General features: G+C 35.6%; 9 protein-coding genes and 2 pseudogenes across 12 annotated transcripts; all 11 read left to right on the plus strand.

Annotated features, from left to right (window-relative positions):
* The first annotated feature begins 1,692 nt into the window (after positions 1 to 1,692).
* On the plus strand, positions 1,693 to 3,789 carry LOC149406341 (UPF0481 protein At3g47200-like). The gene is made up of 2 exons (XM_089607593.1): positions 1,693 to 2,664; positions 3,196 to 3,789. Exons 1-2 carry the CDS (start codon positions 1,762 to 1,764, stop codon positions 3,586 to 3,588), a joined length of 1,296 nt encoding a protein of 431 aa, XP_089463719.1. The 5' UTR covers positions 1,693 to 1,761; the 3' UTR covers positions 3,589 to 3,789.
* Positions 3,790 to 4,788: 999 nt separating this feature from the next.
* On the plus strand, positions 4,789 to 5,274 carry LOC149406342 (S-protein homolog 20-like). Its single transcript, XM_089612507.1, has one exon. It carries the CDS (start codon positions 4,789 to 4,791, stop codon positions 5,272 to 5,274), a length of 486 nt encoding a protein of 161 aa, XP_089468633.1.
* A 4,462-nt stretch (positions 5,275 to 9,736) lies between these two features.
* On the plus strand, positions 9,737 to 10,222 carry LOC149406343 (S-protein homolog 20-like). Its single transcript, XM_089612518.1, has one exon. The coding sequence runs from the start codon at positions 9,737 to 9,739 to the stop codon at positions 10,220 to 10,222; it is 486 nt and encodes a 161-aa protein (XP_089468644.1).
* A 1,282-nt stretch (positions 10,223 to 11,504) lies between these two features.
* Positions 11,505 to 13,932, plus strand: LOC149406344 (UPF0481 protein At3g47200-like). 3 transcript variants are annotated; one of them, XM_089626350.1, is made up of 3 exons: positions 11,505 to 11,608; positions 11,697 to 12,120; positions 13,014 to 13,932. In XM_089626350.1, the coding sequence occupies exons 2-3, from the start codon at positions 11,722 to 11,724 to the stop codon at positions 13,926 to 13,928; spliced, it is 1,314 nt and encodes a 437-aa protein (XP_089482476.1). In that variant the 5' UTR covers positions 11,505 to 11,608; positions 11,697 to 11,721; the 3' UTR covers positions 13,929 to 13,932. The 3 variants fall into 3 exon arrangements, with proteins under 3 accessions (XP_089482476.1, XP_089482481.1, XP_089482483.1); XM_089626355.1 differs by having other exon boundaries at positions 11,511 to 11,608; positions 11,701 to 12,120; XM_089626357.1 differs by having other exon boundaries at positions 11,511 to 11,608; positions 11,708 to 12,120.
* Positions 13,933 to 16,799: 2,867 nt separating this feature from the next.
* Positions 16,800 to 18,732, plus strand: LOC149406345 (UPF0481 protein At3g47200-like; annotated as a pseudogene). The gene is made up of 3 exons (XR_016301376.1): positions 16,800 to 16,839; positions 16,933 to 17,348; positions 17,605 to 18,732. The product of XR_016301376.1 is annotated as a UPF0481 protein At3g47200-like (transcript).
* Positions 18,733 to 23,894: 5,162 nt separating this feature from the next.
* On the plus strand, positions 23,895 to 26,945 carry LOC149406346 (UPF0481 protein At3g47200-like). Its single transcript, XM_089626733.1, has 3 exons — positions 23,895 to 24,098; positions 25,042 to 26,242; positions 26,656 to 26,945. Exons 1-3 carry the CDS (start codon positions 24,032 to 24,034, stop codon positions 26,771 to 26,773), a joined length of 1,386 nt encoding a protein of 461 aa, XP_089482859.1. The 5' UTR covers positions 23,895 to 24,031; the 3' UTR covers positions 26,774 to 26,945.
* Positions 26,946 to 28,750: 1,805 nt separating this feature from the next.
* On the plus strand, positions 28,751 to 30,810 carry LOC149406347 (uncharacterized; annotated as a pseudogene).
* A 4,941-nt stretch (positions 30,811 to 35,751) lies between these two features.
* LOC149406348 (UPF0481 protein At3g47200-like) lies at positions 35,752 to 38,730 on the plus strand. Its single transcript, XM_089625951.1, has 4 exons — positions 35,752 to 35,866; positions 35,962 to 36,036; positions 36,755 to 37,922; positions 38,473 to 38,730. The coding sequence occupies exons 2-4, from the start codon at positions 35,970 to 35,972 to the stop codon at positions 38,609 to 38,611; spliced, it is 1,374 nt and encodes a 457-aa protein (XP_089482077.1). The 5' UTR covers positions 35,752 to 35,866; positions 35,962 to 35,969; the 3' UTR covers positions 38,612 to 38,730.
* Positions 38,731 to 45,624: 6,894 nt separating this feature from the next.
* LOC149406349 (putative calcium-binding protein CML23) lies at positions 45,625 to 46,306 on the plus strand. Its single transcript, XM_089625383.1, has one exon. The coding sequence runs from the start codon at positions 45,727 to 45,729 to the stop codon at positions 46,150 to 46,152; it is 426 nt and encodes a 141-aa protein (XP_089481509.1). The 5' UTR covers positions 45,625 to 45,726; the 3' UTR covers positions 46,153 to 46,306.
* A 2,291-nt stretch (positions 46,307 to 48,597) lies between these two features.
* On the plus strand, positions 48,598 to 49,256 carry LOC149406350 (putative calcium-binding protein CML31). The gene has a single exon (XM_089626275.1). The coding sequence runs from the start codon at positions 48,688 to 48,690 to the stop codon at positions 49,111 to 49,113; it is 426 nt and encodes a 141-aa protein (XP_089482401.1). The 5' UTR covers positions 48,598 to 48,687; the 3' UTR covers positions 49,114 to 49,256.
* Positions 49,257 to 51,797: 2,541 nt separating this feature from the next.
* On the plus strand, positions 51,798 to 52,544 carry LOC149406351 (putative calcium-binding protein CML23). The gene has a single exon (XM_089625456.1). It carries the CDS (start codon positions 51,909 to 51,911, stop codon positions 52,332 to 52,334), a length of 426 nt encoding a protein of 141 aa, XP_089481582.1. The 5' UTR covers positions 51,798 to 51,908; the 3' UTR covers positions 52,335 to 52,544.
* Positions 52,545 to 56,911: the final 4,367 nt, after the last annotated feature.

Here is a 56,911-nt window from a genome sequence, read left to right on the forward strand (position 1 = left end):
AAGGTACAATCACTGAATATTGCATGCTTTGGCTCTTGTACATCGGTACATGATTTCTATATCGCGGTATAACCATTGATTTGCGCTAATTTTAGCTTCTGTACCGCCATACATCTACTGTTTTGTTCCTTCTCCAGTGTGGTGTCCGTTATTCATTTTTCATATGTTTCTACATTTTTCATTTTTTATTCATGTGTTGTTACAGTATTTGTTGGCTTTATTTTTTAGTGCAAGTTGTAAGGGAAGATGTCGGTCTTTATGCTTCAGCTTTTGGTAAGACATCTTTCTTCCTGTGCGCAGATCGTAATTCTGACAAGTTTTCGGTTTTGCCAAATTGCTTTACTGGTGACTTTATTGTGCAATATTATTGCGATCATGGGTAAGGAAACCCTAGATACACTTCCAGGATTGTACAGCTGCTATAAAAGCCCTGCGCTACCCCCTTAGCAGCCTCGACGCTTTTATCAAAATACTTTGGACTCCTAGACGTGCAAGACTGGCAGGCTGGAAGACTTTGTGTATTGATAAGAGTGGTGTTGTTCATCAAATACTATTCGAGAAGATTGAATGTTTGAGTGATTTGGGTTTTGTGTTTACGTGATTGAAGACTCACGTGTGATTGAAGATTGAAGACGTCCGAGCATAGGTGTTTGCTCGAAGAGTGGAATTGAGGAGATCTCAAATTCAGGGGGAGTCTCTGGTCTAGGTATTCACTTGTGGTAATAGTTTCTAGAGTTTTAATTTTGCGTTGTAATCATATAAGACCTTGCTTGTACTATTGACTACTATATAGTGAAATCTTTTCCGTTGGCATAGTGCTCTCAGACGTAAGTGTTGTTGCACCGAACTGGATAACCATATTGTATGTCCTTTATTGTTTGCACTGCTTTGTTGTTTATCCATTATCTGTATTCAAACAAGTTGTCGAACACATTGTCAATACATTATGTGCGACATCTTGTCTTTGTGGTTAATCAGAATTTCATCATGTATATTACTTTATATTTTCTTTAACATCTTGCATAGCAACAATCATGGCCATGAAATAGAATATGATGAGCGCTTTACGATTGTCCAGAGTTGATTTACATGTTTTTAACACATCAAACGTAATATACTGATTATGATTATATTAAAATTATTATTATTGTTGATGTTGCTTGTGTTTGAAGCATAGAACCACGGTTCCTAAATCCGCATACACAAATATGTGAAGAAAAGTATCAGATTCTCTTTAAAACCAAAAGCTGTTTGTTCCACACTCCATTTTTTTAATTCGTCACTGCTCTTAAAAAAAACAACAAAATTAGAAAAATAATCAATTTAAACGTTTGATATTGCTAAATAGCAAAAATTTGGTAAATATTAGGTAAATAGCCATAAATGATGACGTGGCTTAATATAGCAGTGGCTATTTACTTAATATTTATGTTTGTAAATATATAAAATTGACTATTTATCTAATATTTACTAAACCTTGGCTATTTAGTAATTCTCAACGTTTAAGTTGCTTATTTTGCTAAATTACCAAAAAAAAAAACAAAGTAAATAAAAGAGATAGATTGTCACTGAAGCAAAGGCGACACAAGTACAACATAGGACAGAAAAAAAAAAATCCCACTTTATTCTCTCGAGTCTCCTGCAAAGTAAGCATGTATAAGTTTATGTGTATTAATTAACATAAAAAAGTACCTCATATCTTATATCACCATCACAAAATTATTTTCATAAAACTTGGTTTTTCTGCATAAATAAAAGAAAATGACAGAGACGGGAAGAGATCAAGAGATCATCGCCATCGACGTGGCGGCTTTGAAGGAAGACTTGGACCAAAAGATGGCTGGAAAATTATCAATGCCGGCGAATTGCAGCATATTCCGAGTCCCGACCATTCTCCTGAGACACAGCCCAACCGCGTACACACCGAACCAATTCTCCTTCGGCCCGTTCCACCACCACAACGAGACCATCAAGCGAAGCGAGCCAATCAAGCACAAGTACCTCTCAGACCTCCTATCTCGAGTCGCGCCCAATCGAAACCAAAACCCCGACGAGTTTCTCCTCGGACTAATCGAATCCGTCGCCGGAGTCTGGTCAGAGGCGAGGGACTACTACGCGGGCCCCATCGGGATGGAGCCCCACGAGTTCGTCAACCTCATGGTCGTCGACGGAGTCTTCATAATCGAGCTCTTTCGCAAAAGAGCTTACCCGGATCTGAGGGACGTAGATGACCCGATTTTCTCGACGTTGTGTCTCCACCAGTTTCTGTGGCACGACCTGATCCTTCTGGAGAATCAAATCCCGTGGTTCGTCCTCGAGATGCTGTTCGATAGGACCTCTATCCCAGAGATCGACGAGAGAGAGCTCGTCGAGATCGTAATGGAGTATTTCTCATCGATATTCTCGACCACGCCTCCCCCGATCGAGCCGCTTCTGAATAACCCTGATCGAGGCCACAAGCACATCCTTGATCTGCTCAGAAACTCGTTGGTGTCCCCGTCCCATGTGACGAAGAAGAAGCAGCTCGGTTGGGCCGCGATGAGGTCGGCCTCGACTCTTGAGGAGTCTGGGATCAAGTTCAAGACTCTGAAATTCCGGTCTATTCTCGACATCAGGTTTAACAAGAAACAAGGGGTTCTGGAGATACCCACACTTTTTATTCAGGTAAAGATGCAACCTTTAATCCAATAGACAGAAAAATAATAATTAATTCATGTAAAATGTAAATTTAGGAAATTTTCAAGAATTATTCTTTCTTAGAATTTCTAGAACTTGGCACTTTTTTTTCATGTGTAATGGAATATCAATTCTGCAACCTAGCTAATCTTACTTTATTAGTGTAAAAATTTCATATGATAAATTACAGGCTTTATCAACAAAATCTACTACTTTGCACTAAATAGAATAAGGTACCTATATCACATACTAGAGACCCCTCAAATTTTTAATTTTTTTTTTATACTTTTCTACTCTTAATTTGTTTTTTTTTTCTTATCTTTAAAATTTAAAAATTAGCTTCTTCTAATTTTATTTTATTTTGCATATTAACCCCCCTAATTTATATCTCTGACTTCGTTCTTGTCCGCAAACAAGCCTTTTTTTAACTATTAACAAAAAAATTTGTTAAAGGTTAATCACAATCGAAAAGTTTCGGATAGGGCTAACCAAGATTTAATTTTTCATGTACATACTCAGGAGACGACAGAGACGATATTCCGAAACCTCATCATCCTCGAGCAGTGCTGCCCAAACTACGACGCGGTGATCACTTCCTACGTGGTCTTGCTCGACAACCTCATCGACACCAAGGAAGACATGGAGATTCTTTGCAAGAGCCGAGCGATACGGAGGTGGATCAATGTGGACGACGCGGCTCGGCTCTTCAACCGTCTCTACATCGACACCTTCGTCGAGGAGACTTTATATCTCCAGCTCACCAAGGACGTCAACAAGTACTGCCGGCGCCGGTGGAACACTTACCGGAGAGTTCTCGTGCGCGACTATTTCAACCACCCGTGGGCTTTCATCTCCGTCATTGCCGCTTCCATCATCCTCATTCTAACCCTCATACAGACTGCCAAAGTCTAGATATTTTATTATATATAGTTGTCATGTTTGTTGTGTTTTGTCCATCTTTTATATTGAGGAATGAGATTAATTTACTTGTATTTTGTTTATTCAATTTGTTTAAGTCTTGTGTGGCATGAATTTTAGTTTAGAAAAATTAATAAGTTGTACAACACTCTGTGAGTTACTTAATTAAATAGTACTATAAAATAAAATACATTTATAAACGGATTGGTTTTAGACGCGACATTGTCACTTTTAATTAGATGCGATAAATGATGTTCAGAAGAGACATGCCGTTAAATCCAATTTGAATGACGGATTAGATGCGACTTGTCGCTTCTGAAAGATAGCTTCTAAGTCATTCAGAGATGAACGTTTAGAAGCTTAAAATATGCTAGTGCTTGTTCAAGACAACCCAATCACTAGGTCAATGCGTACTTAGACCTAGTGAACTAAAAATATTATGTTTAATTAGAATTGGTATGTCAATATCTAGACCTTATAAATTCTGACTAATAATCTTTTTTCGGGCACAATATTTCTATATTATAATTAATTATTCATCATATACGACTGATTTGGTGTTACAAAATTAAAAGTGAATTTTATGCGTAGTCACAAATTTTACATTATAATTCATATATTCAATACTGAAGTTTGAACAGGCTTAGTTACAAATCTCATAAATATAATGAATTAAAAAAGTTAAAAAAGCAGGTATTAAATAATGAATTACTGAAATCACGGAAGGATCGCGAGATGTTATTGACACGTAGATCGGCTAAAGTGATTCATATCTGCCAGCAGTCTTACGCTGAAATTTTCCAGTTTATCCAATACAATTGTTCTTATATAAGATTTTTTAATTTTAGAAATTCAGTTACGTAACGGCGATTCTTACACGTCCAAAGAGTTATTGACTCTACAAATCTATCAAATCAAATAGAACAACGTAGAAACTAAATGTTTGAGCGAGTCAATTTGATAAAGAATATCATATGCTAAGCTGAAATAGATGCTACTATATATAGATTATAGAGAGACACAACACAACCAGGCGTTTGATGGATAAAGTTGACCATAATCCTAAAAACCATAAATAGTAAATAAAACGGCAAAACGTAACCAAAAGCTTGTATATAAAGTACCACCAGAACACAAAGCCCTAATTATCTCTTCAATCACAATATATTAAAGAAAATCTAATACGTACTACAAATGGCTTTAGGTTTTGATCAGAAACACAGTGGCATAATTACGCTTATTGCGACGCTATTATTTCTATCGTCGTCGTTAGCGTTGATCGGAGCGAGTGGGAACGAGTCCGGCGAAGGAGACGAGAGCAAGGTGTTCATATATCCATCAAAGGATAAAGTCAAAGTGACGATCAACAATGCCCTAGGCGGAGGGGTTTGGGCTAACGTGCACTGCAAGTCAAAGGACGACGACCTGAATAGCCGAACCCTAGCCCCCAACAAAGGCTTCGACTTCTCGTTCCAGCCCAACTTCTGGGGATCCACACTCTACTTCTGCCACGTGACGTGGCACTGGCCCGGCAACGACCAGTCTCACTTCTTTGATGCTTATTCCTTCGCCAGAGACCGCAACCGTTGTCTACGTGGCACCGATCACTGTTGTTGGAACATCAAGCCCAGTGGACCATGTGCCTGCAACAATGCCAGCAATTGTCTCAAGTGGAAATAGGAAATATATATATATATATATATATATATATATATATATTATATTTCGTTCCAAATATGTTTCAAGTACTATTACATGTTTTTTTTTTCTTTTTATATTGAGCATAAGGCGCATTAACTGTTGCTTTGGGGTTAATGAATAATAATAACTATCTCTCTATTTTTTTCAAAGATTTTTCCGGATTCTTATCTTCTTTTTTTTCTTTTCAAAAAGACAGATCTGTAGTGACACTCAAACACCAACTTCAATAGTCAAATATATATTTACTGCTAAAGTAATAGAGCAAAAATAAGGGAAATATATTGACCTTAATTGATGAAAAAACTAAAAAAATGTAGAATCTTACAAGAAAAAAAAAATGGATCATGTTCTAAAACGCTTCAGACCAAGTCCGGAGAGAGAGAGAGATATTTAATTTTGTAATATTGTGTTTAACTTCTTAATTTTTATTTTACTTTAATTTTTAATAATAATATTAAAAAAGATTAAATGAAAGAAGACTATTTTACCTTCCATTGTTTAACACCGTTACTAAAAACCGAGTGTAAATGATATATTTAGATAGTTAAAGAACTTGTTTGGGATGATTAGAACTTTCAGGGACAAGTTATTAGGAATGGACAAGGGTATTTCTGTAACTTATCCTACATATTAATAAAAGCTCATCTTCAGTTAGTATGTTATTTACTTGAACGCTTATTGCAAACAGCGTGGGCACAGGTGGCGGAGAGTGCTCATGCGCGACTATTTCAATCACCCTTGGGCCCTTATCTCTCTCAAAGCTGCTGTTATCGCCCTCGTTCTCACCTTTCTACAAACACTCTTTGCCATCATTGAGAAATAGTTAGCTCTCTCATATATGTTCATCTCTCTTATGGAGGTTGTTCTTTTTGTTGATGATTATTAGTGTGTGTTTAGAATGCAAATTAGGAGACATCTAGGGTCTTCTTGGATTTTTATTCTTTTCTCAAAATTACGCTGTTGCGGTCTGTATTATGAATATTATCGAGTTCGAGTATAAAATACATGAAATAATAAATTTTCATTCTAGATATGAAAATTGGAATCATGTGCTTACTTCAAAAGTTTGTTAAATAATTAAGATACAATTTTGAGAAGAAGCAATAGTAAAGCATGCAAACTTGCGAACTAATATGTTTAACTACTAATTCCGTTGGTCAATGAGATATCCTTTAATTCAAATTATTAGTCAACGACCTTTATCTTCCTTATTTCAAATAAACTTCAGAGTTTTGTTTTTTATCAGAAAATCGTTCAAATCTAATGTCCAACACATTAATAAAGATTAAGAAACAAACTTCGATAATGTGAAAAGTTACGAAACACTTGCAAAAATAGTCGTATGTCTTCATATGCAAGTATATAGGAACCACTGAATAATTAATTATTGGGTAAACTAGCAACGTAGACATTTTGAAACATGGTTTTTGAAATCTAGTCAACGTTTGTTAAATTTTACAATCTAGTCATTTACTGAAATTTACGGATATAAAATACCTAATTTACCATTTTTCTTATACTTACTCGATCAAAACACTAGCCCACGTTTGACCGGTTTGAATTGTATACAGCCAATTAATTTCATATTTTTTCGTAATTTAATTGGATATTTAGCTAATTTAATAGGAGATTCGGTGATGTAATTAAAAGAGAAAATTTAATGCAATAAATGCACAAAAAATTTACCATAATTAACAGAAATTAACAAATCAGCGGAGATTAACACAAATTTACAAACATTTACACTGTATTTGTTTACACGGCTATAATTTCAGCAATTTAATTTCAGCTTTTTGAATTCATAATATGAGATTCGGTGATGTAATTAAAATGGAAAGAAAATATTTATTTGATTGAATAAGTCAAACAAGATAATGAATACACGTAATTATGATAAAATCTCGTTCAAAATTAGAAAATAAATTTGGAAAACAAAAATACCGTATTAAATGCGTATTAAAGGAAAGAAAAGAAATCGGCTCTACCTGCACATATGTAAATTTACTATAATTAACAGAAATTAACAAAGCAACGGAGATTAACAAAAATTTACGAACATTTACACTGTATTTGCTTACACGGCTATAATGTTCATTAAAGAAAAAAACGCTCAATAACCAACTTTGCCAAGTATAGATTTTTTTTTTTAATTCGAAATATAAACCGAATATAACAAATTCGGCTACAAAACCAAGTTTCAAAACGTGGGCTAGTATTTTTGAAACCAAACCAAGGCTAATATAGTAAATACCATCTTACATAAATATGACACGTCATCAAATTTGGCTAGATTTGAAAATTAAACGAAACGTTGGCTAGATTACAATTGCAACGTTTGATGTGGCTTAGATCGACTAATTTTTCTTAATTATTCCCATTAGCTATTGTATAGCTAAATAGCCTTTTCGAAAATTGGGTTTTGTTTGGTAGTTCACTTAAACTGTTTTTTGTTTTATGTTTTCTAATTTTTGTAGTTGTACTGAAAAATTATTTTGCAGTTGTTTTCAAAAAGCTGTTTGATACAGTTTTCATTTTTGTTTTTGAGAAATTGGAAAAACTGAAAAAACTGTTTGGTACAGTTTTCATTTTTTTTTTTGAAAAAATGAAAAAAATGAAAACTGTTTGGTACATGGAAACAATTTCTTAAAACTCAAATCCAAGTAAAACTCAATCCAACTAAAAACTAAAAGCAAATAAAATCTCAATCCAAGTAAAAACTAAAAGCAAATAAAATCTGAATCCACCAAAGTTTCTAATCATCACTTAAGCCTTTGAGAAAAGGTAACGTCACTTCGTCCGGGATTGTCATGAGAGCAATGCGTAAGTCCTTCTTATTCACAAGCTCCATCATGAATCCGCTGTATTGTTTCTGCGAAAGCGAATCTCGATGCTTTGTTAGTTTTTCCACACATTGTTTCAGAAGGACCTCGTCTCTACTCATCGAGTCCGCGTTACTAGACATTTTCCGTGCTTCTTTCTCTTCCAAAAATGCAAGCAACCGATCACTTGTGTAACGCTCACTTTCAGTTTGGGATTGAATTGCCTCTTGCCACATGGTTTTACTGCTCATCGGAGATTTTCTCTTGCGTGCAGTAGATTTTTCCGCCGTTTGTTTCTCAACCTCCCGGACTTCATCAGATGAGTCCCCTCCCTCTTCCGCATCAGGCGCACTTCCCGCAGTCGATACACACGGGACCTTTTCCCGAGCGGTTGATGCAGTTTTTCCGATGGCGGCTACCTCGGCTGGTCCCATCGCTAATCCACCGGTGGCCGACTTACCAGCGAATATTTCCTTTAGTTTATCGTAGTGCGCCAAAGCCTCTTCCGGCCAATGAGCACCGTCATCCATTTTTCAAAAACCTGAACCATAAATGATGAAATGAACACAAGCAATATAGTTTGTGGCAATTCAACACAGTGCAGTATAGCTGGTTCTTTTTTGCATCATCTATAACCTAAACCAATGTGAACACTTGAATTGAGCTGAATCATGTGAACTTTTAGTTCTTCAAGAAAGAAAAAAAAAAGTGAACTTTATTTAGTAAAGTGTGAATAAGCAGATGAAAATCGAGGAGCCATAATCGTCCAGTTCAAGAGGGTAACCAAACACTCCCGAAATTTCCCATTAGCTAAATGAGAAATTGCCCCATTAATTTGCCACCAATTTCATAACATTTTTCCATTTTCCACCAAAAGACTAATTTTTCCCAAAATGCCATCATCTATGTCAACAATGTTGACATCTATTTTTGCCCTTCACTATGAGATGTCAACATTAATGTTGACATCTCGGTGGCATTTTGGGAAAAATTAGTCTTTTGGTAGAAAGTGAGAAAATATTATGAAATTGGTGGCAAATTGAGCAATTTCTCTTAGTTAAACAGCTATTTATTATTAAAATCTCATAAATATAATGAATTAAAAAAGTTAAAAAAGAAGTTATTAAATAATGAATTACTAAAATCACGGAAGGATTGTGAGATGTTATTGACACGTAGATCGGCTAAAGTGATTCATATCTGCCAGCAGTCTTACGCTGAAATTTTCCAGTTTATCCAATACATTGTTCATATATAAGATTTTTATAATTTTATAAATTCAGTTACGTAACGGCGATTCTTACATATCCAAAGACTTATTGACTCTACAAATCTATCAAATCAAATAGAACAACGTTAGAAACTAACTGTTTAAGCGAGTCAATTTGATAAAGAATATTATATATTAAGCTGAAATAGATGCTGCTATATATAGATTATAGAGAGACACAACACATCCAGGCGTTTGATGGATAAAGTTGACCATAATCCTAAAAACCATACATAGTAAATAAAACGGCAAAACGTAACCAAAAGCTTGTATATAAAGTACCACCAGAACACAAAGCCCTAATTATCTCTTCAATCACAATATATTAAAGAAAATCTAATACGTACTACAAATGGCTTTAGGTTTTGATCAGAAACACAGTGGCATAATTACGCTTATTGCGACGCTATTATTTCTATCGTCGTCGTTAGCGTTGATCGGAGCGAGTGGGAACGAGTCCGGCGAAGGAGACGAGAGCAAGGTGTTCATATATCCATCAAAGGATAAAGTCAAAGTGACGATCAACAATGCCCTAGGCGGAGGGGTTTGGGCTAACGTGCACTGCAAGTCAAAGGACGACGACCTGAATAGCCGAACCCTAGCCCCCAACAAAGGCTTCGACTTCTCGTTCCAGCCCAACTTCTGGGGATCCACACTCTACTTCTGCCACGTGACGTGGCACTGGCCCGGCAACGACCAATCTCACTTCTTTGATGCTTATTCCTTCGCCAGAGACCGCAACCGTTGTCTACGTGGCACCGATCACTGTTGTTGGAACATCAAGCCCAGTGGACCATGTGCCTGCAACAATGCCAACAATTGTCTCAAGTGGAAATAGGAAATATATATATATATATATATATATATATATATATATATCTTATATTTCATTTCAAATATGTTTCAAGTACTATTACATTTTTTTTTTATATTGAGAAAAAGGCGCATTAACTGTTGCTTTGGGGTTAATGAATAATAATAACTATCTCTCTAATAAAGGAAAAATGATATGAAGTAACCAATTCAACCTATGAATTTTGAAAAATAGCCATAGTTTCATTAGGTATAGCAAAATAGCCAATTAAGAATACTACGACTTTTAATCCTGCCTCGATTAATTTTAATCCAGCTTTCATAAAGCTTACATTCTGTTTTTATAGTTCGTTGGGATTAAATTTAATCCAGCATGTATTAATCTTACTTGGGCTAGTTTGCTTATAGTTGGTAAACTATGGCTCTATTTTGCAAAAGCTTAAGTTCTATTTGGCTATATAACCGCTTGACCCTTTTTTCAAAAAAAATTCCGGATTCTTATTTTTTTTTTTATTTTTTTTTTTTCAAAAAGAAAGATCTATAGTGACACTCAAACACCAACTTCAATAGTCAAATTTATATTCACTGCTAAAGTAATAGAGCAAAAATAAGGGAAATTGACCTTAATTGATGAACAAACTAAAAAAAGGTAGAATCTTACAAGAAAAAAAAAAATGGATCACGTTCTAAAGCGCTTCAGACCAAATCCGGAGAGAGAGAGAGAGAGAGAGAGAGAGAGAGAGAGAGAGAGAGAGAGAGAGAGAGAGAGAGAGAGAGAGAGAGAGAGAGAGAGAGAGAGAGAGATTTAATTTTGTAATATTGTGTTTAACTTCTTAATTTTTATTTTACTTTAATTTTTAATAATAATATTAAAAAATATTAAATGAAAGAAGACTATTTTACCTTCCATTGTTTAACACCGTTACTAAAAACCGAGTGTAAATGATATATTTAGATAGTTAAAGAACTTGTTTGGGGTGATTAGAACTTTCAGGGACAAGTTGTTAGGAATGGACAAGGGTATTTCTGCAACTTATCCTTCATATTAATAAAAGCACATCTTCAGTTAGTATGTTATTTACTTGTAAAGCGATCAACAAGACTTGCTGAGAAAACTTTCTATTTGAATTAGCTTATCTACTCAAATTGGAAATATAGACTTATTACTGATATGATGGTCTAAAAGAAAGGAATCTAAGAATTTTGATTAAGTTGTATGCACGTTTAAGATCACGTTATAATCGAGTAACGAACTAGATTCAATATGGGAAAAATATATAACATCAAAATCGCACTTTATTCTCTTAGTAAACACTTTAGACCCCCAGTCTTATCATAGTTACTGCACAACTATATATCAACATATCATGTGGTTCATAAGACAATCTAGTATGCTCCAGTATAATTTGAGGTATGTACCATTTTGATACCCACATCTGTACGTGTTCATTTCTATTACTTCTAAATTTTTGATGTGATTAATCTAATTTTGATGTTAGCTAGTTATTAGGTGAAAACATAATAATGGGAGAAGATTTTCAAGTTGTTGACGTGGAAGCCTTGGAAAGGAAACTGAGAGGAAAGATGAGCGGGAATCTAAAAATGTCACCGACGTGTAGTATCTTCAGAATTCCGACCATACTCGTCCGACACTGCCCAAACGCATACGCTCCGAACCAGTTCTCATTCGGCCCTTTTCACCACCGCGACTCCAACCTCAAACAGACTGAGAAGATCAAGTCCAAGTACTTTCTTGACCTCCTCTCTCGCCTTTCGGCCACGGAGAACAAGTTCCATAATTCAACCGACCCCGATGTGATCTTGAGAGGGTTGACCAGCGCCGTCGCGGGCGTTTGTGGAGAGGCTCGCGAGTACTATGCAGGGCCCATACACATGGATGCTGCCAAGTTCGCCGAAGTTATGGTGCGTTTTTTTATAACATTATTGTATCCATATCTATATAGTACCTTTAATTAGTACTTAAGAACGAAATTTTAAACTCCTATTAGCTGAAACTGGATCGGTTCGGTTCGGTTTCTTACGAATATTCGGTTTTTAAAAATTCAGTCCAATATCCGGTCCAGTTTAGTCTAAAACCGAAATTCGATTATCCAAATATTCGATTATCCGGTTTCTTAAATCCAATAGCCGGTTTTTCAAAATTCGGTTATCCGATTCTTTAAATTTCAGAACCAGTTTTATATCCGGTTTAAACAAACCGGCTATTCAATTTTTAAATATATACCTAGTTCTAAAATTATTACAATGATTTAAATACAAGTACAAAATGAGCCATATAAAGCTCTAAAATAATAATTCATAGTCTAAAAAATAAAAAATAAAAGTTAGGTACGTAAAAAAGGTTGTGATTTTTTTTTTTTCAAAATCATGGTCTAGGTGGTTGTGAAAGGCCTATGTTTAATTATTTTTAATTTAATTTTTTTAATAAAAAAAATTCGGTTATATAACCGATATCCAAATTTGTCTAAAATCAAATCCGATATCCAGTCAAGTTTTTTAAACCGGATCAGTTATCCGAATCCGAATTTCGGTTATCTGACGTGGCTCTAGATTTCGGTTTTGGTTCGGTTTGGATATCGGTTTTATCTGATTTTCGGTTCGATTTTGTACAACCCTAAATCTTGTACACTAAACTATCCGCATTTTAACTAGGATAAGGTTTTCAATGAGTTGATAAAATAACATGGTATCAGAGCAGAGTGCAAAGTATAATGTGAACAAGTCTCACATTAGCTTAAGCTTTAATTAAGTAGTAAATTATAATAGTTTATTGTGTGGGTCCTATATTGTATCAGAGTTTGGATGGTTGTTTCATCGTAGAGCTCTTTCGGAAAAAGGCATACGAGAGTCTCCGAGGAAAAGACGACCCAATCTTCAGTATGTCTTGCTTTCTTCAATTCCTGTGGCACGACATGATATTACTGGAGAACCAAGTCCCTTGGATGGTGCTCCAAAAGCTTTTTGACTTGTCTTTCACATCCGTTGACGAGAAATCACTACTTCAACTGACCATTGAGTTCTTTGGGAACATGTTCTCAATGACCCAGCTGCCGATTGTGCCGCTTGCTTCTAAGCCGCACCAAAGCAAGCACATCCTCGACCTATTGAGGAACGCAGTGGTGGTGCCTTCCCTCGCAAGAAAGTCCAAAGACCGCAGTTGGGAAGAGCCAATGCATTCCGCCACGACCCTCGACGAGTCGGGAGTCAAGTTCAAGGCCATCGAAGGGGACTTCATGTCCGTGTTGGACATTAGGTTCGACAAGAGGAGAGGTGTTCTCAAAATCCCGGCTTTGTTTATCCAAGAAACGACACAGACAGTGCTTCGGAACCTCATCGCGTTGGAGCAGTGTTGCCCTAACTACAAGGCCGTGATCACCTCTTACGCGATTTTGCTGGACAACCTCATCAACTCGCGTGCGGACATGGAGATACTTTGCAAGAGCAAGGCGATGAGCACCTGGCTGAACATCGACGAGGCGACCAAGTTCTTTGACAAGCTCTACATTGATACTTACATAAACGACATGTACTATCACAATCTCATTGACGACGTGAACGCTTATTGCAAACAGCGTTGGCACAGGTGGCGGAGAGTGCTCATGCGCGACTATTTCAATCACCCTTGGGCCCTTATCTCTCTCATAGCTGCTGTTATCGCTCTCGTTCTCACCTTTCTACAAACACTCTTTGCCATCATTATTAAGAACTAGTTAGCTCTCATATATGTTCATGTCTCTTATGGAGGTTGTTCTTTTGTTGATGATTATTTGTGTGTGTGTGTGTGTGTTTAGAATACAAATTAGGAGAGTCTTCTTGGGTTTTTGTTATTTTCTCAAAATTACGTTGTTGCTATCTATATTGCACTTTACTGTCTGTATTTTGTTTATCATCGAGTTCGAGTATAAAATACATGAAATAATAAATTTCCATTCTAGATATGAGAATTGGAATCATGTGCTTACTCCACAAGTTTGTTAAATAATTAAGATACAATTTTGAGAAGAAGCAATAATATAGCATGCAAACTTGCGAACTAATATGTTTAACTACTAATTGCGTTGGTCAATGAGATATCCTTTAATTCAAATTTTAGTCAACGACCTTTATCTTCCTTATTTCAAATGAACTTCAGAGTTTTATTTTTATCAGAAAATCGTTCAAATCTAATGTCCTACACATTAATAAAGATTAAGAAACAAACTTCGATAATGTGAAAAGTTACGAAACACTTGCAAAAATAGTCGTATGTCTTCATATGCAAGTAATTAGGAACCACTGAATAATTAATTATTCCCATTAGCTATTGTAGCTAAATAGCCTTTTTGAAAATTGAAATTTCATATTAAACAACGTCTGGTTAATATTTAGAAATTAGTCACTCAAATTATTAACTGACAAATCTACCCTCTAACCAATTTTAAATTAAAAGTACATTTAAAATTTAAAATTATTAAATAACTAAATGCTCAAGCCAATATTTTAAATTCAAAATTCCCAAAAAAATAGAGAAACATAGTAAAAAAAAAAAGATACAACATCATTTTTAAAAGATATTCGTAATTATTTCTTGTAAATTCATATAAGATTCAAATTTGAAAGTTAATAATGGTTAATAGTTATTAAATAATAGGTAATACTTTAATATTTGTTAATACTTGTTAGTAATAGTTATTAATAAATTAGTTTGATCAGCGACCGCTCTAGAAGTCTAGATCCGCCGAGTGATCTCCGACGAGACAAGCACAATGGCGATGAGGGGTGTCCGTGGGAGCAGGAAGATTTCTTCAATCTATTCTACAATTCCATTGACGATCTATTCTACAGTTCCATATTGACGATTAGTTGGGAATGAGGTTGAAGATTTGGGATGCAAAATTAGAGTAGAGATTCGAGTTCATTTTTTTTTTTAACTTATAAACCTTAGAAAAACAATACAAATAAAAATGTAAAGAGATCTCGCACAAGATTTTCTAGAAAAGAAAGAGAAAAGCTTGACATCGCCAAAATCATCCACTTCGTGAGCATCTGATTCTTCCCCCTGAAAATCAGCCTCGAATCTTCCTCGAGGTTGACGATCTTTTATCAGAGAGGCTTCAAGAAGCGATTTGCATATCCGAATTTATTGAGATCCGAGCACAGGTAATCCTCCGCAAGACAATGTTACTAGAGCGTCGACATGAAACCGGAGATTTTAGTTCTTCCACACATTCCTCAAAGATCAATTGATGACCGGAAAAATAAAGAAATGGAACTAAAGCCTCAAAGTCGATCATCGTCGGGGTCAACGATGATATCCGATCAGAGAGGCATCAAGAAACGATTTGCAAATCTAGATTTCTTGAGATCGGCTGATCGACGACAAAATCAAAAGAGAGTAAATAAAGCTTCAAAAAATTTCTCTTGAAATAAAAGGTAAAGGAACAAGCTTTACTATTTTCTATTATATAGCTTGTTATTCATAATTTTTTTTAATTCATACTTTTTTAACTAACCGTAGGGAAACTCTCATAAGGGCCAAATGGTAAATTGCAGCAAACACTGATAATCAAGCCATCTCGGCATTTTGGCTATTATTTAGAAGAATCTGAAACGTTGGCCAAAATAAAATTCTCATATGTTTTAAATTTTAAATGACTTAGTTACTTATAAATTTACTTATAAATTACAGATCTCATGACTATGATTTATATACCAGTAAAAGTTTATTGTAATTATACTAAAAGATAATATCAAAAATATCTCTCGTGTTTAATCAAAATGCGAGATTTATCTCTTCGATTTCTAGAAATATCAGACATATCCCTTCAGTTTAATATAAATGACATATATCTCCCCTTAAAAAATATTATATTACAAATATCACTATTTTCGTCTATTTTTTACAAAAAAAATAAAAATAAAAATAAAATTGAACTTCTCAAAATACCCTAATAGAATAAATATTTATTTACTATTTGATTAAAAAAAAATCAAAATCTCTCTTTATAAAAAAAATCCTGAACTTTTTATAAAAAAAAAACTTTTTTAAATTAGTTTTCTTATATATAAAATAAAAAATAAAAAATTATTTTATTAAGGTATTTTGGAAAGTTCAAATTTTTTTTTATAAAAAATAAATGAAAAGAGTGATATTTATAATATAACATTTTTTTTAGGGGAGGTATATGTCATTTATATTAAACTGAAGGGATATATCTGACATTTTTAGAAATCGAACGGATAAATCTCGTATTTCAATAAACACGAGAGATACCCATGATATTTTCCCTCGTACTAAATTATGGGCTACTCGTTTCAAACTTGGGTCAACGGATACTGTCTATTATTCCTGTTTCACTACATTTCTAAGAAGCAGACACCACATATACGATATTTCAAGAAAACTCATTGTTAAACCGCTTACTTTTCATTTGCCATCAATCCCAGTCAACGGCCTCGTCGTCTATGTGGAAAATGCGTGTGTTCACATATGTATCAACACACCACCGCATATACACCGTTCACGCTAGTCTTATCATAGTTAATGCACTATATATATATATATATATATATATATATATATATATATCAACGTATCATGTGGTTCATAAGATAATCAAGTACGCTCCAGTTTTATTTGAGGTACCATTTTTATACTCACATCTTTGTTTTATTTTCAGTCCTATTACTCATAAAAATTTTATGTGAATATAATTTTGATGTTATATTCATAAGGTACGAACATCTAATAGTATGGAAGAAAATTTACAAGATGTTGACGTGGAAGCCTTGGAAAGGAAACTCAGAGAAAAGATGAGCGGGAATCTAATAATGTCACCGACGTGTAGTATCTTCAGAATTCCGACCATACTCGTCCGACACTGCCCAAACGCATATGCCCCGAACCAGTTCTCAATCGGCCCTTTTCACCACCGCGACTCCAACCTCAGACGACTGAGAAGATCAAGTCCAAGTACTTACTCGATCTCCTCTCTCGGCTTTCGGCTGTGGAGAACAAGTTCCATAACTCGACCGACAGTGATATGATCTTGAGAAGTTTGACCAGCGCCGTAGTGGGCATTTGTGGAGAGGCTCGCGGGTACTATGCAGGGCCTGTACACATGGATGCCGCCGAGTTTGCCGAAGTTTTGGTACGTTTCATTACAATGTTATTGTGTTTAGTTAGATATACCTTTAATTAGTACTTGAGGGAATTTCAAACTCTGACCCTAAACTATTCACATATTCGATTTGGTTAAGGTTTTTGATGAGTTGATAAATTTACATGGGATCGTAGCAGAACGGCAAGTCTTAAGTATAGTGTTGACAAGTCTCACATTGGCTTAATTAGCTTTAATTAAGTAGTAAATTATGATAATTTGTTAAGTGGGTTCTATATTGTATCAGTGCTTGGACGGTTGTTTCCTCGTAGAACTCTTCCGGAAGAAGGCATACAAGAGTCTCCGGGGAAAAGACGACCCGATCTTCAGTATGCCTTGCTTTCTTCAATTTCTGTTGCACGACATGATCTTGCTAGAGAACCAAGTGCCTTGGATGGTGCTTGAAAAGCTTTTTGACTTGTCTTTCACATCCGTTGACAAGAAATCGCTAGTTGAACTGACCATTGATTTCTTTGAGACCATGTTCTCGACGACCAAGCCGCCTATCCCGCCGCACCGGAGCAAGCACATCCTCGACCTTTTGAGGAACGCGCTGGTGGTGCCTTCCTGTGCAAGAAATCACAAACATCGCAAATGGAAAGAGCCCATGCATTCTGCCACGACCCTCGACGAGTCGGGAATCAAGTTCAAGGCCATCGAAGAGGATTTCAAATCCATATTGGACATCAAGTTCGACCAGAGGAGAGGTGTCCTCTTAATCCCGGCTTTGTTCATCCAAGAAACAACACAAACCGTGTTTCGGAACCTCATCGCGCTTGAGCAGTGTTGCCCTAACTACGAGGCCTTGATCACCTCCTACGCGATTTTGATGGACAACCTCGTCAACACGCGGGCAGACATGGAGATACTTTGCAAGAGCAAGGCCGTGAGTACCTGGCTGAACATTGACAACGCGACTAAGTTCTTTGACAAGCTCTACATTGATACCTTCGTCAACAACATGTACTATCACGATCTCATCGACGAGGTGAACGCTTATCGCAAACTGCGTTGGCACAGGTGGCGGAGAGTGCTCATGCACAACTATTTCAATCACCCTTGGGCCCTTATTTCTCTCATTGCCGGTGTTATCGCCCTCGTTCTCACCTTTCTACAAGCACTCTTTGCCATCATTAAGGACTAGATAGCTCCCTTATATGTTGCGTCCCTTGAGGAGGATGTTCTTTTGTTAATGATTTTGTGTGTGTGTGTGTGTGTGTGTGTGTGTGTAGAATACATATTAGGAGACATCTCGGGTATTCTTGGGTTTTGATTCTTTTCCCAAAATTACATTTTTGCTATCTGTATTACACTTTACTGTCTGTATTTTGTTTATCGTCAAGTTTGCGTATAATATACATGATATTATAAATTTCCATTATAGATATGAGGATTGGAATCATGTGTTTACTTAAAAGTGCTTATTATTTGTAACAAATGTTCAAATCAACTACAAACCAAGCAAAACCAATCACCATATGTAATAGAAAATGGTCCTTCTGAAAGCTATAGGTTACTTATCTCACACGTTAAAAGAGTAACTTACTAGCCTGATTGCGTGTTTGTCAACAATTGCAACAACACTAACACACACTCTAACACCAAATTCTTTCTAGCCTTGATCGCCTGCTTACGAACAAAGTCGATTTTCTGAGAATAACACCTATTTGACCTATAGTCAAGAACAAACAGAACACTACTCTCCTTATTTCACTTCTTTCTTTCTTTTTCCTTTTTCTAGTCTTTCCTTTTTTTCTTTTCTTTTTACTCCATTACTCTAATTTTCCTTTTCTTTTCCTTTTCTCTCACAATCTCCATTTTTTTCTTTTCCTGTTTTATTTTTCCTTCAATTATGTTTTCTGTTTTCTGTTTCCTCTTTCCTCATTTTTTACTCTCTGCTTAACGTATCAGCTAGACACGCACCCCAAATGATCAGATTGACATTATAAGGACTATTTTAAACTGGGTAGGATCATCGCTCGTCATAGAGAGAAAAGCAACGACGCTTCTCAGATGGCTAAAGCAAGAGTTACGCGTACCGAAGGATGTTTGAAAGAGAGGCGTTTCGGTGGGACCTTATGAATCCACGATGAGGGTCGAATGGTAGGTCCCATTCGTACAGATAACCAAGGGTCGTTTCACAATTGACAATTGGAAGCTTCACTGCCATTGTTCTCGTGTGCATGCAAATGGATGAACAGGGTCATGAATACAAAGACATACGAATGTATCACTAGTTTGCAATGAAAATCCAATTTGAAATAACACCTAAATAACATACCTTTGGAGCCCAAAACTCGCATACACACCCCTTCGGGTTTCTTCAAATCCAGCAATTTAAGCAAATCCTGATCGCCGGTCAATGATCTGGGTCTTCATTTTCAGTCCCTCACGAAGATTTGAATCAAGTTGTTATTTCCTTCTCTTTTTTCGTTTTTTCTATTCTTTTTTTTTTTTCTCCTTTTTTTTTCTTTCCTTTTTTCTTTTCTATCTCTATTTTTCTTCTTCTTTTTTCCTTCTATTTTTTGTTTTTACTATTCTTTTGCAGATTATTTGCTTACCTGTAAGTTATCACGAAATCGTTGAGCAAGATCTTTTTCCCTACACCCTTCATTCGGCCTGCTAAAACAGCCGCTGCGTGTTCTCATACCTGAACCACAAAATCCAGATAACAGTGTCTATGGGCACACTATTTCACAATTAGAACTACAAAAAAATGAAACCTTTTTTTTTTACATCAATACAATAAGGAACTTAACTTAACTTGGTTGTCTACAAGAAGCTTCTCGGCTACTCGAGATTTGTTGTTTTTATGTACTAGAAAAAAAAAAAGAATGAAGGTGTGCCTGTATGTAATACAGCCCCATATACAAGCATAGTCAAAAGATAAAGACATAATAAATAAAGAGCTGGGGAATTCAGAGTCTGGTCAAGAAAGCAAAAGTTCCTTGTTCGCCACTTGGAATCATCAGCCGATGAAAAAATCTCAAACCAGCTTCTAAGTTTAAGTAGGCTTTCAACATTTATGCCTCCTTTCTCGATGAAACATTGCAAACTAAAGCATAAAGCTGAATATTTGAGCACAGCACCAAAAGACTAACTTATTAGCTTCTCTTACCTGTCATGAGATTTAAGCGATCAGATATACAAACCGAATTCTCCACTAATAATGGAAACTACAAGGTAAAGGGATCGCAAATATGAGAGGTTACTTGGGAAGATGAATGGCATATTTTACCAACCGACTCCTCCAAAAGTTAAAAATGTAGCTGGATCTCGGTGATTGGCATATTCAGTGGGAAAACTTCAATAAACACAGCTGAAAGGAAGGCTAGAGACAAATTAAATAAAGGGCGAAGAGAGTAAGAGAGAATATACAAGGATTATTTAGATTACCAGATCACAATTGGAAGAAGAATAGACAAGGATGATTTAGATTACCTGCTCAAGGCTAAAATATAGGTGGGTTGGGGAGATGAGTTTGCACTTGCTTTTACCCGAACCTTGCGACTGGTGATAAAGGCGAGCTGGATGAGCGGCTTCCATGAAAGACTTGGTTTGACGAACGGCTCGAGAGATAACACTAACCTAACAACAACCAATCAGAGAAATACAAATAACATGCAAATAAAAAAAGGGGGGTTTATTTACCTTGTTTTTCATTCCGCTCTACATTGTGTACGTTTTTCCGGTGCCTGTCTGCTTGTACGCAAAGAAGGTACAATTGAAGCCATCGAGAAATTCGTTGACAATCAGAGCAATCACTTGGTCGTAGATGGACCTTTTTTTGTGCTTTGGGGCAGAACATCTTGTGAACAAGACAAATAAATGCTATAATTTTGTTTCACGCATGCATTTATTCAACATGAACAATCGATATCAAGCCGATTTTTTTTCTCTTTCTGTTATTCACTCAAGCTCAAGTGAGAGAAATCGTTATTATCAATATTAGACCCTTAATCATATAGTCACCATTAAAAGATTCAAAGAAGAAAGCAAGAACTAAAACAGACCTAGAAAAGAATGAGAGATAGATTTACGTATCATGAAGTAAAATGGGAACCCGAAAGCAGAGATTTGCTTCGAAAAAACCGAGTAAAGAAAGGTCGCGGAGATTACCTTGCCAAACGTGAAGAGGCCATTGATTTTCTTGTTTAATGACCTTTTGCAAGACCGTGACTTCTCTCTTCTACTCAGTACACAAAACGGCCTTTTGGACTTCGGTCATCTTTGCTCAGAGTTCTGCCAATACAAGATTATTATGTAATATTCATAGTGTGTGTGTGCGCGCGCGCGTGTGTGTGTGTGTGTGAGAGAGAGAGAGAGAGAGAGAGAGAGAGAGAACAACGAACCTGCATCTCTCTTCTTCTCTCTTTTTTCTTTACTTTTTTGTGATATTTTGTCTAGGTTTTTTTTTCTTTCCTTTTTTTAGCAATACTTGCATTGCTTTTGATCCTATTTACTCACACACTCAACTTTTTTTTCCATAAATATTCAGCTATGCAGCAAATGGTACCTGAAATATCATATCACAACTCACACTTCGAAGTTTACGAGTCCTCGGACCCTGTCAATCATTTCGTAGAGAATTCAGTCCACGAAGCGTTGGGCTACACACATGGAGAACAAATGGAGAATTTATGTACTGGTATTAGAACGACAATCATGGACACCTCCAGTGAGCAAGATTTTTTTTATGGAAAAACAGAAACCTTTTATTAATAATAAAAAAGAGAGATAATTCAGCGATACGATTTTATATGTTTCTTGCAAAATAAAAACTAGGAGTTATGACCTACGAAAAAAGTTCTAGATTTGAGTCTCTAAATTGGTTGACTGATCAGTCTAATAAATTTCAAGAACCATGCAGCGCAACAGAGGAGATTGAGATCTTACTAGCGAACAGTTTCATAGTTATGCTATGATGAATAGAATTTCCCATTGATCTTCGATCTTCACGGAAATCACCGCGTCTTTCGCTCGACTTCAACCTTGAACGAGAAGAAAAAGTGACTCCGACGATCAAAAAACCGGCGCGTATCGTGGGAGGAGGGACTTTCCGGCGAAGGAGGACCAAAGAGAGAATGTGACATTTCTCGATCGCCGCTTCTACTTTCCGATAGATACTTTCTCGATCTCATTTCTTGATTTCGCGCTCAGACTCTCTCTCTCTCTCTCTCTCTCTCTCTCTCTCTCTCTCTCTCTCCCTCTCTCCGTCTTTCTTTCCTAATTATTAATTAAAACCCAGCCCTTTCTCACCACGAATTAAACCCTTCGTAATTAATACTCTCTCTCTCTCTCTCCTTCTTTTGGCGCTATAATTCGGCGGTGAATACTTTTGGGCCTATTGGATGGACTGGGCCCAAATCATGTAAATATGACAGCTGTCTAATTTGACTCGCTAAACGGCCTGTTTCCTTTATTAATAATCAAATCGTGGCAAATCTTTTATTTTTCAAAATATTGGCTGTGTTTTCGTGTTTCTGTGTTTTTAAAAAAGAATATAAGTCGAAAATAAAAGTTACTTACAAAAAATTTTAAAATATAGCTTTTGATATAATACCAGTTATCGATACATGGTATTATATCGTGTTGCAGGATTGTTCGCCGATATGCCATTGATGTACCGGCGGTATTTTGAATATTGGATTGAACTATTTCCGTTTGAGATATTTAATTAGCTTTTTTTTTTTTTTTTAGAAGGAGATATTTAATTAGTGTTGTTAAGTTGAATTGGCTGATTTTAATTTGAAAAGAAAAACTGTCTAAGATTTCATGAAACATGTGTGACATCTTGTCTATAGCCTAGACAAATCTCACCAGGTATAATATAGTCTGAATTTTGTGCAAAATTATGTTTTCGTACTTTACTTCTGATTATTTCAAAACCAAATACCTTTGTCCGACAAATAGTTGTTGCAAAATTCTAGCGAACGCACCCAACACATTGACTTCTATAAATAAAATCATTATGCCTTCGATGGCATCGAAGTTACTGATGAATTTCTAATTGATAAACCTAAAGAATGCTTGAACTACTAAAAGAATAGGGATATAAACCTAAAAAATATTTCCCTAAAAAAATAAAAACCTAAGAATTTTCATGACCTTAACACATGTATCACCGCTAAAAATGCCTGAAATATTTAGAAACGGCTCACAAAGGAACTTCTAAAGTTTGTACTGCTCCGTTAATTTACCTTCTCACAACAAATTATCAAAATGAATGCACCGTTTTTTTCTAATTGGGTTCACTGTTAAAGTAAACTATGTAAATATTTGGAATTCATCTTTTAATTTACTGCTCAAAAGGCATTAGCGGTGGGAAAGAATATAAGCAATTAATAAGCCAAGTAAAGTAATTATACCATAAATGTAGGCTTTAATTAGTTGAGAAGCTGATAATATATTCGCTCTTTAACATGCTACTTCTCACTTTAGCCTAATAAGAGTAAACTATAAGCTGTCATTAGGGTAAAGATCTCCCATCTGAAGAATGTTATATATCATTATATATAAGATAGCATATAAGATCAGAGCATAAGATCTGTCTTGTTTTATTAATACCTCGTACAGTAACCAGCTTATATCATATGATAATGAAATTATAAACAGTCACTCATTTCCACATAAACAATAAACAACCTTCATGAAGTACTATTTCTATTGAGAGGATGACAAAGGAAGATAAGAACTTGGGTGATCGGAGCATTGTCATAGCATCCACGGAAAACAAAGACGGTAATTATATATGCAATCCTTATTGTATGGCAGTAATTCCTGAAAATTATAGACAGTATTGCTAAGTAATATAGCTTTCACATAAATAGTGTCTATATATAAATAGAAACATGTTCAAAAGTGAAGTGGCAATGCCTGATGTCGCAGCATCTTAATTATTTGCTGAATTGTGTACTCCTTTTTCTACAGAAAAACTTAGACAGCTCAATTTATAGATCATATTTATCAAGAAGAAAAAAAAATGCCAACAAAACCAGTTATTTGTTAATATTAAGTGACAGAATTGTAACCTATGTTCAAGACATTGAGGATACTACAACGTTTTTATAAAATAAAAAGAAAAAACTGTCGTAGAAAATAGGTTTTTATACAACGGCTTTCTATATTGTAAAATTGCCCCATTAAAAACAAAAATTCCATGCTCTAAACTTATGTTGTATTTCTAAAAGCTACGCCTTAGCTAGTTTCAGTATTTTTTAAAATTTTGGGTATTTTAATGCAATGATATTATTTAGCTGTTTATTGATTTGATTTTGTATATCCACACGACTAGACAAACTTAACGAACAAAATCTAAGAAAATCAACAACAACAAAAGTAGCCTACAAACGACATTTAAATTGATAGCTCGTTGATTAGAAATTCAAAAAAAAAATTTATTTAGTTTATACTAAGGTGAGTGAAAAATTAATTAGGTTATCTTGAAAAAAAAAACCCTATAATTTAAGACCGTCTAAGTATTTTAGTTAGTTTAAATTCGTAGATTTACAAAATAGCTAAAATTTGTTTAAAATCAGTGAAATAGTTGAAATTTATGAAGAAAAAAAAAAGAAAAAAAAAAGTGCAAAACATCACGTCTAAATAAAAAATAAAAATAAAAATTACGCTTTTAATATATGTAAATTACTAGCTCTATCACTATTGAAAATCACAATTATTACAGTCGCAGCCGATCCAACGACGTCAGTGAAAAAATCAGCGGAAGTTAAGATCGATGTCGACGAACTTGCAAAGGGCATGGAATCAAAGATGGCTTGTATTATGTCTTTGCCTCAAAATTGTAGCATTTTCCAAGTCCCGACCATACTCTCCCGCCATAGCTCGATCTCCTACGCTCCGAACCAATTCTCGATCGGCCCATTTCACCACCAAAACGAAACCCTAAAACGCACCGAGCCAATCAAATGGAAATACCTCCGCGAACTCCTCTCCCGCCACTCGAATTTGAACAAAAACTTGCTGTCCGATTTGAACAAAGCCGTGTCCGACTCCCGGGAAGAGGCCCGACAGTACTACGCCGGCGAGTTCGAGTTCAAAGACTCCGATTTCGTCGAGCTTTTGGTGCTCGACGGATGCTTCATCGTAGAGCTTTTCCGCAAAAAAACATACGAGGGACTCCGGAAAAAAGACGACCCGATATTCACGATGCCGTGTCTGCTTCAGTTTCTTTTGCACGACTTGATATTGCTGGAGAATCAAATTCCGTGGATGGTTCTCGAGAAGCTCTTCGACAAGACCAAGGTTGAGAATACAAAGACCGAGCCGCTCGCCTCGCTCGCCGTAAAATTCTTCGGCGCCTTGTTCTCGACCAAGGCTGTGCCGCCTCTTGAAAAGCCTCTACTCGATAAGCTTAATCAAAGCAAACACATCCTCGACTTGCTCAGACGCTTGTTGATTTCTCCTCCTTTCGAGTACGAAAAACTAAAAGACGAAAAAATCGGCGACACGGTGGTGACTATGCCGTCGGCCACGAGCCTCGAAGCCTCGGGAATCAGATTCCGGCAGCGTGAATCTTCGTCCATTCTCGACATCAAATTCTGCAAGAAATCGGGGGTTTTTGAAATCCCTCAGCTGTTCGTCCAAGAGACAACACAGACGGTGTTTCGAAACCTGATCGCGCTGGAGCAGTGTTGCCCTAACTACAACACGGTGGTGACTTGCTACGCCGTGCTTCTCGACAACCTCATCAACACCCGAGCCGACATGGAAATACTTTGTAAGAGCGGCGCGATCCAGGTGTGGGTGAACTTGGACGAAGCGAGTAAGTTCTTCGACAAGCTCTACATTGACACTTACATAAAGGAAGGGTTTTATCTCGGACTCACCAAGGACGTGCATGCCTATTGCAAGAAGCCTTACCACAGGTATTGTTTCTAGGGTCCATTACGAAAATAGTCAAATTAAACATTTAACATTGCTAAATAGCCAACGTTTGGTAAATCTTAGATAAATAGTCACTTTTATACGTAAATCTTAAGTAAATAGTCACTTTTATGTATCAAACGTTGGTAATTTACCTAAGATTTAGGTCTGAAAGTGACTATTTACCTAAAATTTACTTAACGTTGGCTATTTAACAATGTCAAACATTTAAATTAGCTATTTTTTTAATTTTCTGTTGTTTCTATATTCGGCTTATATTACTTCTTTCTTCTTTTTTTCTTTTTTTTTTTGCTTGAAACAATATATAACAGCATAAAAACCACTGATTATTGTTAAACCAAATGATATGTATATTGTTAAAAAGATTCAACTAACTCATTTCTCCTTGTAACAGGTACATGAGAGTACTAAAATCAGAATATTTCCGTCACCCGTGGGCGTTTATTTCCTTTGTCGCTGTTTCTTTTGGCCTCCTTCTTACTTTCTTACAGACCTTTTATGCTATCAAGTAATTAACCGACTGATTTACAACAACATACGGTCGGATAATCCATTTGTGAAATGTCGTCTAAAGAATGATTAGCTTGTATTGTTGGACCTATTATTTCTCAAAGCCCATTACGTGGGGTTTGTAAGTGGGAAAGAATTGTGGCCCAAGTGTATTTATTTATTGGTTTAATAATAATAATGAGATAATTCATATTGGTTAATTAATAGAAGGTAAATTCCTTTTGTACCCTGATGGTGGGTCTATATAAAGAGAAACCCTAAGGATTGGTCCCCTCTCAACCTATTACGTAGTTTTCCTCTGCCATCAAAAGAAAGCTCTAAAGTCTAAAGTCTATTACATGTGGTATCAGAGCCTTGGTTGATGAATTAGATATTTTCCGATTACGTTTTTTTTTATTTCGCTGCGTTAATTATGGAATTATACTTTCTGCGATATGATGATTTATTATTTTATGGAGATCGAGTTTGGTTACTTTGTCAGTGGTGATTTAATGAACACCGAATAAAGTGTATCGGTGGTGTTTTGCCGCTAAAGAATTGCAGATTTATTAGAATTACTTTGTTTTTTTATTTTCGTTGGTTTCTGTGTATCACCGCCATTGATTTATTTGATATAGGCGAGGTGCTCTTACGTTTTATGTTTGCTTGCACCCAATTAAAGTAGGGTTTGTGATATTTAATTCACAGTCGGTGCTATTGTTTGATACGGATAGAAAATATGCAATTTTATTTATTCATCACGATCATGCATTTTCTTTTGCGATTACGAAATTGATAGTTTGACAGATCGTACCCTAGCCTTTTTCGATGTGTTATTATTGTTTGCCCTGAGATAATAATGGTTTGTCAGTAAAATAATATCGTTGCATATAATTGAATGAAAAGGCTTACTGAAAGTTTGCATTATGATATTCTTTTGAAAATCGTGAATCATATTCACACATATCAATTGGTGTATATTAAATGGTAGAGTCATCATGACGTTTATGTGGCAAATTTACGGGATTGATTACTATTATGCATTATTAGTTTTTTGTTGATCTGATTCTTGAATTCTTTCACCGATTAATGTTTTTCGGCCAATCTTGTAGTCATGGAAATTCAATTACCTTTATTGGAAAGATCTATAATAGCACATGGGTAGGCTTTAGAATTCATTATGACCTTCGTACCTCTGATGCTTGAAGAAACTGATAAGCAGTGATACATAATATGTTGTTATTCTTAAAGTATATTGATATGCTTGAAGAAATTTATTCAAGGACTATATGCTTATCTCGATTTAATTATTATTCAATTCAAGTGTAATCAGTTTATTGCCTATCAAGGATACTATGAATATCACGTTATTGTATATCATGAATGTCTTTATTCATAAAGTTTGATTTTGCATTAAGTTGTATGATATTACCGAATCGTATAATGTCCATTCACTATTTTGTTTGATATCTATACATTATGTTCAATTTGTTAGTCACCAAAGTGACCGAATTAGAAAAGTTTAAGATATCAAATTAAAATAAATTCAATTACTCATGTTTATGTGATGCTTTTAAGTTAAATGACATTATGGTACTTTTTTTAAAGTTTGTCATGAGTAACTTGAAGTTCATGGTTATAAAACATTTCGGATCGCCCAAAGGTTGATCATTAATTTTATAATCATGAACATTATCGTGGTATATATTGATGTGCTTAGTTAGATATGTTTAGTATATCCAAAGATTACAAATATGTCTAATTTAAGTACTTCGAATGCCAATTATGTGAAAATTTATTTTAGCATCAATTATGTTTACCTTATCGTATATATTGTTGATCTGCCCAAAGGTGACTTCAATATATACCTTATGTTTATTTCACGTATTCTGAATCTGAATTATGGATTAGGTTTATTACTCAAAGCATTAATGTGTGAGCATATACTATTTATTTTTTGTAGCCTTTTATTTTTTCATGTTTATCTTCATTCGCAAGCCATGTCTCTTATTAAGTTCAATGGTCTTAATTTCTCTGAATGGTCTGAACAAGTTCAGTTTCACCTCGGTGTTCTGGATCTTGATTTGGCACTCTTAAGTGAGAAACCTGTTGCTCTAATTGATGCTAGCAGCGTTGACCAAAGATCATTCCGTAAAGCTTGGGAAAGATCTAACAGACTGAGCCTAATGTTTATGCGAATGACTGTAGAAGACAACATCAAGTCCACATTTAAGAAAACTGAAAAATGCTGAGGAATTTATGAAGTTTGTGGAAGAAAGCTCTCAGTCCGACTCGGTTGATAAGTCACGCGCTGGGGCACTAATGGGTAGGTTAACCACCATGAAGTTTGATGGTTCTCGTACCATGCATGAGCATGTTGTCGAAATGAAGAACATTGCAGCAAGAATGAAGACCATGGGAATGGAAGTGAATGAAAATTTCCTAGTAATGTTCATCCTCAATTCCTTACCTCCTGAGTATGGCACATTTCACGTGCATTACAACACTCTGAAGGATAAATGGAATGTGCATGAATTACAAAGTATGCTCATTCAAGAGGAAGCGAGGCTTAAGAAATCGGGAAATCATTCTGCCAATCTCGTTGGTCATAAAGGAGCTAGAAAGAAACCATGGAAGACTGGAAATGGCAAGCAAGGACTACCAAAGCTTAATGAGTCATCTGCCCAAATCCACAAGAAGGAACAAAGCAATGATGTGTATCGGTTCTGTAAAAAGACTGGACACTGGCAGAAAGATTGCCTGAAACATAAGGCATGCTTCGAAAGAAAGGGTAAGCCTAGTGTTTTTGTATGTTTCGAATAAAATTTGGCTGAAGCTCCTTATAATACTTGATGGATTTCTTCTGGTTGTACATGTCATCGGCTCACTTGTGGCATAAATGTCTGGGTCATATATCCAAAGAAAGAATCGAAAGGTTGGCAAACAATGATATCCTACCTGATTTGGATTGACTGATCTTGGAGTTTGTGTTTAGTGTATCAAGGGAAAGCACACAAGACACACGCTTAAGAAAGTAGCCACAAGAAGCTCACAGCTCCTTCAAATTATACATACCGACATTTGTGGGCCATATAACGTTCCATCACTTGGTGGGAAAAGGTATTTCATCACTTTTATCGACGACTTTTCACGTTATGGATATGTCTATTTGTTGCATGAAAAATCTCAATCGGTAGATACCCTAGAGGTGTTTGTCAATGAAGTTGGAAGACAATTAGATAGAAAGGTGAAAATTATCAGGTCTGGCAGAGGTGGTGAATACTATGGAAGATATGATGAAAGTGGACAGTGCCCTAGTCCATTTGCTAAGTTCCTAGAAAGCCGTGGCATCTGTGCCCAATACACTATGCCAGGAACACCACAACAAAATGGTGTAGCAGAAAGGCGTAATCGTACTTTAATGGATATGGTTAGGAGTATGTTAAGCAATTCTTCTTTACCCAAATCTTTGTGGATGCATGCTTTAAAGACCGCTGTATATTTATTGAACAGGGTTCCCAGTAAGGCAGTTCCTAAGACACCTTTTGAACTGTGAACGGGAAGAAAACCTAGTTTAAGGCACCTGCATGTTTTTGGTTGCCCAGCGGAAGTAAGAATTTATAATCCACATGAAAGGAAACTGGACTCAAGAACAATCAGTGGTTTCTTCATTGGTTATCCAGAAAAATCTAAAGGGTATCGATTCTATTGTCCTAACCATAGTACGAGAATTGTTGAAACTGGTAATGCTAGGTTCATCGAAAATGGTGAAGTCAGTGGGAGTTTGGAACCACGTAATGTGGAAATCCAAGAAGTTAGAGTGCAAGTACCTTTGCCTCTACCTTCTTCTCAAGTTGTTGTTCCTGTTCATGTTGACCATGATAATGATTTGCAAGAACAACAAATTAACGACCAAGAACCATTGAATGATGTCGTACCAAATGAACCTATCATAGATGAACCACAAGAAGTCGCATTAAGAAGATCTGTAAGAGAACGAAGATCCGCTATTTCTGATGATTATGTGGTTTATCTACAAGAGTCGGAATACGACTTATGAATTGATAATGATCCAGTTTCGTTTTCACAAGCCATAGAAAATGAGAATTCTATTAAGTGGTTAGATGCCATGAAAGAAGAGCTAAAATCAATGGATCACAACGAAGTTTGGGACCTTGTTGAATTGCCTGAAGGTTGTAAACGAGTCGGGTGCAAGTGGTTCTTCAAGACCAAGCTTGACTTAAATGGCAATATCGAAAGACACAAGGCTCGACTCGTTGCCAAAGGTTTTACTCAGAAAGATGGTGTTGATTACAAGGAGACTTTTGCACCTGTCTCTAAAAAGGACTCTTTAAGGATCGTTATGGCTATGGTAGCTCATTATGATTTAGAGCTCCATCAAATGGATGTGAAAACTGCTTTTCTGAATGGGAATTTAGATGAAGAAGTGTTCATGGATCAGCCTGAAGGTTTTGTGGTTGACGGAAAGGAACATATGGTATTTATATTGAAGAAGTCAATATATGGACTTAAACAAGCTTCCCGACAATGGTATCTCAAGTTCAACGATACCATCACATCTTTTGGATTTAAGGAAAACATCGTTGATCGATGTATATATCTGAAGATCAGTGGGAGTAAGTTTATAATTCTGATTTTGTATGTTGACGACATCTTGCTTGCTTCTAACGATCTTGGTTTATTACGTCAAACCAAAGATTTTCTCTCTAAGAATTTTGAAATGAAGATATGAGTGAGGCATCCTATGTGATCGGGATAGAAATATCTCGTGATGGATCACAAGGATGGTTGGGATTGTCTCAGAAAGCATATATTGATAAAGTTCTAGAGAGATTCAAGATGGACAAATGGAAGAATTATTTATGATCATTGGAAGGCTGCAAAGAAAGTACTGAGGTATCTGCAAGGATTGACGGATCGTATGCTCACTTATAAAAATCTAATAACCTCGAGTTGATTGGAAATTCAGATTCAGATTTTTCCGAATACGTGGATTATAGAAACACCACTTTCGGCTATTTGTTCCTTTCAATCGAATGAGCAATTTAATGAAAAATAGTGCAATGCATAATGATTGCATGCACTATGAAAGTTGAATTCATAGCATGCTTTGAGGCTACAGTTCATGGCTTATGAATGTGGAACTTTATTTCACGACTTGGAATTGTCGACACTATCGCCAAGCCGCTGAAAATTTAATGTTAATTCCGCAACAATCTTCTTTTCCATTAATGACAAGTATTAGAAAGGTGCTAACCATATGGAATTAAGATACTATGTCGTTAAAGAAGAAATTCGAAAACAAAAATGTGTCAATCAATCACATTAGCACAAAACTTATGGTTGCAGATCCATTAACGAAATGATTGGCCCCAAAGGCATTTACTGAACATGTCGAAAGAATGGGGATCATTTGATGTCATCATTGATGTTATTTCTATGTTTTATGTGATTGACACTTTTGAGCTCGTTTATTTTGTTTCCGATATGAAGTAATGAATCTTGTTTTATTTTATGATTAGTATATACATGAATGTATTATATGATCAAGATTCGGACCATTATGAATACCTTATTATGTGTCTTATTAAGTGTGAATCTAGTATTGTGATACATGGAAGGGACTATGTCGACAAATTGACGTACGACCGCTATGATCCTTATTAGTTCTCACGCTTGATAATGACTTTATGATGTAACCGATATTATGATGGATTTATCTTATACTATGCGCACTTATGTTTTATTATTAAGCTACATGGTATGCAATGACACATGGGCCAAGTGGGAGAATGTTGGACCTATTATTTCTCAAAGCCCATTACGTGGGGTTTGTAAGTGGGAAAGAATTGTGGCCCAAGTGTATTTACTTATTGGTTTAATAATAATAATGAGATAATTCCTATTGGTTAATTAATAGAAGGTAAATTCCTATTGTACCCTGATGGTGGGTCTATATAAAGAGAAACCCTAAGGATTGGTCTCCTCTCAACCTATTACGTAGTTTTCCTCTGCCATCAAAAGAAAGTTCTAAAGTCTAAAGAGGTCAAGAGAGAGAAACCAATTCCGGTGATTATCCGCTGCCGTCACCGTCGCTCTCGTCATGGATCGAGGTAGGTTTTTCTCAATCCCTAATGTTCTGTGAAAATCATCTAGTTCTAAGATCTTGGCTAATTAGGATCGTTTAAATTATGCTTACATGTATTGCCTCCGTATTATTGAGTTTTGTCTTTCACTAGATACGGTCTATCTTTGGCTCTATCCCAGCTCAGAGCTCGGGACATGAGACCTCCAAACCAAAGTTCAACCAGCGCATACCGAGCTCAGTCCTTACAATTGATTGGGCCCAAAGCAAAATATATAGAAGTGTTTGTTTACAAATAATCATCTTTTATGAAATATTAGTTTGTTTTTTTATTTATAAACACAGTTATTTTTTGTTTTAAAAGCGAAATCAATGAGTGTAAAGTGCTTTCAGTCTATTGAGATTGAGATTCTTATCTCAGATGCTCTGCGTTTTCCTTTTACTTAGTTGCTTATACGCCAAGTAAGAGCTTTGTTTTTGTTTAGTTTATTGGATTGTCGTTTGGGTCTGATAAACGACGACGTTCCTTTTTTTTTTTCTTTTCTTTTTCTTCATAACGACAGCGTTTTGTTTAAATTATGATCGTTATGTTAGTGAACACTGTTTAGCTTGAGCTTAGTGTGTGTGTATATATATATATATATATACATACTTGTATTTCCTTTATTTTTGGTTTAATGAGAAATAAAGATTCAATCGAGGTATTTCAAATCTTCTGTGTTCATCCTCTTTCTCTCCCCTAAATTCTCTCGTTCATCTTCTACAATCGCTCGATTGTAAAACAATCCTAAAAACGTAATCTGATTTTTGTTTTTTGGTTTTCCTACTTGAATTTTATTCATTATGTGAATGGTTGTTTTTTTTTAACTAATTAGATTTTATTGACATTTATTCTTATTTTTATATTTTTCAAATTAAATAAAGGAAATTTTGGTCATCTCTAGTTAACTTAATTGGCTTAGTGGTTAATTATTTAAGACTTTCAAAATTATGACTATTTTGCAAATAGGCAAACTTAATCTGGGCTATTTTCCTTCATCATCTTTATTCATATCATAATCATCGCGGTAATTCTTTTAGCTTCGTACTATATATATATATATATATATATATATATATATATATATATATATTATGTCGTCATTTTTCATACGAGAAGAACGGCACTTTGATGATAAAAGACGACGAATTAACGACAAAAAAGACATCAGAAATCCAAGAAAACAAACGACTTGGTCCAACAAAGCAGCCCCAATCCCAAGACTCTCGGTCGGATCACCTACCTCACCTCGCGCCCAGGCAAGGCGCCTTACACCTTCCTCGCCCGAGTGAAAATGTTCGCACTTGCCGCACCCCGGGCTCAAGGAGCTTCCAAGGTCGCCCAAAACACTTCCAAGCTTGTCCATAACCTCCAAACCTTATAAATACACTGTCATATATATCACTCCAGAGTATAGGTCAGTCTCACCAAGATAAATCAATGCCAAAATTCTCTCTCTCAATCCTTATTTTCTCTTTCTATACCCTAGCAACAAGATGAGACCCCACCTCACTTAGCTTCTCGGACTCATGCTGTACGTTGGAGTACGGATCAAGAGAAATCTATTTGCGCCCTTTTTTAACTCATAATTTTCTCGTCTATATGAGGTTACAAAGACCGAAAAACTTACTTTCTGACGAAAAAGGGAATATCATGTTAGGATTTATCCCCAAATCCTCATCTAATCAGAAAACAAAAATAATCGCAAAGAACAAATAACACGCACATATTTATTATGGTTCACTTTCATATTAACTTTGCAGTTACATTAATTTTTCCCCTGCAGATTTTAACTAAAACTTAAATCGAGAAAAAAAAAGTGTTTACAACTCTCTTGCGCTCTACAAAGAATCGGTGCGTAGGAAATCAGCATCGTAAGGTCTTCAGTCATCACCTCGGCGATCGATTAAACTTCACAACTCTAACCGATCAAGACTGACAGCAGTCATCCTCACCTCGGTCTAATGACCCTTGAGGATTATGGCCAGTGACGGATCTAGGTGGGGACCAAGGTGAGCCAATTTCCCCCCTCAATTTTAAAAATTATTTTTTAACCCCAAATTTTTATACTTTTTTATAATTTTACCCCTAAATTTTATTAATAATTATGTTTTTTACCCAAATTTGTAAGTTTTTTTCAATAATGCCTCTCCTAAAAAATATTTCTCAAATTTGCCCCCCTTGATTGAAATCCTGGCTCCGTCACTGATTATGGCATTTTGGGTTTTACGGTTTTACCATTCATAACCACGGTATTCTCGGACCACAAAAAAATGATCTCACATTCTCGTCGTGGTTTCGAGTAACTTAGAGATCATGTCATTTTGGGTTATCTTTCATAGTTACGATCCTTTCGATGTCACCAGACAAACAACGTAGACCTCAACAGTGCGTTTGGTATCTAGAATCCATCTTTTGCAGTGTCACGTGTCTCCCGTATTGTTAGATCTAGAAAAGGGCATTCACAATGTGTATATTTTCAAACGTGTCTGTACAGCTAAGAAAATGCTTCAAATTTGTCTTTTTCCCCTTTAAAGAGGAATTTGTGTTTCGGAAAATAAAAAAGGATAAGCAATAGAACCAAGTAAAGTAAATATACCATACCGATGTTTACTTTCGATGAGAAAGCGAACATATGGCACTAAATAAAGTCACGAAACTGAAGATTTATTCGCTCTTAACGTGTTACATCGCACTTTATTCTAATAACTCATCGGTTTTTTTTATATAATAATGTTCTATATAATTATAAAAAGCTAGCATTGGATTTATCTCCTTTTTCATTTATTTGAGATAGAATCTATTATATGTATGAAATATTATTTTTGTAATTCACGAAATTGAAGATATAGCTCTTCAACAGTTGCTTTTCACTTTATTCTAAGAGTACACTATAAAACGCTCAGGAAAGAAGTTTCCCATCTGAATGATTTATAAATCTTGGATATCTTTTATCTCGTTTTATAAACAGTACGTATACATTGAACAGATAAATAATGAAGTTATAAACAGTCACTTATTTTGGATTAATTTGTTGTACTTATGCATATGCAATATTCTTTCAGTTGAGGGGATGACGAAGCAAGAAAAGCTCTCGGGAGATCAGAGCATTGTCATAAATTCGACAGAGAACAAAGCCGGTAATTTATAATATCTCTTTATATACTTAAATATAGTTCTTCAAGTTAATATAGTCCATGAGAGGTCCAAATTGTTATTGTTATAATAATCAAACTATTATTGTTCAAATATATATGCCAGATGTATTTGAACATGTCTTTAGATTTTGTAGCTTTGGGTTGTTAGTATTATTATTATCATCATCATTATTATTATTATTATTGTACCCTAATAATAATGAAACGGCATTTTTTTATCTTTAGAATTTGTAGCTTTGAGGTATTGAATTTTTAGATGCCACGTATATAAAATATGGCTATTTTATTAAAAAAAAAAAAAATTATTGGCTACTTGAAAATCCTAAAATTTGAAGTGGCCTAATTTATGTAATTTATTTTGAGTCCATACATAATTAAGTGAATAAGTATTAATTTATAATAATGGCAAATGATAATTTTATTTACTTTCTTTATGATACTCGTTATTATTTAATTAGTAAATAGTCGATAAAAATACAGCTAAACTTTTGATGTTTTATTAGTTTTAATATTTTTTATTTCAAATTAATTGAATATGCTTAACACGGCTGTAACAATTTTATGGCCGTCTTCGTACTAATTCGAGGTCGTAAGTTCAAGTCGCACTTGGAAAAATTTGCCTACATTAACTAATCATATATTAGTTTGAGGTCTTGAGTTCGAGCCAGTTTACTAATCGCGTACTAAATACACTTCCTAGAATTATCTGAAGTCAAGATCGATGTCGACGAATTGGCAAAGGGCATGGAATCGGAGATGGCTCGTAACATGTCCATGCCTCTAGGATGTAGCATCTTCCAAGTTCCGACCATACTTTCCCGCCATAACCCGACCTCCTACGTTCCAGACCAGTTTTCAATCGGCCCGTTTCACCACCAAAACAAAACCCTAAAACGCACCGAGCCAATCAAATGGAAATACCTCCGCGACCTACTCTCCCGCCACTCGAATTTGAACAAAAACTTGTTGTCCGATTTGAGCAACGCCGTGTCGGACTCCCGGGAAGAGGCATGGGAACACTACGCCGGAGCGATCGGGTTAGAACCTTCCGAATTCGTCAAGCTCTTGGTTCTCGACGGCTGTTTCATCGTAGAGCTTTTCCGCAAAAAAGCGTACGAGAGTCTCCGAACGAACGACGACCCGATATCATCCATGTCTTGTCTCCACCAGTTTCTCTTGCACGACTTGATTTTGCTCGAGAATCAAATGCCGTGGACGGTGCTCGAGAAGCTCTTCAACATGACCAAGATTAAATCCATAGACGAAAAGCCGCTCGCCCAAATTGCCGTCGAATTCTTCGGCGCGATATTCTCCACGAAGTCCTCGCCGTTTCTCAGCAAGGACCTACTCGATAAGCTTAAGAAAAGCAAACACATCCTCGACTTGCTCAGATGCTTGTTGATCTTTCCGTTCGACTACATCAAGTTGAAAGACACGGATCACTACGACTCCGTGGCGTCTATGCAGTCGGCCACGAGCCTCAAAGCCTCCGGAATCATATTCCGGCGGGGAGAATCGACGTCTATTTTAGACCTCAATTTTTGCAAGAAGACCGGGGTGTTCGAAATCCCTCAGCTGTTCATCCAAGAGACCACGGAGACCGTGTTTCGGAACTTGATCGCGCTCGAGCAGTGTTGCCCTAATTACGACAGTGTGGTGACTTGCTACGCTGTGCTTCTCGACAACCTCATCAACACCCGAGCCGACATGGAAGCGCTTTGCAAGAGCGGGGCGGTCGAGACGTGGCTGAACGTCGACGATGCGAGTAAGTTTTTCGAAAAGCTTTACCTCGGGACTTACATCAAGGAAGGGTTTTACCTCAGACTTACCAAGGATGTGCGTGAGTACTGCAAGGAGCCTTGCCACAGGTACGTATTAGCTTTATTAATTCATCAACTTATTTCTTGTCTATTTTTAAATATCTACACTGAAAATACTTCTGATAATGTTAGCAGTACAGTGAACTTAAATTAAAAGAACCAATACGTTAAAAAAAAACCCCCATATTATATAGTTGTTTTGAATGGTAGAAAATATGAACTAACAAATGTCATCCAAACAAATTAGTGATTTTAATAACAAACTAACTTAATTAGAGTTTTTTTAATCATGTTTTAATGTTTATTTTAAGATGTTTTTAATGTTTTAAATTGTAGCATTTGTAATAGTGTGCATGTAATACTAAATCTATACTAGGCAGGCAATCAAAAAAATACCTTATAATTTAAAAATAGAGATACTATCCTGAACAAGAACATAATATCTTTGCTTTGTTCAACTTCAACCAAATCACGCGAACCACATCAGCATAGGAATAGTAGGAACAATATTCTTAACATACTATGGTTATTAATAAGATATATTCAACTTTTTTTTTTTTGCTGCAAGATTCGACTAAGTTATTTCTCATAATAACAGGTACATGAGAATACTCAGATCCCAATATTTCAGTCACCCGTGGGCGTTTATTTCCTTTGTCGCTGCTTCTTTTGCTCTCATTCTGACCTTCTTGCAGACCTTTTATACGATAAATGGAACGGATAAAAAAAAATTGTGATGAAGTTAAGTCAAGTTCAATGTAATACTTAGTAATGCTTGCGTGTAATTCATGTACGTACTGATTCTCTTGTGATATATTCTTCAAAACCACCATTTTATATATATATATATATATATATATATATATATATATATGTGTGTGTGTGTGTATATATATATATATGTGTATATATATATATATATATATATATATATAAATCACCATGTTTTATTATTGCTTTTTTGCATCAAATAAGAACGTTGGCTATTTATTTAAAATTTACGTTTGAAAGTAATTATTTATCTAAAATTTACCAAACGTTGGTTATCTAACAATGTCAAACGTTTAAATTTTAAATTGACTATTTTTCTAATTTTTTATTAATTCAAATAGTAAAAAATAAAAAGAGTTAAGTAAGTGTATAAATTGCTGGATATGGTCGCTAAATCAAAACATTACAACAAAAAATAAAGAACAAAATATACTAAAAAAACACCAAAAGTCTGGATATTTGTGGTAATGTTTACTTTCTTTGAATGAGATTAAAAGAAGGGTAATATAGCTAAATAGCCACCCATATTTAGACAGTTTTGGATTTGGTCAACATTCTGTTAATTTCGTGTTAATAGCCAGCACCATTTATTTACACACTGTCAAAATACCAAAAAGACCTTACATGTTCCCGCCCACTATAATACTGAAAATTAAATGCATTTAAAACACAATATTAGATAATAACTGTCGCAGGAATCAAGGGGCGTCATTAATTTTGGTAATTAATACCACCGATACACACCATCTTTCTCTCAGAATAAGAAAATGGAGAAGACGCAACCCAAATTTGAAAACCCAGATTTCTGTAACGAGAAACTGAGACCGAGCGCCATCGTCTTCTTCTCCTTCTTCTCTTCTGCGCGCGGCCACCAGCACCGGCCCGAGCTTCTCTTCCTCGCGCGCGCCATCCCGCTGAGACCGAGCGTCACCGTCTTCTTCTCCTTCTTCTCTTCTGCGCACGACCACCAACACCAGCCCGAACCCAAGCTTCTATTCCTCGCGCGCGCCATCTCGCTGAGACCGAGCACCGCCGTCTTCTTCTCCTCCTTCTCTTCTGCGCGCGGCCACCAGCACCAGCCCGAGGCCAAGCTTCTCTTCCTCGCGCGCGCCATCCCGCTGAGACCGAGCGCCGCCGCGCGCGATCGCCGCGAGCCGCCGAGCGCGCCGCCGACGAAGAATTTTTTTTTTTTGGTACGTGTTTGAGTTGTAAATAAGAGTCAAGTAGATTATAAATTGTAAATTGATTCATTTATATGTAAATTGATGTCATGTTAAATATACTGGTTCATTTACAAATATGCAGAAAGTCTGTTTTTGCACAATCAAATTTGCCAGTAAAAAACACGTTATTTACTGGAATCCCTGTTAATAGACAGTAAATACAACAATTATTTGCAGTTTATTTGCTGACAAATCAATTAACATCAGATAACGTGAAAAAGTCTGAATCATTGTATACTAAAATTTAAAATAAAATTGGCAGCCAAATGAATGCAATATTTTCGCCCATTATGAATCAGATATAGTCTATAAATGCTAAATATATTCAGATACTGTCTACAATTTATTCTGCCAGAAATATGGAAACTAATTCTCAATAACTTCTCGCACAATTTTCTCAAACCAAGTCCAATATTTCGAGAAACAATATCTGCTATCCAATTCGGTTTATTTTTAAATTTTAAAAAAAACTGCCACATATATAATGAGTCACGATATTAAAACAGATATTAAAGAGTCAAACACGTCCATAACACTACTTTCCATTTCGGTACATTTCAAATTTCAAATTAAAACTGCCTCAAATTTAAAATGAAGGCGCAATTAATAAGGGCAATTCAGTAAAGAAATTCAGTTAATATTATGCCACGTAGGCGTATTGGCTATTAACAAAAAATTAACTAAATGTTGGCTAAAACACAATTGTCAACGTTAATGAGGCTTTTATGGCCAATTTACCCACACACGGTGTTTTACAAATGGAGCACCTCTGCTCAAATTTCTTGGAATCAAACAACAAATATTTAAAGACAACAACACATACGATATTCTAACTTCATACAGATTTTATTATATGAACTTGTATTGGAAATGATCTATTGCACTTTACAACGAATATCGACGCACAAATATATTAAAAAAAAATTAAGCTTAGCCTATACAAGCTTAAAATTCCTAAAATAATCTTGACTAAATACCTTTATAAATGGGTAATTTAGCAAAATAGCCAACTTAAACGTTCGGAATTGCTAAATAGTCAAGGTTTGGTAAATATTAGGTAAATATCCAATTTTATATATTTACAAATGTAAATATTAAGTAAATAGTCATTGTCATATTAAGTCACGTCATCATTTATGGTTATTTATCTAATATTTAACAAACTTTGGCTATTTAGCAACGTTTAAATTGACTATTTTTCTAACTTTTTTTTATATAAATTACAATATCGGTAGAAATACGGAAGTGGTATTTTCCTTTAAGTTACCATGTGATTAATTGACGAAGAATTCAAATATTCCAGTATATTCATTCTTGTCATCATCAAGTTGGCAAACACTTACAAGTCCTTAAAATATCTACGCTCATGGAAAGTCAGCCTTGAATGGAACCACATTTTTTTTTATCTTTGTCTCCTTTTATCATTTTAGGGTTTAGACCTCAAATGCTAGCAAATTCATTTTCATCATAATCAAGTTCTCGAACCAGAGTCCTTAGAACTCGACGCGCATCGTAAACACGTTTGTGCTGGCTCTTTATATATTTTATTAAAGATGATTTTGTCGGTGTGATCAGTTTTCAAATTTTTTAGATGAGAATAGAGAAAGCTCTAGTTCTGTGTTTGCTTAGAGCGAGTAATACGTGTAGATATGATATATCTGTATCCTACGCTACATTTGGAGCTTCCAGGGTGTGATTTAAATAAATAAATAAAACAATTATTCTAAAGCTATAACAAATTCTTGGAAGAGTTCTAAATATAATTAACGTAAATAGTTTAATGTGGGATGACTTGTTTGAATGCCAATCCTGAGTCATTGTGGTTTATCATATATCAACAACCGTACGAAAATATATAACATAGAGTTAGGACCACGTGTTTGACCTTGACAGTTACTATTTTTCTAATGTTGCAAAATTGCTTGTTCTTTTAAACCAAAATTAGATTATTTGACCCCCAAAAAATGACACCAAGTAGGTGACTTAATTTTATAAAGGTAAAAATATGTTATTATTTATTGCCAATATGCTATATATGATTACACTTTTCCCCACCCCACGTTTTAAGAGTCGTTATTCAGCATCTGTTGAATTAAAAACTATTTGTTGTTTTGTAAATGGTATCGAGATTGTATTTAATTATGTTTAAAGTTGATTAATTATCCACGACCACGACTAATCTAAAGCATATCCATAGCCGACTTCCTTGGAATGTTCGAGTCCATCTCCAACCCTCCAATAAATAAATAAAATAAAGGTACAAAAGATATATAGCCATGTATAGTATATTATTTAGTCAATTATTAGTAAATATTTGGTAATAACTAATAAATATGTGTAATCAATTGTAAATAGTTATAAATAAATAGTGTAATCAATTGTAATTAAATAGTGTAAATAGTTGTAACTATAATAAAGATTAATTATTTATCAAATATTTACGAAAAATTGGCTAAATAGTCATTTAAAAGTGTAAATATAGCTAATTTGTTAATTATTTGATAAAATAAACTAAAGTCTTAGATTGAAAAAACTAAATGAAATACTGCGAATAGGAAGCTGCCAAGTGCTCACTGATCTTCTGGTGAAAACAGTTTTGGCGGTTAGAGATATTTTAGCGAGCTCCAGTTTCTTCGCTTAAAGTCAATCGATCTTATAAAGTCGGTGCTTTTTCCACCACAATTTTCGTCACGATACTATACAAGGGAAGCAAAATAAAAATAAAAAATTAGAATATTATCATTTTTTTTCCTACCCCATTAAAGAATTTTAATCTTATAGATTGGGTACTGTTTTTAAGTGTTAGTAATAGATAAAGATATACTGCACATAAGTATAATTAGTAAGTAGCGCCCGTTTATTTGTGATTTTATATTTTTAATATACAAATGGAATTTTTTTTTTTATTTTAGGCATTTAAATTTATTTTTGTTAACTTAATTGTTATATTTTTTATTTTTATTATACTATAGTGATATTTTTTTTTTTTTGAGGGAAAAACCGAGAATTCCATTAGAAAGAAGTTATTACAATCACTAATGCAGACTTTGAAAGTCCCAAAACAGAGATGCTCATGATCTCGGACTGAACCGAACCCATCGATAAGATCATATGAAAGCGATCATGGGGTTTAAACGTGGCTTGGAATCCAACAATGGAAAACCAACAAAGCACACAACTAATCGAGCACAACATCAGCTCTTTGACAAAAACCTCTATGGTTGATAGGCAAACCCGAACAACCAAGAGCACAAGCCTCGGAAGAGAGTCTCAAACCTGCATAAACGCTTGTCTAACAGGAATTCCATAACGGAAGGCTGAACGATGGCTAATCCAACTTCAGAACACAGAAAGCTATTGCAAAAAGTAGAGAAAACAGGAAATTACAACCAAAACAAACACAAAAGATACCACACAAAGAACAATCGTAACCAAGACCCAAACAACCCGTCACTCGCAAGCGTCAAAGACTCGAACCCACGGCGTGGAGCACCAGGAAGCGACGACGAAGGAGAGTCGGACCGCCTAGCTGGCGGCGGCGCTTGGGCCGGCGGTGGCGAGGCCGGGCCTGGTGGTGACACGGTGGTGCCGACCGGAGCTCTGGTAAAGGAAGGGGTGCTCGAGTGCCGGGCGGGGCTCTTGGTGGTGGCCAGCCTCTGGAGCGTGGTCAGAGAGGTTGGGACCGCCTTCGAGCTCGGCGGTCGACGGATCTGAGCTCGGCGGTCGACGAGTCTGAGCCGGCGGTGGCGAGCGGCCTCTGCGACGGATCTGAGCTCGGGTCTGAGCGGCCTCTGCGACGGATCTGAGCTCGGGTCTGAGCTCTGCGGCCTCTGCGACGGATCTGAGCTCGGGTCTGAGCGGCCACTGCGACGGATCTGAGCGGCCTCTGCGACGGATCTGAGCGGCCTCTGCAACGGGTCTGAGAAAGGGTCTCGTGGAGAATCGCCCTCCCCTCCGGACCGGAGCCGCGACAGCGGCGGTGCCAGAACCCAGAGGGGCGGCGGCGACGCTCACCCCCGCTAGATCTAGATCTAAGATGCTAAAGGGAGAGAGAGGGTTTTTAGAGAGAGCTGGTTTTTCATACGGTCGACTTACTATAGTGATATCTTAGGTCTCTTCTTTTTACACAATTATTCCAAAATGTCAGTTTTTTTATAACTTTAACAAAAACACTAGAACTGATTAATATATGTATGCAATTGAAGTATTAGTCCAAAAGTGTTTTGTCCACGGTAACTACTACAAAATCTTGCATTTTAAGACATAAAAAACATAACTTAAAAAATCCATATGACTAACTTTAAAAAATTCATAAACGGCCTCTATATATGACTAACTTAATAAGTAAATGTATTTTTAAGACGTTTAAAAAAAGTATTAAAAAAATTCAAGAAACACGACCTCATATCTCTCTCTCTCTCTCTCAAAAAAAAAAAAAAAAAAAAAAAAAGTATATGTATGCAGAAAATGTTGATGTTAAGACATATATGAAGATGTTTTAAAAATGACTTAATATATCTTATAAAGTCATGGTTTAAAACGTGTTATAAACATATAAACAGTTGAACTCTAATCACTTTAAAAGTTTTTTTGAGACATTTTCTAAACAACTTGTAAAGTCATATGAAAATTTTGAGCTATTACAGTCGTGCAATATTTTGAAGAACTTCTTATATAAATTGTCTTTTAATGTAATTTATGTAGTAACGGGCACTGCAAAGATAACCCTTAATCATGTTCTATAATTGCCGTCTTAATGAATTTCTAAATTTTTAACGCCAGAAGTCTTGACCATATCCGAGGAGGGTGAAAGATAGATCAACGTGGAAGCAACGAGGCAGTGAGAAAGTGAAACTTCACATGGATGCTTCAATCCCAAACCATAGCGCCTCAACTCGCTTTGGGGGAGTCCTTTGTAGCTTCATGAGAGAAATTATGGAACAAGTACCAAACATGTTGCAACAAGGATAGTTAAATGTACTTTCGCCGTTGACCTTCAATCCCAAACATTTTGCTACAAGTGCCAAGGGCAGTTACATGGGGCTCTCAAGGGGTCATATGTACTTTTTGAATTTATTTAAATTGTAATTTTTTACCTAAATTTTTTGTAATTTTAGTCTAAATTTATATGATATTTTTCTAAATTTGTCTCCGTGAATTTTTATTTTAAATTTGCCCCCAAATTGGAAACCTAACTTCACCACTCACATGTACTGCTTCTCTTCAGCCTTTTGTTGAGTTTGTTTGGTGGCTTTTGCAACTAATTTCCTAGAAAGGGGAATATTTTTTGTCCATGTACTAACTCGTGTTTTAGCTACCGTTAATATTTTTTAGATTTTTGAATCTCTTTCATGTACGAACTCTTGTCTCTTTATCAATGACAATAAGAAAAATAATTTTTGAAGTACTATAATTGATGCGCTACATGATTTTTTTTTTAATATAGAGGAAAGTATAGAAGAAAAATAATTAATTGCAACAGAGTAATGTAAAGATTAAACAAAAAGCATAAAAACTCGTTCCCCCTTAATTTCGTTAACTTTTTTTTTTTTTTTGGTATGTGTGTGAAAAAATCGTCAGCTCAAACATAACGCCACGTAAGCAAAAGTCACAGCATTAATTATATTTTCCTTTTGACCATATTTAGGAAACTTCCCAAAGCCGTCCTTCCATAAGAAACTATCTTCTACGAAATAACCACCCCACGCGGCATCAATTATTCATATTCACCTATAAATATACCCACCAAAAAAAATCTATTCAGATTCAAGAACTTAAAAACCTTCTCAGCTATAAGCTCTATCTAGAAGCTTAGTAGATTTCATTTCAGTCATTAAGTACAATTTCATAGCTGTTTCATGGACAAACTTACGCAATACGAGCGAGTCTTCGGTCACTTCGACTCCGACGGAGACGGAAGAATATCTCCGTCGGAGCTCCGGCACTGCGTCGGAGCGGTGGGAGGAGAGCTCTCGGAGGCCGACGCGGCGGCGGCGGTGGGATATATCGACTCCGACGGAGACGGGTTTTTGGGTCTGGACGATTTCGTGAAGCTGATCGAAGGAGACGAGAAAGAGGAAGAGAAAGTGAAGGACCTGAGAGAGGCTTTCAAGATGTACGAAATGGACGGCTGTGGATTAATCACTCCCCAGAGTCTGAAGAGAATGCTTGGCAAGCTCGGCGAGTCAAAGAGCGTTGACCAGTGCAAGGCCATCATTTCCGTGTTTGATCTCAACGGCGATGGGGTTCTCAACTTCGACGAGTTCTTGGCCATGATGTCGTAAAACCACATGTGTTCGTGGTGTCTGTAAATATGGATTCGTTCATTTGTCGTATTGTTTTATTTTTCAATGATTAATTTATTCATTTCATTTCATTTATTCATGAAATAAATTGGAAAGTTCTCTAAAGACTGCTGTTTATAGAGCTTGTTTTTCATTCGTGTGTCTTTTCGTTGAAGACTTCTAGTTTGCGACACACTAAACTATTACTTGTATATATATATATATGGTCTTTTCTTGAAGAAGAGAATTTCGTTGCTTATTATTTTATATTTTTGGGTGGAGAAAATAATGAATTTGGTTTGAAAAACTGATATGATCAGTGCAATTCAACTATACTTTCTTTGTACGTAGCGGACTTTTCTTTCAAAAGCAAGTGTGTGCATGTATATTTATAAATACATGAGGTCAAAATTTAATTTTTAAGAGTTGAAATATTCGGTATATGCAAATATATTATTCCAAACATGAGCGTATAGAAACAGATTGAACGAAAATCACGCAATGATCACGGGAAAGGTTGATGATCTAGAAAACGAACTTCTTGCGACTATTTGTGTGATAAACGTCTAATTTGCGCTATCCAAACAATTTCAAACCGTTAGACTGAGCCCTCGAATTTGTAGGTATTTTGCTAAAATTTTCAAGGAAAGTGAACATGGTTTCCTATTTTCTTGAGCGTAGGCATTTATCTATCATTTCAAGTGTGTTTTTAAATTGATGTTTTTTTTTAGTAAAAAATTATATATAAATAAGAGGCATTTTAAAGTGTGAGCATAAAAGCTTACAGGTCTCAATGTAAGAGCTGTAATTTTAAATATGGTGCCATTTTTTCAAAGTTTATTATTTTCGTGTTATTCACATAGAATGCTCTGGAAATTAGATCTAGATATCTAAGGTAGTTCCACAAACTCATTGTGACCATTCTATACAATACAATTTAGCATAGACTAAGCTAGTTTCTCCCACTCTTGGACTTTTTTTTTTCTTTATCGACGACATAAATAGTTGATAAATAATAAAGATATTTTTTTAGAGATTTGTAAGTAACAATGTCACTTTAAACCTGTGATTTTGGATCTAGCATATGTTTGACAATTTATAGGGATATAGCCAAATGACTTATGTGTCAATAATTAAGGTCTGATTTGCCCTTATTTATTAACAAATTCGTCACTTTCTCTCTCCTATTTTTTTCAAATAATTTTTTTTGTATCAAAACTTCAAAAATTCATATCTTTCTCATACGAACTCGAAATTGAGTGATTCCAGATCCTACAAATTCGTGGCGTCGAGATATTCAAAAATAGACTCATTGTGTTTGATGAAAAATTATGTTTAATATGGAATTTTTTGAAATTATCAAAAAAATAAATGGAAACGTAACTATGATGTATTAAACATGATTTTTCATCAAACACAGTGGATCTATTTTTTAATATATCGGCGTCACGAATCCGTAGGATTTGGAATCACTCAATTTCGAGTTCGTATGAGATAGATATGATTTTTTGAAGTTTTTATGTAAAAAAAATGTAGGAAAAAAGTAGGAGAGAGAAAGTGACGAATTTGTTAATAAATAAGGGTAAATCAGACCTTAATTATTGCCACATAAGTCTGTTGGCTATTTCCCAAAAAATTGTGAAACATAGGCTAAAAACAAATTTCATAGTTTCATTTTGGCTATTTCGCTACACTGCCCTATTTTTTAGTACATACAATTATATAGCTTGCAAAATTGCTAACATATATATTTATACTACTAATTTCGTTGGTCAATGAGATTAACTTAATTCAAATTATTAGTCATCAACGACCTTTATCCTTCCTTATTCAAATAAACTTGACTTTTATTTTTATCAGAAATCGTTCAAATCTAATGTCCAACACACTAATAAAGATTAAGAACCAAACTTTAATACTGTGAAAAGTTATGAAACACTTACAAAAACAGTCATATACAGTATACACATGCAATAATGAGAGAACACGTAGTATTATATCTTCGTATGCAAGTAATTAGAAACCGCTGAAGAATTAATTATTCCCATACCTCAGATATAAAATATGACCTCAGGAATAAAAATAACCATGCTTTAAATATTAGTGGAATTTGGCTATTACTTTATTAAATTATGGGCTGCTAGTGTAGAAGTTGGGTCAACGTATACTATATAGTGCTGTCCCACTATATTTCCAAGAAGCGGACACCAAAAGTGTACATGTCACGTAAACTCAAATCAAATTGTTAAACCGCTTGCTTTACGTGTACTTATTTCATTTGCCATAAATCCCAGTCAACGGTCTCGTCATTCGCAATTTTACCAAAATGGCCAGCCCAACATCTATGTGGAAAATACGTGTGTTCACACATCATGTATCAATCGACATACCACCGCTTATATAAATATCCATATACACATGATATGCATGTATATATATAGCGATATCACTCATCTACGCCTCGACGCTCTTCTCTTCTTCTCTTCCTTTTGCTCTTTTTTTGGCTTGACTCAGCTTTCTTGAAACAACACTGGCATGGACAAGCTTACACAATATCAACGAGTCTTTGGTCACTTCGACTCCGACGGAGACGGACGAATATCTCCCTCGGAGCTCCATTCCTGCGTCAAGGAAATAGGAGGAGAGATCTCGGAGGCCGACGCGGTGGCGGTGGTTGAATATATGGACTCCGACGGAGATGGGTTGTTGGGTTTGGACGACTTCGTGAGGCTGATCGAAGGAGATGAGAAAGAGGAAGAGAAAGTGAAGGACCTGAGAGAGGCCTTCAAGATGTACGAAATGGACGGCTGTGGATTAATCACTCCCCAGAGTCTGAAGAGAATGCTTGGCAAGCTAGGCGAGTCAAAGAGCGTTGACCAGTGCAAGGCCATCATCTCCATGTTTGATATCAACGGTGATGGGGTTCTCAACTTCGACGAGTTCTTGGTCATGATGTCATGAATATTCTCTTTTGCCTTTTTCTTAATAATGCATGCATATTTGTTACTTCGATTTTAGGACATGAATACTCGTTTTCATATTCGAATATAGGCATATTGTAATTTTTTTTTATGTTAAAAAGTAGCATAAACAAAGTTGGGACTGCTTAAACGCGTTATTAGTCAAGTCTCGAGATCATATGAGACTGAAGTTTTGATTTTAGTGATATATCAGCTATCAACTGATATATCATTAATACAACTATTATAATATAGGATAATATTTTATTGATATATGCTGCATACCATATCCACGAGTATATGCCGATATCATTAACAAAATATTATTAAAAAAACTAATATATATATATATATATATCTATAAGTCCAAATCATAAAAAATTCTCAAATATTACATATATTTAAGACAAACAAATAAATTCAAAATGTACATAAAAAAAAATCATAAAATGATTCTTAAATAATACTACATATTCAATAAGACAACAGCTTAATTATAAACACATAGTATATTTTTTATGAATGTATATTTTTTATAAATATATATAATACACGTAATATGTATACATGTAATTTGTTACGTGTAGTATATAACAATATATATATATATATATATATATATATGTATATAAGGGATTAACATCTTTTTAAACAAGTAAGAGTTTAACTTAGTAGTAAAGGTGTATATTGTGTCGTGTAAAAGCAATATATCTAACAAATTAAACTAGAATTTAGCACATATATCTAACTCTTCCTTATACCATTAGTTTTCTCACCAGTGTAAGTGAAGACCGTCATTTAATGTATTTTTTAACTAAAAAATGTATGGGTTTTTTATGAATACGTTTTTTACATATAAATCTATATTATCAAGCGTAAATTTTGCAAGTTCTCAAGTGTATTTGAGGTAATTTAGTATTTTTAAAGTGCATTTTAGGTTTTGGATGCTTAATTGAGCTTCGGGATGTCGTGGGAGTCATTTAGAAGAAAACAAGAGTTGAAACGGAGCTAAAACGAAGAGTTCCGGAAATTCAAAGCTAGTCAATAGACCAACGTGGCGGGCTGGGCATCGGCGCCACAGTGAAATCCAGGAACAGAGCACGGCAAATTACGTTATACATCGCGACGCAGTGAAACTTGAGTGCAGCGCGAATTCAACGTTTTTTCTTCTATCTCTATTTCTTGGAACTCACATTGATATTTATTTTATTTTTTTATGATTTGTTTTAATTTATTTTGTGTTTTTGTTACTCTCGACGCCATGAACTGAACCCCTTAAGGGTGGTGGCTTAGCTTTTCTCAATTATGATTGTGGATTCATGTTTATTTGATTGAAGTATTTTTCATGTTTTTTTTTTCTCTATCGCTTTATTTAATTCCATGCTTAATACTTGTGAGAGAGTCACGACCTCATTCATGATTTTTATGATTGATTTGATGTTTGAGAAAGATTAAGTTGATCGTGCATAAGAATTAGATAACCGTAGTAAATTCTTAAACTAGAGATAGCTAGGTTGCTAATTAAAATTGTGTGAACACTCTTGATTGTAATGTTTGTCGTATTTTTAGGGTTTGAGATCGAGTGACGAAAATCCGGTATTGACATAAGTTGTTAAATGCTCGAGAGAGATTTAGCGTTAATATTACGTGAGTGTGATTAGTGAAGAGAGAGAACTGAAAAATCGTGCGTAATTTTAGAAATCGCGATCATAGAAGAGTTTAGTGAACCCGTTGCTCTTATCTTCTTCATAATCATCATTTGTAGTCTTGAGTTCAATTTGTTATTGGTTAATTAAGTTTTGATTAAGCAAAATTCTCGTGAGATCGACTCATTCTTATAATTTTACTACTTAAGCGACTACTTGCGTTTGCGTACGAAAATATTGCAATAGTTTTTTACACATAGACTTTGGCTTTGTCAAGCCTTTATGTATTTATTTATTAGGTGTTGAAGAACTGAAACGGTCAAAACTCAAAACACCACGTGTTTTTTCACAAAGCATTTATAGCACGTGCAGCATAATAGGGAGCTTTGCACTTTTCCACACAGAAAATATAAAAATAACGGGATTTATCTCAAAACCTAAAAAAGGAAAACGCATGCGCTTAATTTTACTATTTCACCAAATATATGTCATTGATGAGAGAATTTGTAGTGCTTTACTGCTTATCACAAAGAAACAAGACTAAGTCCGAGGGGGGAAATAAATACGTAAAGTGACCAAAAATGACCAACCCAGTATATAGCTAATAAAGTCATACATAAAAGCTTGATGGTTATTAACAAAGTAGAACCATGTGAATGTACGAATACTACGCATTTAGCATATCATCATTCAGTCATTTACTAATATATAATACCAGTGGAATTTTTTTGTTACTATAGGATGGGCCTTGGGTCAACGTATTTTATATTATATCTAAGAAGCAGACACAAATAATGTACACAACTTGGAAGTTGAATATACAATAAATTTCGTAAACCGCTTACTTTACGTGTGCTTATTTCATTTGACGTCACTGCTAACATATTTACTACTTTTGTCGAAATTTCTATGTGCTTCTTTCGAGTCAACGGTCTTCCCATTTTCCTAGTTACCAAAAAACCCCTCCCGACAACATATATATATACACACACATAAAATACGCGTGTGTTCTCATTTCTGATGTATCAATCAACGCCCATATAAATATACAGCGATATATCACTCATCCACAACTCAACTCTCTTCTCTTCCTCTGCTCTTTGCTTGACCTATTTAATCTAGCTTTTAAGTTTTCTTGAAAGAGGTGATAATGAACACGCTCACACAATACGAGCGAGTCTTCGGTCACTTCGACTCCGACGGAGACGGAAGAATATCTCCGTCGGAGCTCCGGCACTGCGTCGGAGCGGTGGGAGGAGAGCTCTCGGAGGCCGACGCGGCGGCGGCGGTGGGTTATATCGACTCCGACGGAGACGGGTTTTTGGGTCTGGACGATTTCGTGAAGCTGATCGAAGGAGACGAGAAAGAGGAAGAGAAAGTGAAGGACCTGAGAGAGGCTTTCAAGATGTACGAAATGGACGGCTGTGGATTAATCACTCCCCAGAGTCTGAAGAGAATGCTTGGCAAGCTCGGCGAGTCAAAGAGCGTTGACCAGTGCAAGGCCATCATTTCCGTGTTTGATCTCAACGGCGATGGGGTTCTCAACTTCGACGAGTTCTTGGCCATGATGTCATGAATATTCTCTTTTTTGTCTTCTTCTTTGTTATACATATTGTTTGTTTCGATCTTAGCACTAGCGTACTCGTTTTCATAGTCAACTATAGTCTATTGACATATCAAGTTGGGACGGTTGAATTATCAGTCAAGAGTCAAGGCTCAAGATGACTGAAGACCTTAATTTAATATAGTTTATATGTAATAAAAGCCAGGTCGTTTTATACCTAGAAACTTTTTCTGTGTCAAGCCTTTTTTTTTATTTTTTCGTTTTAGGTGGTTTGATTAAGAATTAAAATGGTCAAACTATCTCGGAGCAAAAAATAGAGGGGGTCAAACTGTACATGTTTTGATAGAGCATTAATAGCACGTGAAACATAATAGGTTCCCAGCCAAAAGATCGAGATTCTTAAACATGTGAAATACGTGGGCTAAAAAAGGGGGCTTTAGAGGTAATGATCTCAAACCTAAATGGAATAGTAAAAAGGTGCTTAACTTTACTATTTCACTCAATACATTTCATTAGGCATAGAGTTTTTACTGATTGGTTGAATAGAGTTACAAAGAATCAAGAGTATATCTATAGTGAAAATAAACGATATCTTCTTAGCAAGCTCGTATTAATTAAATAAAACGCTAATATTAAAACGCTAACAACAAAAATTAATGGTTATAATTTTGTCTCATTCTAAGGAATCAGAATTTCCTCCAATTTAAGGCAAAAAAAATCGGTTATTCTCTGATCGTGTTGAACATGTTGGATCTTTAATCCAATATGTTGGATCCTTAATCCAACATTGGGCTTATATGTTAAATAATTATGTGTTGTGAACTGTCAATAAAGATGGTCCATTAAAAGTGATCTAATTTGGTATACGGTTATTGGGCTTTAATGTATCTAACAGGTTGTGGGCCTTTAATGTGTAGACTCATTATGGGCTTCTATTTCAGTGATGGGTTGAAATAGGAAGCCCACTAGGGTAACCTAGGGTTTCTCTATAAATACGGCTGGTCCCCAGGTCACACGTAACATTCTTGTCATTCCTGATATCCCGTCGTCAGAGTGAGCCAGAGAGAACTGAAGGGACTCTCAGAGAAATACGTGTTGATCTGGAAGACCAACCGTCATGGATTCATCAGGTACGCTTCCGCTATTGTTTTATGCTTTCTTAATTATTCAACATGATTCGGTCGTGGAATTAGGTGATGGTTTTCACCCGTGATATTCGGATCTAACAATTGGTATCAGAGCCGATCGTGTTTGAATTTTTAAGAAATTCGGTTTGTTATTTTGGTTTTATTCTGGATATACTCTGTGATATATGCGAACGTTCGTCTCTTTGGAAACTTGGGTTTCCAGTATTGATAATTCATAATCGTCTGATATAATTTGAATATTTTTTAAAACAAACAAAATATCAGCCAGTATGTTTTTTTTTTTTTTCGGCTTTAGTCATTCTGATGGTTATGGTTTGCAAATGTCATACTACGGTTTTTTTTTTCTTATGTGTTATATACTTTGGGTTTGGCAATTGACATTCGGTTGAATCCATCAGGACATTTATATTTACATATATATGACTGATGTCTTTTTTTTCATCAGTCTTGTTATGGATTCGTGTAATTTATGGTGTTTTTATTTTAATTGATGTCATCAGGAAATAAAGTTAATCGCATGTATATGTTCATTCTGTTTACAACTGATCAGCTTGTCTAGTGATTACCTTTTCTTTTTGTCTTATTCGTAAGGTTTGATATCAGTTCTTTAGAATATATATTATCAGACTGTTTTCTTAGCTTTGCAATCGCTTGTTATGCTTATGTACCCATCATATTACTTATTCATAAGTAATCATCTTCAGTGTCGGCCGTACGGTCTTGCTTACCCTAATTTTTTTTTTTAATTGCTTAACGGGCCTTGATTTTATTTAAAGTGGTGGGTTCAGCCCATAAAAAAAAAAAAAAAAAAAAAAAAAAAAAAATTAAATTCAAATATTGGTATTATTTAGTATATATATTTTAAAATAAGTTAATTGAAGCAACATGTCACCAAAGTGGCCTCTCTTGTGGAAATTTATTTATTTTAAAATATAAAAGGTTTTGTACTTGTAATTATTGAATTTTTGAGTTTCGGATTAGGTTTTATCTGAGCTTGTTTGTTTATTTTTTTATTGTTCTTTGTATCAGTTACGACTCCTGGAAATATTTCTGCCAACATCAATTCAATTCCTTTGCTGAATGGCTCTAACTTCAAGTCATGGAAGGAGAACTTGCTGATTGTTCTCGGGGTCATGGATCTTGACCTGGCGATACGAACTGAAGCTCCTCCGGCACTTACGGACCAGAGTACCTCTGATGACAAGAGGGAGATGGAAAAGTGGGAGAGATCGAATCGCATGTGCATGATGATTATGAAGAAGGCCATTCCAGAAGCATTCAGGGGCACAATGTCCGATAGTATCAAAACCGCTATGGCGTTCCTTGCTGATATTGAGAAAAGGTTTGTCAAGAACGAAAAGTCTGAAATTGGTACGCTCTTGACAAGTCTGATTTCAATGAAGTATAAGGGTAAAGGCAATATCAGGGAGTACATACTAGAGATGTCTCATCTTGCTTCAAAGCTGAAAGCACTTAAGCTTGAACTCTCTGAGGACTTGCTAGTGCATCTAGTTCTGATATCTCTTCCAACACAATTTAGCCAGTTTAAGGTGAGCTACAATTGTCAGAAAGAGACTTGGTCTCTTAATGAGCTCATCTCATATTGTGTTCAGGAAGAGGAAAGGTTGCAGCAAGATAAGACAGAAAGTGCTCACCTAGCCTCAACCTCTAAGAGCGGGGACAAGGGAAAGAAAAGAAAGAAGGATAAGGAAGCTGCGAATACAGCACCTCAGAAGAAACATCAAAAGCAACCAGATAACCCTGAGGAGACTGGTTGCTTCTTCTGTCGAGCTGAAGGGCATGTAAAGAAGCATTGTGCTAATTATCACGCTTGGCGTGCTAAGAAAGGTATGCTTCTTAATTTGGTTTGTTCTGAGGTTAATTTAGCTTCGGTACCTAAGGACACCTGGTGGATGGATTCTGGTGCAACCACTCACATCAGTGTGTCTATGCAGGGTTGCCTCCATTGCCGAAAGCCAAATGATGCTGAAAGATACATCTATGTGGGCGATGGCAAGAAGGTTGAAGTTGAAGCAATTGGAAAATTTAGATTATTGTTAAAGACTGGATTTTATTTGGATCTTGATGAAACTTTTGTGGTACCGTCTTTTAGACGAAACTTGATTTCTGTTTCTTGTTTGGACAAATGTGGTTATTCTTGTTCATTTGAGAATGGAAAATTTAGTTTGTTTCACAGTTCAAATATGGTTGGTTCCGGTTCTTTATCAGGATACGATAATCTGTATTCCGTTGAGATAAATGTTTCATTTAATGAATCCTTGCATTTAAGTACTCGAGGTGTAAAGAGAAAATTAACTAGCGAGAATTCGGGCGCGTTATGGCACAAACGATTAGGTCACATCTCTCAAAGGAGAATAGAGAGACTTGTGTCATGCGAAATTCTAGATCCCTTAGATTTCACGGATTTCAACATCTGTGTAAATTGCATAAAAGGAAAACAAACCAATAAAAGGAGATTTGAAGCCAACAGGACTTTGGACGTCTTAGAACTTATTCATACAGACATTTGTGGACCTTTTCCAACATCTGCTTGGAATGGTCAGCAATATTTTATAACGTTCATAGACGATTTTTCAAGATATGGCTACATATATCTCATTCATGAAAAGTCACAGTCACTAGACGTGTTCAAGAAGTTCAAAGCTGAAGTTGAAAATCAACTCAGTAAAAGAATTAAAACCGTCAGATCTGATCGTGGTGGTGAGTACTACGGTAGATATGATGGTTCAGGTGAACAACGTCCAGGACCGTTTGCTAAATTCCTAGAGGAATGCGGTATCGTCCCACAGTACACTATGCCGGGTTCGCCCACTATGAACGGTGTTGCTGAAAGACGAAACAGAACGCTTAAAGACATGGTAAGAAGTATGATTTGTCATTCTACTTTACCTGAATCGCTCTGGGGAGAAGCATTAAAGACTGCAGCATATATCCTTAACAGGGTTCCAACTAAGGCAGCAAGCAAAACACCTTACGAACTTTGGACGGGCAAAAAGCCTAGTCTAAAACATATGCACATTTGGGGATGTCCAGCTGAGGCAAGGCCTTATAAGCCTAATGAAAAGAAACTGGACTCAAAGACTGTGAGCTGCTATTTTGTTGGATACGCTGAGAGATCCCGGGGGTACAAGTTTTATGATCCCACAATTAGGTCAATTTTCGAGACAGGAAATGCTCAATTCTTTGAGGATGTCGAGTTTGCAGGGGGAGATACGGTAAGAAAATTTGTCTTGGAAGAGGAATATGTTAATATTCCCATAGGTGACATTGACAATGATCATGACTTTACTCCTGACATTGTTCAAGACTCAATTCAAGACAATATTAGGGAACCCCTTGCGCAACAAATTGTTCCAGAAGAACAAACTCTACCACCTCAAGAACATATGCCATTAAGAAGATCCACCAGAGAAAGAAGAA

Source organism: Urtica dioica, chromosome 1, assembly GCF_054948205.1.
Source record: "Urtica dioica subsp. dioica isolate 48M chromosome 1, U.dioica_male_clone48M_v1_H2, whole genome shotgun sequence".
Classification (NCBI taxonomy): Eukaryota; Viridiplantae; Streptophyta; class Magnoliopsida; order Rosales; family Urticaceae; genus Urtica; species Urtica dioica.

Coding starts and splice junctions, on each gene's coding strand:
- LOC149406341 (XM_089607593.1), top strand. CDS start 1,762: ATGACAGAGACGGGAAGAGATCAAGAGATCATCGCCATCGACGTGGCG. Junction 2,665..3,195: donor TACCCACACTTTTTATTCAG/GTAAAGATGCAA, acceptor GTACATACTCAG/GAGACGACAGAGACGATATT.
- LOC149406342 (XM_089612507.1), top strand. CDS start 4,789: ATGGCTTTAGGTTTTGATCAGAAACACAGTGGCATAATTACGCTTATT.
- LOC149406343 (XM_089612518.1), top strand. CDS start 9,737: ATGGCTTTAGGTTTTGATCAGAAACACAGTGGCATAATTACGCTTATT.
- LOC149406344 (XM_089626350.1), top strand. CDS start 11,722: ATGGGAGAAGATTTTCAAGTTGTTGACGTGGAAGCCTTGGAAAGGAAA. Junction 12,121..13,013: donor CCAAGTTCGCCGAAGTTATG/GTGCGTTTTTTT, acceptor ATATTGTATCAG/AGTTTGGATGGTTGTTTCAT.
- LOC149406346 (XM_089626733.1), top strand. CDS start 24,032: ATGACAAAGGAAGATAAGAACTTGGGTGATCGGAGCATTGTCATAGCA. Junction 24,099..25,041: donor ATCCACGGAAAACAAAGACG/GTAATTATATAT, acceptor CAATTATTACAG/TCGCAGCCGATCCAACGACG. Junction 26,243..26,655: donor TGCAAGAAGCCTTACCACAG/GTATTGTTTCTA, acceptor TCCTTGTAACAG/GTACATGAGAGTACTAAAAT.
- LOC149406348 (XM_089625951.1), top strand. CDS start 35,970: ATGACGAAGCAAGAAAAGCTCTCGGGAGATCAGAGCATTGTCATAAAT. Junction 36,037..36,754: donor TTCGACAGAGAACAAAGCCG/GTAATTTATAAT, acceptor TACACTTCCTAG/AATTATCTGAAGTCAAGATC. Junction 37,923..38,472: donor TGCAAGGAGCCTTGCCACAG/GTACGTATTAGC, acceptor TCATAATAACAG/GTACATGAGAATACTCAGAT.
- LOC149406349 (XM_089625383.1), top strand. CDS start 45,727: ATGGACAAACTTACGCAATACGAGCGAGTCTTCGGTCACTTCGACTCC.
- LOC149406350 (XM_089626275.1), top strand. CDS start 48,688: ATGGACAAGCTTACACAATATCAACGAGTCTTTGGTCACTTCGACTCC.
- LOC149406351 (XM_089625456.1), top strand. CDS start 51,909: ATGAACACGCTCACACAATACGAGCGAGTCTTCGGTCACTTCGACTCC.